We start from the raw sequence: 72,089 nt of genomic DNA, 5'->3' as shown, positions 1-72,089 counted from the left end.
AGTGATAGGCAAGTTGTTGGAGGGAATGCTGAGAAACAGGATTTGCATGTATTTGGAAAGGCAAGGACTAATTAGGGATAGTCAGCATGGCTTTGTGCTTAGCAAATCAATCAAACAAAGTTCCTCATGGAAGATTCGTTAGCAAGGTAAGATCTTATGAAATACAGGGAGAACTAGTCAACCGGATACTGAACTGGCTTGAAGGTAAAAGAAAGAGGGTGGTGGTGGAGAGTTCCTTTTCAGACTGGAGCCTGTGACCAGTGGTGTGCCACAAGGATCGGTGCTGAATCCACTACTTTTTGTCATTTATAAAAATGATTTGGATGTGAACATAGTAGGTATAGTTAATAAGTTTGCAGATGACACCAAAATTGGAGATTCAGTGGACAGCGAGGAAGGTTGCCTCTGATTAAAATAGGATCTTGGGCTGAGGAGTGGCAGATGAGAGTTTAATTCAGATAAATGCTAGGTGCTGCATTTTGGAATTGCAAATCAGATCAGGACTTATTCAACCTCAATGTCATGGAGATATACAGCTTGGAAACAGACCCTTCGGTCCAACTTGCCCATGCTGACCAGATATCCAGAATTAATCTAGCTGCATTTACCAGCCCTCTCTCTCTCTCGACCTTTCCTATTCAAACCCCCAGCCAGAGATATTGTAAATGTTATCATTGTACCAGCCTCCATGACTTCCTCTGGCAGCTCATTCAGTACACACACCACCCTCTGCATGGAACTTTACATCATTCCCCTCTCATTCTCAACCTCTGCCCTCTACTTCTGGACTCCCCGACCCCAGGAAAGAGACCTTGTCTATTTACCCTATCCATGCCCCTCATGAATTTACAGGAAGATCACCCCTCAGCCTCCAACACTCCAGGGAAAACAGTCCAATCTATGCAGCCTCTCCCTGTGGCTCAAACCCTCCAACCCTGGAAACATCCTTGTAAAGCTTTTCTGAACCTTTCCATCCTTGCTATTCAAACACTAATTTTACACAGAGGGTGGTTCATGTGTGGAATGAACTTCCTGAGGCAGTGGTGGATGCCGGTAGAATTAAAAGATATTTGTTTCAGTACATGAATAAGAAAGGTTTCAAGGGATACAGTCGAAGAGCAGGCAGGAGAGACTGGTTTAATGTGGGATTATGGTTGGCATGGACTGGTTGGACTGAAGGTCTGTTTCCATGCTGTATGACTATGGCAGGCTTTTAGTTCTTGACAGTGGAGTCACAGGTAGACAGGACAGTGAAGGTGGTGTTTGGTACACTTCACAGGACATTGGTTAGGCCACTTTTGTAGGATTGCATGCAATTCTGTTACCAGTGATCCCACCCTGACACGCCATGCACCAGAGATAATGACTAAAATTGACTGGGTCACAGAACAAAATCATAAAACCCCTACAGTGCACAAAAAGGCTATTTAGTCCATTGAATGCATTGGGTATAGGAATATGGAGGTCATGGTGCAGCTGTACAGGACATTGGTTAGGCTACTTTTGGAATATTGCATTAGATTCTGGTCTCCCTGTTATTGGGTAGGAAGGATGTTGTGGAACTTGAAAGAATGCAGGACAGATTGATAAGGATGTCGCCAAGGTTGGAGGGTTTGTGGTATAAAGGAGAAGCTGAATAATATGGGGCTGTTTCCCTGGAGCATCAGAGGCAGAGGGATAACCTTGTCAAGGTTTATAAAATCATGTGGGGCATGAATGGAATAAATAGGGAAGCACATTTCCCCAGGGTGGGGGTCTCCAAAACCAGAGGGCATAGGTTTAGGGTGGGAGGGGAAAGATTTAAAAGTGACCCAAGGGTAAATGTTGTCACACAGAGGGTGGTGCGTTTATGCACTGAGCTGCCAGAGGAAGTGGTCAGTACAATTACATTTAAAAGGCATCTAGATGGGTATGTGAATAGGAAGAGTTTGGAGGGATAAAGGTCAAATGCTGGCAACTGGACCTAGATTTACATAGGATATCTTGTCAGCATGGATGTGTTGGATCACAAAGTCTATTTCCGTGCTGTATGTTTCCATGTCTATTTGATAACACGTGCTTTATTTCTGTTGATGCAAATATTTTTATCAATCATGCCTGGGTGGTAATACTTAGTCATAGAGATGTACAGCATGGAAACAGTACATGCCGACCAGACATCCCAACACAATCCAGTCCAATCCAGCACCTGGCATATATGTAAGGGAGCGAGAATTCCTCAATTAGGGCACTATAAGAACCCTGGGAGTCACCAATTTCTGGTTTATGTACTTAATGTTTGTTCATTAGGACAAGCACCTATTTATACTCAATTTTGTTTCATTTTTCTTGTTTATTCCCTGCTACGATGATTCTCTCTGTCTGGATGGTTGACAGGCTGGGAGATTGTGGGTTGAAAATGTGTTGCTGGATAAAGCACAGCAGGTCAGGCAGCATCCAAGGAACAGGAAATTTGACGTTTCGGGCCAGAGCCCTTCATCGGGAATCTGGCCCGAAATGTCGAATTTCCTGAACCTTGGATGCTGCCTGACCTGCTGTGCTTTAACCAGCAACACATTTTCAGCTCTGATCTCCAGCATCTGCAGACCTCACTTTTTACTCGAAGATTGTGGGTTGGGCCTTGATTGACTAAATGTTTTATTGTTCCGGAAGGTGTAAGAGGTTTCAGCAGAAATCCTGCAGAGCTGAGAACAGACCGACATTTTACTCTGTGGAAACAGGGAGATCAACAGATGACATAAATCAGGACCTGAAATCCGAGCTGACACCAGACTACCATGTTATCAGTGCTTTGATTGGCAGTGCCTCTACCTTTACCTAGCTTCTCATTTGACTAGAATGCCACATATCCCTTCAATATTCAGGATCCAATCCTTGGTACCCTGAAGCCATGTCTCTGTCAGGAGTCTCAGATCTAATTATTCTGTTCGACGTGTGCAGTCTATTCATTCACTTTTGTTATGATGCAGCACAACTTCAGACACACAGTCTTCAGTTTCAATTTTTGTGATCTTTAGAATCCAGCTTTGATTGCTGGTACATTTACTCTCCTTGTCCCTTTCTACCGTTCTCTGATGTTCATTTTCACATCACAACATTGTTCACCTGCCTTGATTTGCACTGGCCATGCTAAATTGCCCAGGGATGTGCAGGTTGGCTGGGTTAGCCATGGGAAATGCAGGGTTATAGTTTCATAGTAATAGAAGCAGGAGTAGGCCATTTGGCCTGTCAAGCCTGCTCTGTCATTCATTAAGATCATGGCTGATCGATCCATTGTCTCAGCTCCTCCTACCTGCATTATCCCAACTACCCTTAAATCCCCACCATGCAAATACCTACTCACCTGTGTCTTGAATATTCTTAGTGAAGCTGTCTCTCCCGGTTCCATAGGCAGAGAATTTCATGGAGTCACTATTTTCCGGGAAAAGCAGTTCCTCCTCATGTGTCTGAAACCGACTCCCTCTAACCTCGAGGCCATGACCTCTAGTCCTAATCTCACCCACCAGCAAATTACTGGATTGGGTGGTGGTGGTGGTGGTGGGGGGGGAATGGGGGAGGCTTTTCAGAGGGGCCAACGTGGACTTGAGGGGCTGAACAGTTTACTTCCACACTGTAGGACTTCTATGATTAACCGCACTTATTTTTGTCCTGGATCACAGCTCCCAGAATCTCCCATCTTCTGCAAATTAAAAGACAAGTCCCACTCTGCTCTCTCGTATGTGTGTTATCTAACTGCTTTATCATTTCTAGTGAATATAGCCCACACCTCACTGCTGCCAGTAATGATTAGCTTACATTACTAACAATGTGGAAACAGGCCCTTCGGCCCAACAAGTTCACACCGACCCCTTCAAAAAGCAATACAATGCTGATGAAACAATGCAATACCTGCAGTACTGAAACCCGTAAGGCTTCTAACGATACCCGTTACTGATTCACCACTCCTTCTGATGCACAGCATTGGAAATACAATGTTGAAGGCTGAATAAAATGAGCAGTTTAACTCAAAAATCCACCTAACCCTTCACTAGGCTCCCCGCTCAGCACACTTTACTTACTGCTGGTAAACCTTAAAGAACTTTATCCACACAGTGCAATGAATTCCCACTTTCCACCAAAATCCTGGACGCACTCAGTTGCTGTCTCACAATTGAAAGATTTCATTGTAACTTCTGCTCCCATTAAGGGCAAAACATCTTTGAAAGCTGCTCTGAAACTCCAGCCTTCACAATCACACTTCTGTTTTCATGGAAGATGATTAGAGTCATACAGCACAGAAACTGAGCCCTCGGTCCAACTCATCCATGCCGACCAGATATCCTAAATTAATCTAATCCCATTTGCCAGCATTTGGCCTGTATCCCTCTAAAGCCTTCTCATTCACGTACCCATCCAGATGCCTTTTAAATGTTGTAATTGTAGCAGCCTCCATCACTTCCTCTGGCAGCTCATTCCAAACATGCACTACCCTGTGAGAAAAAGTTGCCTCTCAGGTCCGTTTTAAATCTTTCCCCTCTCACGTGAAAGCTATGCCTTCCCGTTTTGGATTCGCCTGCCATGGGGAAAAGATTTTGGCTATTCACCCTATCCATACCCCTTATAAAATTCTGTAAGGTCACCCCTCAGCCTCTGATGCTGCAGGGAAATTCTCCCTGGCCTATTCAGCATCTCCCTTTAGCTCTAACCCTCCAACTCTGCCAACATCCTTGTAAATTTTTTCTGAACTCTTTCTAGTTTCACAACATTGTTCCATAGGAGGGGGCCCAGAATTGCACATACTATTCCAAAAGTGGCCTAACCAGTGTCCTGTGCGGCCATGACAATGATCTCCCACCTCCTGTACTCAGTGCTCTGACCAGTAAAGGAAAACGTACCAAATGCCTTCTTCACCATCCTGTCTCCCTGCAATTGCACTTTCAACGAACTAGAACCTGCAAGGTCTCTTTGTTCAGCAACACTCCCCATTAACTGTGTCAGTCATGCCCTGATTTGCCTTACAAAATGCAACAACTCATTTATCTAAATTAAACTCATTCTGCTACTCCTTGGCCCATCTGCCCATCCTATCAATTCTAATTTATATTGAATTTTCTTTCCTCTCACCCTCGAAAAAGCTGAAAAATCTCCATCCAACACACACTCCCTCCATTCTGACTTTGCTGAACCTAATCCTTGCTGTACCTCATCCTGAAGCGTCTGGCTCATGCTGATCAACAGGCCCTCACTCAGGAGAGGGTGGGTGGAATCTAGTTGAAACAGACAGAATACTGAATGGTCTGGACAGAGTGCACATGGGGAAGATGTTTCCATTGGTAGGAAAGACTAGCACCTGAGGGCACAGCATTAGAATAAAAGGAAGACCTTTTACAACAAAGATAAAGAGAAATCGTTTCAGCCAGAGAGTGGTGAACATGTGGAAGTCACTGCTACAGAAGGCTGTGGACGCCAGTCACTGAGTATATTTAAGACGGAGGTAGATAGGTTCTTGAGTATCGGGGGGAAATCGAGGGTTACGGGGAGAAAGTGGGAGAATGGGATTGAGAAGCTTACCAGCCATGATTTAATGGCAGAGCAGCCCCAACGGGCCGAGACATCTAATTTACTCTCCTGTGTTTTATGGTCTCTTGCTTTCCTGAACACAGAGAGAAAGAATTGGGAGCAGGAACAGGCTGTTTAGTCTGTTGAGCCTGCACCAACATAAGTGGATATGAAGATACCTACACCGAGGTGGATAAGCTGGAAATATTTCCACTGGAGCAGAGGAGGTTGAGAGGTGACCTTATCGAGGATTATAAAATCATGAGGGGTATAGATAAGGTGAATGGCAGATATCTTTTCCCTTGGTGGGGGTTCAAGATTAGGCAGCAAATTTGAAAGTGAGAGGAGAAAGATTTTAAAAAGGCATAATGGGTACTTTATTTTTTAAAACACAAAGTGGTTTGTGTGTGAAATGCATGTCCAGATGAAGGGGTGGATGCAGGTACAGTTAGAACATTTAAAAGACATTAGGATAAGTACATGAATGAAGCTGAATTCAGATAAATGCGAGGTGCTGCATTTTGGAAAAACAAATCAGTGCAGGACTTATACACTTTATGGTAAGGTCCTGGGGAGTGTTGCTGAACAAAGAGACCTTGGACTGCAGTTCATAGTTCCTTAAAGGTAAAGCCACACATAGATAGGATAGTGAAGGCAGTATTTGGTATGCTGTCCTTTCTTGGTTAGAGCATTGAGTAAAGGTGTTGGGAGGTGATGTTGCATCTGTACAGGACATTGGTGAGGCCACATTTGAAATATTGCGTGCAACTCTGGCCTCCTTCCCATCAGAAGGATGTTGTGAAACTTGAAAGGGTTCAGAAAAGATTCACCAGGATGTTACCGGTTTGAAAGATTTGGGCTCTTGGGTGAGGCTAAATAGGCTGGGGCTGTTTTCCTTGGAGTGTCAGAGGCTGAGGGGTGACCTTACAGAGGGGCACGGATAGGGCAAATAGACAAAGTCTTCTCTGAGGTGGGGAGTCCTCTCACTAAAAGTTTAGGGTGAGAGGGGAAAGATATAATAGGGAGCTAAGGGGGGCTTTTTCACAAGAGTGTGGTGTGTGTATGGAATGACCAGCCAGAGGAAGTGGTGGAGGCTGGTATAATTACAGCATTTAAAAGGCATCTGGATTGGTCTATAAATAGGAAGGGTTTAAAGGGATATGGACCAAGTGCTGCCAAATAGGACTAGATTAGGATAATTGATCAGCATGGACTAGTCTGTTTCTGTAACCAAACTATACTGCTCTTAAAACCATTTTTTTTGCCTTTCCCCATAACCATCCACTTCGTTGTTGTTCAAAAATCAGATGAACTCAGCCTTGGACGTATTCAATGACGCCCTAACTGCAGGAAGGCTTCCCCACCTCTCAGCTCAATTCCACTTGCTCATCCACCACTTGCCTTGCTGATTGCTTGCTGCATCTGTCTGACAACTGGCAGTGACTGGTGCAGAATGACATCTAGATCTGTACATCTACACATCATTTCTGATAAAAGGTTCCTGCATTTGCCCTGTGTTTTTCAATTAAGACACAGAACTGAACTAACTTTCCCAGAACCTGTCCCCTCCCTGGATTCACTCCATTTCGCTTCAGTTTCTGCAAGTCAGCAGCTGAACCCGGAATGGAAAATGGGGTGAGAAAAGAGAGCACAATACTCACAGATGTTGGACAGAGGAAGAAAGCTGTAGTCTGGGCTGAAGCTCAATCTTAACTCAGAGAGAGAGAGAGAGAGAAGCAGCATCAACCCCAGAAGCACATGATCCAACTTCCGCATCCAGTCTATGGGTTTTCTGTGATTGGCAGGAGGACCAGTCCCCATCCGGTCCTCCAGAGCGTCCCATTGGTTCACCAAAACAAGACCGTGGGGCGTTTCCCCGTGCCGCATGAGCAACACGCGGAGTGGTTGCTGACACCGAGTAGCATGCGCAGTATGGAGATGCTGGTTATTACTGACAGAGTTTCAGAGTTATAAATCACACAATGCCAAGTTATAGTCCAACCATTTGTTTATTTATTTCCAATTTATTTGGAATCTCTAGCTTTCGAAGCGCTGCTTCTTCATCGGGAGCAGAGTCATAACACACACACTCTTTCACAACAGGATTGCAGTGTCATGGGATGTAATATTAAACAAATGTAGCTTACCTCTGTCATCTTTTAGAATGACCATGTTCGTTTTGATTCCTTCATATGTAAATCCCAAAACTTTTTAAAAGTTATGTTCTCAAGGTAGGTTTTCACAATAGGTGTCATCTCAATCAGATAATGCATTGAAGGTGTTAAGTTAAAGTCTGTATCTCAATGTTACATCAGACTGATTCTATTTCTAAAGTGGGAGCTACAGCGTTTTTGAGCAAAATAAAATGTAATTCTGCAAGTACAAATTCAACCCACAAACTTGTATGTGTGTGTGTGTACAGGCGAAACCAAGTGATTGTGTCTGTGTCTGTGTCTGTGTGTGAGTGTAATGGGGTATAAGGCTGTGAGAGGGTGTGTGTGTGTGTATACCAGGGAAACCAGGTGATTGTGTCTGTGTCTGTGTAATGGGGTATAAGGCTGTGAGAGGGTGTGTGTGTGTGTGAGCATTTGAGAGAGAGTGGATGTGTATGAGAGAGGGTCTGCATGAGTGTGTTGGTGTGGAGGAGCATGTGTTTGTGTGAATGCGTGCTTGTGTGCGTGTATGTGTGGGAGAGTGTTTAGTCTAGTGGGGTCACCTGTAGTGTGATGTGAACCCAAAGTCATCCCCATAGGTACCAAACTTGGCTATCAGCCTCTGCCCAGCCACTTTCCATTGTTGCCTGTCCTGAAGTCTGCCTTGGAGGATGGTCACCCAAAGGTCCGAGGCTGACTGTCTTGGACTGCTGTAGTGTTCTCCGACTGGGAGGGAACATTCCTGGCTGGTGATTGTGCAGTGTTCATTCATCCGTTACTGTAGCCTCCACTCGGTCTCACCAATATACCATGCCTCAGGGCATCATTGCCTGCAGAGTATGAGATAAACAATGCTGGCTGAGTCACGTGAGTACCTGCCGTACTCATGGTGGGTGGTGTCCCCACGTGTAATGATGGCAATCGTATCGTCACTTTAACACGTCTTGCATCGTCTGCCATGACAGGGTTGTATCATGTTGCCCTGAAGGCCAGGCAGTTTGCTGTGAACAATGATCTGTTTAAGGTTTGGCGGTTGTTTGAAGTCGAGAAGTGGAGGTATGGGGAAGGACTTGCTGAGATGCTCATATGTTGCGGGCTGCAAAGAACATGACATAGTGTTTCGGCTCCCAAGTAGTACTGGACAATAAAGGGAACCATATTGGTTACAGCTCATGTCTGTCTCCTAAGGAGGTCATTACAGTTTCTCGCTGCAGCACATTGGAACTGGCAGTTGATGAGTTGAGCATTGTACCCCGTTCTTATGAGAGCATGCTTGTGTACTTCCAAGTGTCTGTCATGTTCCTCCTCACCTGAACAGATCCTGTGTATGTGAAGGGCTTGCCCATAGAGGATGGTTATTTAATATGTTTCGATAGAGAAGTGTAGCACTGTCAGGTTATCCGTGGGTTTGTGGTACAGAGAAATGCTGAGATACCCATCCTTGATAGAGCTGCGTGTGTCCAAAAATGAGACAGATACGAAAGAGTAGTCCATGGTGAGTGTGATGGTGGGATGAAACTTGTTAATATCAGTGTCGTTAGTTCAGTGACTCCTTGCCATGGGTCCAGAGGAAGAAAGATCATCAATATATCTGGTGTATAGTGTTGGTTGGAGGTCCTGTGTAGGAAAGAAAGACATAAGACTATGGGGTGAATTTGCATTTGCAGAATTATATTTGTAGATACATTCTATTTTGCTCAAAAAGTGCACAGCTTGTAGGCAATCACTCCATGTAATATCTTATAAATGCCTACTTTGGAAATAGAACCAGTCTGACTCAAGACAGGCTCAAACCTCACACCTTTCATACATTGTCTGAGCTGAGATGTCACTTCTTTTTATAACAACTTCAGTTATCTTGAGACTGTGACTTAAAAGAAGTTCTGGGATTTATATATTAATGAACTGAAATCTGAAACCCATTCTAAGATGAAACACTTCAAAGGTTTGTTCAATATATCATTCAATGTCCTTTTGCTATAAATACTCTGTCTTATGATCCTGCTCCACAGCTACCCAATGAAGGAGCAGCGCTCCAAAAGCTAGTGTTTCCAAATAAACCTGTTGGACTATAACTTGGTGTTGTGTGATTTTTAACTTTGTTTCTAATGAAAACAGCCCACACCTCCCACTGGTGTCAGTAAACTTTACAATGCTGAGGAAATGATGAACCTGCAGTTCTGAAAAATGAACAATTTCGAATAATACGAGCTACACATTGACTGCTCCTTCAATTAGAAACCTCGCACTGGAGATAGAAAGAAACGAGCAGCTTTCAAAGAAAAACCTGCTGGATCGTATAGCCTTCCACGTCTGAGTCCTTCGGTAAGTTCAGGTAACCTTTATCGTGGCAAAAGTGAGGATTGCAGATGCTAGAGATCAGAGTTTAGGTTAGAGTGGTGCTAGGAAAGCACAGCAGGTCAGGCAGCATCCGAGGAGTATGCAAATCGACATTTCGGGCAAAAGCCCTTCATCAGGAATCAGCTTTTGCCTGGAATGTCGATTTTCCTGCTCCTCAGATGCTGCCTAACTTTTATTGTGACCCACTTTGTTACAGCTTCAGATCTCCCCAGCAAATAGGCATAGAAAAAGTAGCTTATTTGCATTTTTAACAGCTCAAGGTCAAAGCGTACACACTCCCCTGCACCCCACTTCCTTCACTGTTGGTCAGCTGAGTTATCCCTTTGTAATTGGATCCTTGGTACAGCCGTAACCCGGAGGAAGTATTGCCTCACTCAGCAATTGCAACCCATACCTTGTCTCCAAGTAAGATTCTCCCCGCTCATTTGCCGAGGGGCTGTCGAGAGTCAACCAGGCTGCTGTGGGTCTGGAGTCACGTGTAGACCAGACCAGGTAAAGCCTGCAGCTGGGACGACTAAGTGAATCCTTTCCCACAACAGCAGTTTCCTTCCCTAAAACATGAGTGAATCAGATAGGGATGTTTTTCACATCGTGAGGTTCTGAACTCCAGGTTTCTGACTGACTTCCAACTCCACCATCTGCTATTCAAACTCAGGAGTCCCCAGAACTGAGTTATTAATGCAGTCGATAATGGCATTCGGCTGAAGCTCCTTCAATGGCAGGTGAACTCACTGGTGTCTCTGCAGGTGGGAGAAGCGGGTGAAGCCCTTCCTGCACGGTGAGCAAGTGAATGGCCTCTCTCCGGTGTGGACCCGCTGGTGGGCCAGCAGTGTAGATGACCGAGTGAACTCCCTCCCGCACATAGAGCACTTGAACGGCTTCACTTCCACATGAACCCGCTGGTGCGTCTGCAGATGGCCCGTCTCACTAAATCCCTGTCTGCACACGGATGTCTTCACATCCATGTGAACGCGTCTGTGGGTTTCCAGCATCGATAGGAAAGGGCATCTTCTCCCACACTACCAACATTTCCACATGGGGGGAAGCTTTCCTTGTGTCACTCTGTGTTTCAAATTACAAACGGAAAGGGTACACAGTCTCTCCCCACCGTGAGGGGTGAGATTTTGATCCTCGAAGCTGAGTAAATGGTATGAGTAACTTTCCACAGTTAGCGCATTGAATCTCCCTCACTTAGTATTCTTCCTGCCACACGAGTGTACAAAATTTCTCAAGCAGACAAAGGGAAACAATTCTTCTCGATGTGAATGGCTGCTGATATTAAAGTCCCAGTGAATCAAGTGGCTCTGTCAGAAGTTGATGTATCTTTTGGTTTCAGATTTCTTTCCCATGTTGTCCTGCAAATAAAATCACAAAATAAGTGATCACGGTCAGTACAGTCAAATGAACATAACATCGGTGACAATTCCTGTAGATTGCCAGATACCTGCTGATCATATATTATCCATGACACAGAAACCCTCAAACACTCATGCAGTCAGGTCGCAATAAGTATATAAAGAGGAAAACTTCATTTAGGTGACAATACCTTCCTACAAAGGGGCTGGAAATGGAGCTAAGTCAAGGTTTTGAAAATGAAATGTCAAGGGTGCTTCAGAAAAGAAAGCCAGTAAAGTTGCTGAATGACTTCCTGCTGACCTATTAAATAAAAATGATTACAAGAAATACAGGATGTAATTCCGGTACAATATTAGGTGAAAATTCATAGCCATGCAGCCTGTACAAGAGTGAATATCAGATATACACTATATGAAGCAATCATAAAATCCCTGCAGTGCAGAAAAAGGCCATTTGGCCCATTGAATGCATTGGGTGTAGGAGTTGGGAGGTCACGGTGCAGCTATCTAGGACACTGGTTAGGCCACTTTTGAAATATTGCATTTGATTCTGGTTTCCCTGCTATCGGACAGGAAGGATGTTGTAAAACTTGAAAGGGTGAAGGACAGATTGATAAGGATATCGCCAGTGTTGGTTAATTTGTGGTATCGGGAGAGACTGAATAGGATGGGGCTGTTGCCCCTGGAGTGTTGAAGGCTGAGGGTGACCGGATAGAGGTTCATACAATCCTGAAGGGTGGATAGAGTAAATAGGCCAGAGTGGTGGTGGAGGCTGGTACAATTACAGCTTTTAAAAGGCATCTGGATGGGTGTGTGAATAGGAAGGGTTTGAAGGGATATGGGCCAAATGCTGGCAAATGGGTCACTAGACTTATATAGGATAGCATGGATGTGTTGGATCAAAAAGTCTATTTCCGTGTTGTATATTTCTATGTCTTATTTGATAACAGATGTTTTATTTCTGTTGATGAAAGTATTGTTATAAATCAAGCTGGGTACTAACACTTTCTTGTTTTATTCCCTGCTATTGTTAAAGTACAGATTTGACACGGCCTACGGAAGCCCTTATGGACTCAGACCCGTAAGCCTCTCTTTCTTGGTTTGTCCCAAAGATCGTACTCTTTGGAAGTCTGGAATAAAAACCTCTTACAGACAGTTTAGTTTAATCTTAGTCATCCCCTTTATTCACTAGTAGCATCACCGTTACAATGTAACATTGATAACCATACGCTAAACTAACTAGGTTCTAATAACCTAGGAGTGTAGGGTAGCAGCTCTTCAAGTGCCCCAGCAGGCTACTCCAATGTACTGATACAAAGTGGCTTCCTTTATACAAAAGTTTATAAAAACATTGCATGTTCTTAATTAGACAGATAACAGTGAAAGACAATAATCCATAAGGAAGAGAAGTTAATTGACAGATCTGTGTGTGCTTGACTGATCACTCCTACAGGCCTTGAGCTATCCATCAGGTAGGAAAAACAAATCCAACTGAGTTAGGCATCTGGTGCCGAGATAAGTTCCTATAAAGAAGTGCCAGTCTAAACTAAGTGGGAGATGTCATAAGGTAACCTTGCACAGCTCGCATGTCTGATACAATAATTTTTTATTTCAAAAATATATTCATAAAATAATTTGATGGTCTGTACAGTTGGTCATGCCATACATATGTAAACATTTACATACAAAGATCAGGATTTATCATTTTTATATACAGGTCTGTACATTTTTCAATCATATGCCCATATATTGAGCTGAGGTGTCAGCAGAGCCCAAATGACTGCATGGGCCCCCTGTTCTTCATTAGGCAGGCAGAAGTTACACAGTGGTCTTTCCCCACCGCGCCTTAGTGGCAGCTGCCCCAAGCTTCAGCGCATCCCTCAACACGTAGTCCTGGACCTTGGAATGTGCCAGTCTGCAACACTCAGTCGGGGTCAACTCCTTCAGCTGGAAGATCAACAGGTTTCAGACCACCCAGAGAGCGTCCTTCACCGAGTTGATGATTCTCCAGGCACAGTTGATATTCGTCTCGGTGTGCGTCCCGGGGAACAGGCCGTAGTGCATGGAGTCCCGCGTCACGGCGCTGCTCGGAACGAACCTCGACAAATACCACTTGCATTCCTCTCCAGACTTCCTCTGCGTAGGCACATTCCAGAAGGAGGTGTGTGACAGTCTCGTTCCCCCACCCCCACCCCCGCAGCCGCTTCTACGGCAGCGTGCGGTGCGGCAGAGAGTCCGGGCGTGCATAAAGGATCTCACAGGTAGAGCCCTTCTCACCACCAGCCAAGCCATGTCTTGGTGCTGGTTGGAAAGTTCTGGCGATGAGGCATTCTGCCAAATGGCTTTGACAGTCTGCTCAGGGAACCGCTCGATAGGATCCGCCCTCTCCTTTTCCAAAGGGTCTCAGGGACACTACGTGCTGACCACTTCCTGATGGACTTGTGGTCAAAGGTGTTTTTCTTCATAAACTTCTCCACGAAGGACAGGTGATACGGAACGGTCCAACTACTCGGAGCGTTCCGCGGCAGCGAGGCCAGGCCCATCCTTCGCAACACCGGGGACAGGTAGAACCTGAGTACATAGTGACACTTGGTGTTTGCGTACCGGGGATCCACGCACAGCTTGATGCAGCCACACACAAAGGTGGCCATCAGGGTGAGGGTGGCATTGGGTGTATTTTTTCCCCCGTTGCCCAGATCTTTGTACAGCGAGTCCCTTCAGACCCAGTCCATCTTTGATCTCCATATAAACTGGAAGATGGCCCAGGTGACTGCAGCGGCACAGATTCTGGGAATAGGCCAGATCTGTGCCATGTATAATAGCAATGACAGTGCCTCACACCTGATGACCAGGTTTTTTTTCCGTGATGGAGAGCGACCGTAGCTTCCATCGGCCCAGTTTCTGCCTCACTTTGCTGATACGCTCCTCCCAAGACTTGGCACGTGCCCCAGATCCCCCGAAACAAATACCCAGCACCTTCAGGTGGTGGGTCCTGACGGTGAAGGGGATCAAGCAATGGTCGGCCCAGTTCCCGAAGAGCATGGCCTCGCTCTTGCCTCGGTTTACCTTGGCCCTCGAGGCCCATTCGAACTGGTCACAAATGCACATGAGTCTGCGCACGGACAACGGATCCGAGCAGAAAATGGCGACGTCATCCATGTACAGGGAGGCCTTAACCTGCAGGCCCCCGCTGCCAGGAATAGTCACCCCTCTCAGGCTTGCATCCTTCCTGATAGACTTGGCAAATGGCTCTATGCAGCACACAAACAAGGCAGGAGAGAGAGGGCAGCCCTGCCTGACTCCAGATCGGACTGGGAAGCTATCTGATTCCCACCCATTGACCGTGACTGCACTGACAATGTTGGTGTAGAGCAGTCTGATCCAATTGCAGATTCCCTCCCCAAAGCCCATTTTGGAGAGAACATCTCTCATATACCTGTGCGATATCCTGTCAAAGGCTTTCTCCTGGTCCAGGCTGATCAGGCAGGTGTCCAAACCTCTGTTCTGCTTGTAGGCGATCGTATTCCTGAGGAGTGCGATACTCTCAGTGATCTTCCTGCCTGGCACAGCACAGGTTTGGTCAGGGTGAATCACCGACCCCAGAGCAGACCTGACCCGGTTGGCGACTACCTTTGACAGGATTTTGTAATCCGCATTCAACAGTGAAATTGGTCTCCAATTTTTGAGTTCCTCCCTCTCCCCCTTCCGCTTGTAGATGAAGATGATGATGCCTTTCCTCATGGATTCACTCACGGTACCTGCTCGAAGCATACTGACATACACCTCCAGCAGGTCCTGGCCAATCAAGTCCCACAGAGCGGAATAGAGCTCGACCGGTAAGCCGTAGCTTCCGGGAGTTTTATTCTTTTCGAAGGACTCGCGGGCCTTGGTCAGCTCGTCCAGAGAGTTCAGGTTACCTTCATTGCAACCCAACTTTGTTACAGCTCCAGATCACCTCAGCAAAAAGGTGTTGAAAAAGTAGCTGCTTTTTAAACAGCTCAAGGTCAAAGCACCCCTCCCCACCCTCCACTTTCTTTACTGTTGGTCACCACTGACTTGTCCCTTTGTAATTGGATCTTTGTTACAGCCTTAACCCGGAGGAAGTATTGCCTCACTCAGCGATTTCAACCCATACCCTGTCTCCAAGTAAGTTTCTCCCCGCCCATCTGCGGGGAGGGAAAGAAGTGGGAGGAAGCAGGTGGAGTCAACTACACTGCTGTAGGTCTGCAGTCACGTGTAGGCCAGACCAGGGAAAGGATGCAGCTGGGACGACTGAGTGAATCCTTTGCCACAACACCAGTTTCCTTCCCTAAAAAGGACGTGACTGAATCAGAATGGGGCTTCCCCCCACCCCGCTCGATGGTTTCATTGTTAGATTCTGACCTCCAGATTTCTGTCCAAATTCCAAATCCGCGATCTGCTGCGGTGGGATTCAAACCTGGGAGTTCCAGAACTGGGTTGATAGCCCAGTCCATAATGGCACTCGGCAGTCGCTCCTTCAATCCCCCTGTGATGGCACATGAACTCCTTGGTGCCTCCGCAGGGTGGCTGCCCGGGTAAAGCCCTTCCCACACTCGGGGCAGCTGAAGGACCTCTCCCCCCTGTGGACCCGCCGGTGCTTCACCAGGGCGGAGGAATCGCTGAAGGCCTTCCCACATTCGGGGCAGCTGAAGGGCCTCTCCCCCGTGTGGACACGCTGGTGCTTCAGCAGGTCGGAGGAATTGCTAAAGGCCTTCCCACACTCGGGGCAGGGGAATGGCTTCTTCCCCGTGTGGACCCGTTGGTGCTTCAGTAGGGTGGAGGAATCGCTGAAGGCATTTCCGCACTTGGGGCAGCTGAAGGGCCTCTCCCCGGTGTGGACCCGCTGGTGCGTGCGCAAGTTGCCCTTCTGAGTGAATCCCTTCCCACACTCAGGGCAGCAGAAAGGCTTCTCACCGATGTGGATCCGCTGGTGGATCAGCAGGACGGACATCTGGGTAAAGCCCTTCCCACACTCGGGGCAGCTGAAGGGCCTCTCCCCTGTGTGGACCCGCTGGTGCTTCAGCAGGGTGGAGGAATTGCTGAAGAGCTTGCCGCACTCTGTGCAGGGGAACGGCCTCTCCTGCGTGTGGACCCACTTGTGGGTCTGAAGGGAAGAGGAATCGTTGAAGGCCTTCTCACACTCGGGGCAGCTGAAAGGCTTCTCCCTAGTGTGGACCCGCTGGTGCATCCGCAACTTGCCCTCCTGAGTGAATCCCTTCCTGCACTCAGAACAAGTGAATGGCCTCTCCCCAGTGTGGACCCGCCAGTGGGTCAGGAGGGTGGAGGAGGTGCTGAAGGCCTTCCCACACACAGTGCAGGAGAACGGCCTCTCCCCCGTGTGGACCCGTCGATGGGTCTGCAGGTCAGAAGAATAGCTGAAGTCCTTCCCACAATCGGGGCAGCTGAAGGGCCTCTCCCCTGTGTGGACCCACCGGTGCCTCATAAGGGCAGAGGAATTGCTGAAGGCCTTCCCACACTTGGGGCAGATGAATGGCCTCTCTCCGGTGTGACTGCGCCGATGAATCTCCAGGGCAGATGGAGCACGGAAGCCTTTCCCGCAGTCACCACACTTCCACGATTCCTCCTCGGGGTGGGATTCCTCAGGTTTCTCCATGGCCGAAGCTCCAGCTGTACACAAATGCGTGTAGAGCCCCTCCTCACCGTGAATTCCTCTTTCCAGGCTGTAGAGCTGTTTCTGGCTTCACACTCAAGTGCGCTGCAACAGTCGGGTCTCTCATCCAGTCCGACTGATGCTGAAAACGTACTCAAACAGGAACCAAAAAGCTTTGCTCTTCCTCATAGAATCACAGTAAAAAATTATTGCAGTCTCGATGGATTGACTGACCGTCAGATATTGATGACAAAGTGAGGATTGTAGTTACTGAACAGTCCGTGCTGAAACGTGCGGTGCTGGAAGAGCACAGCTGGTCAGACAGCATCCGAAGAGCAGGAAAGTTGACATTTTAGGCATAAGCCCTTCATCTGTTAATTTTGAAACTTCCGTCCTCAGATCGTCAAATACTCTGTAAAAAGAGATTACAAAGTCATCAGCGTCAGTCCAGGGTAGAAATTCAGAACAAGCAACTCTACTTTCAGGGAAACATTCTTTTCTTTAGATATTCCACAAAATTGAAAGCACCATCTCACTCTCTCCCTCTGTTCTCACATTAACGTCCCTGGGAAGTGGGGGGGAAGGAGACATCAAAGCATTAACACCGACACCAGAGAGAAACTGAACATACAAACGTGGCAAACGTTAGTAAAAAGCCAGATTCATAGAGATATACAGCACAGAGACAGACCCTTCGGTCAATCTCTTCCATGCCAACCAGATACCCAAAATCAATCTAGTCCCATTTGTCAGCACTTGGTCCATATCCCTCTGAACCCTTCCTATTCAAACACCCATCCCGATGGCTTTTAAGTGCTCTAATTGTACCAGCCTCCACCATTTCCTCTGGCAGCTCATTCCTGACATGCATCACATTCTGCATGAAAAAGTTGTCCCTTAGGTCCCTTTTAAATCTTCCCCCCAACTCCGCCTTAAACCTATTACCCTCTAGTTCTGTACTTCCCTATCCCAAGGAAAAGACCTTATCTATTTGACCCTATCCATGCCCCTCATGCTTTTATAAAAAGTTGACGTTTCAGGCATAAGCCCTTCATCTGTTAATTTTGAAACTTCCCAGGACTTCAGACTCTGGCGCGATGGGGAAAACAGCCCCATCCCATCCCTCCGTCCCTCCTCACCCGGGTAATTCAGACACATACCTGAGTTTGCAGAGTCTGCCCCCCGCCCTGGAATCACTCCAGTTGCTACAAGTGAACAGATGTTACCCCCACTCCCTCCCAGGATGAAGAGTTGCCCAGAGGGAGGGAGTTTCACTCTGAAACTGACAGGGCCACTTCCGCGTTGTGACGTCATAGGTGAAGCGATGGGGCGGGGAAAGGCCGACAACAGCTCCGCGCACTGCGCCTGCGCAGCCCTGCAGTTTGCAACAGGGTAATCCCTTCCTTTCAGAGAATTCCCAGAGTGTGGAAGCAGGCCACTCGGCCCAAGGAGTCCATACCGACCCTCCGAAGGGTAACCCATCTCCCTACCACCCTGACTAATGCACCTAACGTGCACATCCCTGGGCACTACGGGTAATTTAGCTTGGCCAATCCAACCTAACCTGGACAAAGTTAAAAATCAAGCACCCAACAGGTTTATTTGGAAGGACTGGTGTTAACAGCGCGGCTCCTTCATCAGGTGATTGTGGAGAATAAGGTCACAAGGCACAGAATTCATGGAAAAACATTACAGCGTCATGCCATTGAAATTACATATTGAACAGACCGGGATTAAGTATTTCATCGTTTAGAATGGGTTGCAGGTATCAATAATATGTAAATCCTAGAACATCCTGTCAATTACGTGTGTGCATGCATGAGGGAGAAAATTGTCTCTTTCTGTGCTGTATATCTCTGTGTCTATATGATAACAGATGCTTTATTTACGTTGGTGTAAATATTGTTATAAATCATACTAATAGTTATAGTTACTATTACTAAATGGGTACTAATAGTTAGATGTAAGGGAGAGAGTCCTGGGAAAACTCTATTTCTGGTTTACTTCCCAATGAACAAACATTTGAGCGCAGCATGGTGGCTCAGTGGTTAGTACTGCTACCTCACAGCACTAGGGAGTTAGGTGCATTAGGTAGGGGTAAATGTAGAGGAATGGGTCTGGGTTGGTTACTCTTCGGAGGATCAGTGTGGACTTTTTGGGTGGAAAGGCCTGTTTCCATACCATAGGAACCTAATCTAATTAAGCTGAAGGACCTATATATTTTTAAATTTTGTTTCATTTTTCTTGTTTGATTCCATGGTATGACTACACTCGTGTCTGATTGGTTTGAAAGACTGGGAGATTGTGCGTTGGGTCTCAATTCACTGAATGTTTTATTGTTCCAGAAGGTGGAAGGAATGGGGGGAATGGGGAATGGGGGGATGGGGTCAAAACCTCAGCAGAAATCCAGCAGAGCTGAGAGCAGACCCACATCTTACTCTGTTGGAACAGGAAAATCAACAGAGGATAGAGAAACCAGGAGCTGAAATCCGAGCTGACACCAGATTACTCTGTGATCTGTGCTTTCATTAGCACCTCTCCCATTATCCTGCTTTCCATTTGACTACCCCCTCAATATTCAGAATCCAATCCTTGTCATTCTGAAGCCATATCTCCGTTAGGAGTCTCAGATCATAATTATTCTCTTCAATGTGTGCAGTCGATTCACTCGCTTTTGTTACAATGCAGCACACATTCAGATACACCGTTTTTAGTTTCAGTTTTTGTGATCTTTAGAATCCAGTTTTGATTGCTGGTATATTTACTCTCGTTGTCCCTTTCTATCATTCTCTGATGTTAATTCTCCAGATCACGACATTGCTCACTGGCCTTGATTTGGATTGGCCGTGCTAAATTGCCCATAGATTCACTACTCTCCAGGAAAAGCAGTTCCTCCTCATCTCTCTCCTAAATCTACTCCCCCTCATCTTGAAGCCTGGTCTCATCTACCATCAGAAATGACTGGATAGGGTATGGCTTCATCCCCACAATTCAATGAATTTCCACTTTCCAGGATGTCTTCACTCACTCAGTTGCTGTCTCACAAACGAAAGATTTCATTGTAACTTCTTCTGTTCCAAATCAAGGCAAAACATCTTTGAAAGCTGCTCTGAAAGTCCAGTCTTCACAACCACACTTCTGCTTTCACCAAAGACGATTACAGACATATAGCACGGAAACAGACCCTTTGACCCAACTCATCTGTGCCAACAAGAAACCCTAAATTAATCTAAATCATCTGCCAGCATTTGGCCCATATCCCCCTAAACCCTTCCTCTTCATATTCCCATCCAGATGCCTTTTAAATTTTGTAGTAATTGTATCAGCCTCCACCACCCTCCGTGAAAAAGTTGCTCCTCAGGTCCCTTTTAAATCATTCCCTCTCACTGCAAACATATGCCGTCTAGTTTTGGACTCACCTAACCTGGGTACTCACCCTATTCTGCCCCTTATAAACATCTATAAGGTCACCCCTCAACCTCCAATGCTCCATGGAGAATTTCCCTGGCCTATTTAGCTTCTTCCTGTATCTCAAACACTCCAACTCTGGCAACAGCCTTGAAATCCTTTCTGAACCCTTTCAAAGTTTCACAACATCTTTCCTGTAGCAGGAAGACCAGAACTGTACACAGTATTCTAAAAGTGGCCTAACCAATGTCCTGTACAGCCACTCCATGACCTCCTAAGACTCACTTTCAAGGAACCATGAACCTGCACTCCAAGGTCTCTCTGTTCTGTGACACTCCCCTTCACTGTGTCAGTCCTGCCTGGATTGCTTGACCAAAATGCAACACTTCACATTTCTCTAAATTAAACTCCATCTGCCACTCCTCAGCCCATTGGCCCATCCGATCAATTCTAATTTACAGCAAACTCTTTTTCCTCTCTAATTCCCTGGAAGCTGAAAAATCTCCATCCCACGCAATCTCCCTCCATTCTCACTTTGTTGAACCTAATTCCTGCTGCATCTCATCCTGAAGGGTCTGGTTCATGCTGATGAACAGGGGTCACAAAGCTAGTTCCTTTTTTGGACTAAAAGCTTTTCCCTGGCTCAAGGAGACGCTCTCTGAAAAAAGAGAGGTAATAAACTGGCCAGGTTCTGATCAGTCTGGTTTGAACAGAGATGAAAAGAATTTTGAGAGACCTTTTGCTTATATCTAAACAGATGTGACTTCAGGCCAAATTGGTCATGTTTTAGTTTTAGTTCAGTCTTGAACTGGTTGCAAGTTCAACAGGGAGCTGTGTGGAAACTCTCTCTCTCTCTTTCCTGTCTCTCAACTTCAACCTATAAGCATGTGTCCCATTTATAATGGGTTTCAAAGGGAGTTGGCTTATTGGGACAGTTGTGTATATTCAGAACAGCATAACTGAGTCTAGTTGGATAGGCTGAGTTCTGTAGGGGTTCTTTATTCTGATCTTTGTGTTGCATTGTGTAATTTTGAGAATACATTTTTGACTGTTTTAAAATCTAGTAGTCAACTGAGCTCATTTACTCCAGATAATTTTCACTAGACACTGACTAAACCAAATTACAAAGTTATGGTCTAGGGCTGCCTGCTTAAAAATGTTTTGAGTGGTCTGGATTAGTCCTTAACACAGGCCCACACACTCACTCAGGGGAGATTTAATGGAAACATACAGAACATTGAAAGGCCTAAACAAAGTGGGCATTGGGAAGATGTTTCCATTAGTGGGAGAGACCAGGAGCTGAAAGGGACTAGAAAAGGGAAGACCTTTCAGAAGGGAGATAAGGAGAAACTTTTCAGCCTGAGAGTGGTGAATCCATGGAATTCATTGCCACATGAGGCTGTGGAGGCCAGTTCACTGAGGATATTTAAGACTGAGATAGATAAGTTCTTGAGTATCAAGGGTTACAGGAAGGAAGTGGGAGAATGGGGTTGAGAAACATATCAGCCACGATTGTGTGGTATGAGCAGACCTGATGGGCTGAATGGCCTACTTTCTGCTCCTCTGTCTTATGGTCTCTTGCTGTCTTGGACACAGAGTGAGAGAATTGGGAGCAGGAGTAGGCCATTTGGTCTTTTGAGCATGCACCAGCACCGAACAGATCATAACTGGATATGAATATACCTACATCTAGGTGGATAGGCTGGGACATTTTTCACTGAAGCACAGGAAGTTGAGAGGTTACCTATGAAGTTTATAAAACCAAGAAGGGTGTCAATTAGGTGAGTGGCTGGTGCTGTTTCCTTCAGGTGGGGATTTCAAGATTAGGGAGCAAACTTTTAAGGAGAGAGGAGAAAGATTTAAAAAAAGACATGAGGAACAACTTTTTTTTTGAAAGAGAGTGGTGTGTCTGTGTGTGGAATCAAGGTCCTGAAGAAGTGATGAATATAGGTACAGTAATAACATTTAAAAGACATTTGGATAAGTACATGAGTAGGAAAGGTTCAAAGGGATATGAGCCAAACTACGTGGGACGAGTTTAGTTTATAAATATAGCCAGCATGGACTAGCTGAACTGAAGTGTCTGTTTCTGTGCTGTATGACTCTGTAACTGTTCTGGTCTTAAAACCATTATTTTTGCCTTCCCCCATCACCATCCACTTCTTTGTTGTTCAGAAAACTGATGAACACAGGCTTAAATATATTCAATGACTGCCTGATCACAGAAAGCCATCCCAATTTCTGAATTCCTGCTAATATACCACTTGCCTTGCTGATTGCTTGCTACACCCTGTCTGACAACAGGCAGTGACTGGTGTGGAAGGTTGCTGAGACCCCATTGTACATCCACACATCATTCCTGATGAAGGGCTCGTGACCAAATCACCAACACTCCTGGTCCTGGATGCTGCCTGACCTGCTGTGCTTTTCCAGCACCACACTTTTCGACTCTAATCTCCAGCATGTGCAGCCCTCACTTTCTCCACAGCCCAGTATATAACCATCTAAACAATGACGTTTTTTCGGCATTTTCTTCCACAGCAAAGGCAAAATCATCACATTGTGTTAATGCGTTTGCCAATGGAGACAGACCTGGACCAACGTTTGCAGAGTCTGTTCCCCCAACCCCCGATTCACCCCATTTCCTTTCAGTTGCTGCAAGTCAACAATTGAAGCTCAGAATTTAGAAAAGAAACTGAAAATATAGTAAGAAAAGAGAGTGCCGTACTCACAGATGTTGGACAGAGGAAGGAGGTTGCAATCTAGACTGAAGTTCAATCTTCATTCGGGGAGAGGAGCAACAACAGCAACTTCCGAAGCTCATGTTCCAACTTCCGCATTCAGACAGTAGGGGCGCTCTGATTGGCAGGAGGACCAGTCTCTTTCCGGTCCTCCAGTGCTTCCTATTGGTCCATCAAAAGGACGTGAGCCGTGTGCGCGGACACCGAGCAGCTGGCGGCGCAGTCTTTTGCTGACTCCGAGGAGCATGCGCAGTGCTTGCTGACAGAGAGGCTGGAGATCCTGGGAGCTGGTGTTACTGACAGGTTTGAAGTGTCCAAATGCCAGGAGGAGATAAAAAGGCTGGAGCCACTTTCTTTTCCCCATCTGTGGCTCGACTTCTTAGTCCTACTGCATTTGTTTGGCTGCTCAACTTTTGTATATCTTTTCCCCAAGGTTGGGGTCCTAAGGCTTAGGGCAAAGGTTTAGGGTAAATGGGGACAAATTTGGAGGGACCTCGGATTAGAAATAAAAACAGTGTGAAAGTTAATTGGCCTCAAGAAATGCCCTCTCTTACACCCCAACAAAAATAGATTGTTCACAGCCCTATTGATCACTCAGTGGGAAGAATGTTGTGAAACTTGGAAGGGTTGAGAAACGACGTATAAGGATGTTGTTAGGGTTGGAGCTCCAGGGAGAGGCTGAATAGGCTGGGGCTGTTTTCCCTGGAGTATTGGAGGCTGAGGGGGTAACCTTATAAACGTTTATAAAATCATGAGGGGCATAGATAATGTAAATAGACAAGGTATTTCCCCTGGGGTGGCAAGGTCCAGAAGTAGAAGACATTAGTTTTAGGGTGAGAGGGAAAACTTAAAAGTGTCCTATGGGGCAACTTGTTTCTCGCAGAGAGTGGTGCGTGTATTGAATGAGCTGCCAAAGGAAATGGTACAATTACAACATTTATAAGGTATCTGGATGGGGACATGAACAGGAAGGGTTACAGGGATATGGGCAAAGTGCTGGCAAATGAGACTAGATTAATTTAGGATATGTGGTCACTCGGGACCGAAGGCTTTGTTTCTGTGCTGTGTAATTCTACGATTGTTTTTCGACGTAGTCAGAGCCAATTTCACAAGACTAGGAATAGGCCATTCATCCATTACAGCCTGTCCTCAACTGTGGCCTAACTGCACATATTTCAATGCGAGTTTCAAAAGATGTCTGCACCTTTTTTATGAAATTCATCATGCTTTAATAATGTTTCTGACTATATCATTTTAGCTATTCTTAATTTTAAAAATAAGCCATTTCCCAGGTAGAGTCATCACCATCCATTCTCTCTCCCTCTTATTATTGGTTCCTGAATCCTGGCACCAGACAGACAATAATATCATCTGGCATCCTGCTGGCAACTGCAGAGAACGCAGACAATCCCTGACCCAATCAGAAGGCTGTCCTGAGGGGAATGACCATCTCCCAGAATAAAGTGTCCGGTTAAGATCCCCCCACCCACCACCACCACCACCACCGTGTCTGCAGCCTGGCTTCCAGCTGAATCTGTCTGAGCCGAAGGCCCTCCAGCGTGTGTTTACCCTGGATGATACCATCCAGAGCCTCCCACCTTCTGTGAGACAAGTGCCACTCTGTCCTCTCCAATGTGTATTGTGTCACTGCTTAACTGTTTTCAGTGGCTGAGCAGAAGTTGATGGCCAAGTTCAGAACCCATGAGGATAACCTTGGGTGACCCCACTACACCCTCACACTCACACAGACCCTCTCTCATACACATGGTCTCTCTCAGACACACACACAAATCCACCAATGCACACACCCTCACAGGCTCCTACTCCATCATACACACATGCAAAAATACACACGCACTCACACTACTCTCTCATGCACGCACATACATACAAGTCCATGGGATGAATTTGCGTTTGCAGTATTATATTTGTAGATAGATTCAATGTGTGCTTTTTGTGGAAACATCGGCAGGCAGTTAATGAAGACAATCAATCCATGTCATATTTTATCAACTCATACTTTGGAAATAGAACCAGTCTGATTCAAAATTGGGATACAGACAGACCGAACCTCACACCTTTCATGCATTGTCTGAGCTGAGATGTCCCCTATTTTTATTAAACCCTAAGTCATCTTGAGAACATGAATTAAAAGTAGTTCTGGGATTTACATATTAATGAACAGAAACCTGCAACCCATTCTAAAAGATGGAAGACTTAACAGCAATCTTGGTTTGTTCAATATATCATTTCAGTTGCATGACACTGATCTTTTACTATAAAATCTGTGTCTTCTGATCCTGCTCCACAGCTCCCTGATGAAGGAGCAGCGCTCTGAAAGCTAGTGCTTCCAAATAAACCTGTTGCACTATAACCTGGTGTTGTGAGATTTTAACTTTGTGCACACCAGTCCAACACTGACACCTCCACAGCATTTCTAGTGAACACAGCCCACACTTCCACCAGGAAACTTTACAATGCTGATAAAACAACGCAGTACCTGCATTCCTAAAAATTTTACAATATCTAATGATACTAGCTACTCATTCACTGCTCCATCTGATACATAACATTGGAAACTTAGTGCAGGAGGCTGAACGAATAGAGCAGCTTTAAAAACAAAAACCATCTGGAGCTCAAAAGCTTTCAATGAGAGTCTGAGCCCGGCAGTAAGTTCAGGTAATCTTTATTGCAACCCAACTTTGTTACAGCTTCAGATCCCCTCAGCAATAAAGGTGTAGAAAAAGTATTTTTTAAAAACAGCTCAAGGTCAAAGCGCACACACTTCTCCCCCCGCCCCCTCACCCCCACTTTCTTTACTATTTGTCAGCACAGAGTTGTCCTTTTGTAATTGGATCCTTGGTATAGCCATAAACTAGGAGAAGTATTGCCTCATGCACCAATTTAAACCCATACCTTGTCTCTAAGTAGGTTTCCCCCCCTGCCTCATCGGCTGGAGTTGGGTGGGGAAGCGTGCAGAATAGTCAACCAGACTGCTGTGGGTCTGGAGTCACGTGTAGGTCAGCCCGGGTAAAGGATGCACTGGGACGAGTGAGTGAATCCGTTCCCACAACAACAGTTTCCTTCCCTAAAAAGGTTGAGTGAATCAGATGGGGGTTCCCCCTCCCCTCCCTGACAATTGTTTCATTGTTAGATTCTGAACTCCAGATTTCTAACCGAATTCCAATTCCGCCATCTGCCTTGGCAGCTCCCAGAACTGGGTTGATAGTCCAGTCGATAAAGGCACTCAGCCGTCGCTGCTTTAAACCCCCTGTGATGGCATGTGAACTCTCTGGTGTCTCTGCAGGTGGGAGGAGCGGCTAAAGCTCTTCCCACACTGATAGCAGGTGAATGGCCTCTCCCCTGTGTGGACCCGCTGGTGCCTCAGCAGGTCAGAGGCCTGGGTAAAGCCCTTCCTGCACTCTGGGCAGCTGAAGGGCCTCTCCCCCGTGTGGACCCGCTGGTGCTTCAGCCTGTCAGAGGAACTGTTGAAGGCCTTCCTGCACTCTGTGCAGGGGAACGGCCTCTCTCCCGTGTGGACCCGCTGGTGGGTCAGCAGGGCAAAGGAATTGCTGAAGCCCTTCCCACATTCGGTGCAGAGGAACAGCCTCTCTCCAGTGTGGACCTGCCGGTGGGCCAACAGGGTGGAGGCCTGGGTAAAGCCCTTCCCGCATGTGGAGCACCTGAAGGGCTGCTCCCCCGTGTGGACTCGCCGGTGCCTCACCAGGTCGGAGGAATTGCTGAAGGCCTTCCCACACTCAGGGCAGCTGAAGGGCCTCTCCCTGGTGTGGACCCGCCGGTGCCTCACCAGGTCGGAGGAATGTCTGAAGGCCTTCCCACACTCTGTGCAGGGGAATGGCCTTTCCCCGGTGTGACTGCGCCGATGAATCTCCAGAGCAGATGGGAAACGGAAATCTTTCCCACAGTCGCCACACTTCCACGGTTTCTCCATGGGGCAGGATTCCTCGTGTTTCTCCATGGCCGAAGCTTCAGCCGCACACAACACGTGTAGGGCTCCTCCCCTCCATGAATTCCTCTTTCCAGGCCTTATAACTGTTTCAGGCTCCACACTCAGTGCACTCCAACAGTAGGGTCTCTCATCCAGTCCCATTGACGTTGAAAACGGACTGAAACAGGAACCAAAAAGCTTTGATCCTTCTCACAGAATCAGTCAAAGATTGTTGTGGTCCCGATGGATTGAGTGACTGTCAGACACTGACGTCAAAGTGAGGATTGCAGACGCTGGAGAGTCAGTATCGAAAAGTGCGACGCTGAAAAAGCACAGCAGGTCAGGCAGCACCTGAGGAGCAGGAGAGTCGACATTTTGGGCATAAGTCCTTCATCTGTTGATTTTGAAACTTCCGTCTTCAGATCTTCAAATACTCTGTAAAAAGAGATTACAAAATTCATTACTGTCAGTCCAAAATAAAAATTCAGAACAAGCAATTTGTTTGTGTTATTATTCCACAAAATTGAAAGCACTATCCCACTCTCTCTCTCTCCCGCCCTCCGCTCTAACTCATTCTCCTGAAGGTGTTGATTCAGGATCTTATAGGGGCAGAAAAGCAAAAACGTCAAGACTGACATCTCTTTGAGTTTTGGATAACTCCACCTGAAATTTAATATCTTTCACAACACTGGGATATTGCTGAGAGTGAGCAGGTCTGACTTTGGGAAGCAAAATAATGCCAATGCAGGTTCTTGAAGAACAACCAGGCACAAAATGGTTAACATTCCCAGGAAATGGGGGGTGGGGGGAAGCAAAATGAACCATCAAGGCATTGACCCCGCCACCAGAGAGACTGAACACACAGACATGACAAACATTCGTGGAAAGCCAGAGTCATCGAGATGTACAGCACAGAAACAGACACTTCGGTCAAATTCTTCTGTGCCCAACCAGATATCCAAAATTAATCTCGTCCCATTTGCCAGCGTTTTACCCATATCCCTTTGAGCCCTTCCTTTTCATACACTCATGCTGATGACTTTTAAATGTTGTCATTGTACCTGCCTTCACCACTTCCTTTGGCAGCTCATTCCATACATGCACCATCCTCTGTGTGAAAATGTTGCCCCTTAGGTCTCTTTTCAGTCTCCCTCCCCCTGCCCTCACTTTAAATTTATTATCCTCGAGTTCTGGACTCCCCATCCCAAGGAAAAGACCTCGTTTATTTACCCAACCCATGCCCCTCATGATTTTACAAAAGTCTATCAGGTTACCCCTCACACTCTGACGCACTCGGGAAAACAGCAACACCCTATCCTTCCAACCCTCCTTACCCGGGTAATTAAGACACAAGTTTGCAGAGTCTGCTCCCTCCCTGGGTTCACTCCAGTTGCTACAAGTGAACACATTTCCTCCCCCCGCATTCCACCCACTGCTTCCCCCTCTCCCCCACTACACTGCTTCCCTCCTCCTCACCTTCTCTTCAGAGAACCCTCACTGTTCTAACAAGTCCACACCAACCTCCGAATAGCAACCTCACCACACCATTCCCCTACTCTTATTGCTCTACATTTACCCTCTGACTAATACATCTAACCTGCACATCCCTGGGCACTGTGGCTAATTTAGCACCGCCTATCCACCTAACCTGCACTTCCCTAGGCACTATGGGTAATTTGGCCCGGCCAATCAAACCTTACCTGGACAAAGTTAAAAATCACACAACACCAGGTTGTCGTCCAACAGGTTTATTTGGAAGCACGAGCATTTGGAGCGCTGCTCCTTCATCAGGTGGTTGTGGAGTGTAAGATCATAAGACACAATTTCTGGAAAAACATTAGTGTCCTGGCATTGAAATGATATATTGAACAAACCTGGATCGTTAAGTCTTTCATCTTTTACAATGGATTGCAGATATCATTAATATGTAAATCCCAAAACTTCCTGTAAGGCACCTTCTCAGGATAACTTTGAGGCTTTATAACAGAAGGGGACACCTCAGCTCAAACAATGCATTAAAGGCGTGAGGTCAGAATCTGTCTGTATCCCAGTCTAGAGTCAGACTGGTTCTATTTCCAAGGTGAAATTTACAAAATATTACATGTATTAATTGCCTGCAGATTGTGCATTTTTTTGAGAAAAATAGAATGCATATGCAAATATCATTCTGCAAACACAAATTCACCCCCATGGACTTGTGCAGGTGTGTGCATGACAGAGAGAAAAAATCTGTTTCCATGCTGTATATCTCTATGTCAATTTGACAACAGATACGTTTTTTTCTGTTGGTATAAATATTGTTGTAAATCATAGTGGGTACTAATAGCTCGATGTAAGGGTGAGAGAATTCCTCAAATAAGGCACTGTAGGAATCCTGGGGGAGTAGTATTTCTGGTTTACTTCCTATTGAACAATATAAAGCACAAGCACCTACTTAATTCTAATTTTGGTTCATATTTCTTGTTTTATTCCCTGCCATGACTACACTCGGTGTCTGGATGGTTAACAGGCTGGGAGATTGGGGGTCTGGATGGTTAACAGGCTGGGAGATTGGGGGTCTGGATTGACTTATTGTTCCGGAAGGGAAAAAAAAGGGGGTGGGGGTCAAAGCATCAGCAGAAATCCAGGAGGGGTGAGAAATCAGGACCTGAAATCTGAGCTGACACCAGATTACCCTGTGATCAGTGCTTTGATTACCTGTGCTAACCCTCTCCCTTTATCTTGCTTTCCATTTGATCACCTCCTCAATATTGAGGATCCAATCCTTGTCATCCTGGAGCCATATCTCTGTAAGGAGTCCCATATTTTAATTATTCCCTTCAATGTGTGCAGTCAATTCATTCACTTTTGTTGCAATGCAGCACACATTCAGACACACCATTTTTAGTTTCAATTTCTGTGATCTTTATAATCCAGTTTTGGTTGCTGGTACATTTACTCTCCATGTCTTTCTGTCATTCTCGGATGTTCATTTTTCACATCACTGTATTGCTCACTGGCCTTGATTTAGATTGGCCATGCTAAATTGCCCATAATGTCCAGAGATGTGCAGGTTAGGTGGGTTAGACATGGGAAATGCAGGGTTAGAGTTTCATAGTAATAGAAGCAGGAGTAGGTCATTTGGCCAGTCGAGCCTGATTCGCCATTCATTTAGATCATGACTGATCTCTCCAATGTCTCAGCTTCTCCTCCCTGCATTGTCCCAACTACCCTTAATACCTTTACCATGCAAAAACCCATCTAACTGTGTCCTGAATATACTTAATTAAGCTGCCTCTACTGCTTCCCTGGGCAGAGAATTACATAGATTCACTATTCTCTGGGAAAAGCAGTTCTTCCTCATCTCTATCCTAAATCTACTCCAACTAATCTTGAGGTCTGGTCTCACCCACCAGCAGAAATGACTGGATAGGGTAGGGTTTTATCCCCACAGTGCAATGAAATCCCACTTTCCACCAAAATCTCAGATGTACTCTCACTCAGGTGCTGTCTCATAAATGAAAGATTTCATTGCAACTTCTTCTGCTCCCAGTAAGGACAAAACATCTTTGAAGGCTGCTCTGAAAGTCCAGTCTTCACAATGACACTTCTGGTTTCACCAAAGACCAAGAGAGTCATACAGCACAGAAACAGACCCTTCAGTCCAACTCGTATGTGCCGCCCAGATATCCTAACTTAATCTAGTCCCAGTTACCAGCATTTGGCCCATACCCCTCTAAACGCTTCCTATTCTTGTACCCATCCAGATGCCTTTTAAATGCTGTAATTGTATCAGGCTCCACCCCTTCCTACGACAGCTCATTCAATACATGCACCACCTTCTGTGTGAAACAAGTTGCCCTTAATGTCCCTTTTAAATCATTCCCCTCTCACCTCAAACGTATGCTCTCTAGTTTTGCATTCACCCTATCCATGCCGCTTATAAGGTCACCCAAGCATCTGATGCTCCAGGAAAATATCCCTGACCGATTCAGCCTCTCTCTGTAGATCAAACCCTCCAACTCTGGCAGCAGCCTTTTTAAGTCTTTTCTGACCCGTTTCAAAGTTTCACATCATATTTCCTGTAGCAGGGAAACCAGAACTGAATGCAGTATTTTAAAAGTGGCCTAACCAATGTCCTGTACAGCCACAACATGACCTCCCAACTCCGATACTCAATACTCTGACTAATAAAGGAAAGCTTACAAAATGCCTTCTTCACTATTCTGGCTACCTGAGACTGCACTTCCAAGGAACAATGAACCTGCACTTCAATGTCTCTTTGTTCTGAAACACTCCCTTAACTGTCCTGCCTGGATTGCCTTACCAAAATGCAAACATCACATTTCCCTAAATTAATCTCCATCTGCCACTCCCTGGCCCATTGCCCCATCCAAACAATTCTAATTTATAGTGAACTCTCTGTAATTCTTATTCCCTGGAAGTTCAAAATCTCCATCCCACACACTCCCTCCATTCTCACTTTGTTGAACCTAATCCCTGCTGTACCTCATCCTGAAGGGTCTGGTTCATGCTGATTAACAGGGCCACACTCAGGGGAATCTAACTGAAACAAACAGAATACTCAATGGCCTGGATGAGTTGATGCTGTGAAGATGTTTCCATTGGAAGGAGAGACTAGCAGCCGAGGGCACAGCCTTAGAGTAAAGGGAAGACCTTTCAGAACAGAGATTAGGAGAAATTTCTTTAGCTAGAGAGTGGTGAACTGGTGGACCTCATTGCCACAGAAGGCTGTGGAGGCCAGGTAACTGAGGATATTTAACACTGAGACAGAAACAGTTCTTGAGTATCAAGGGGATCGAGGGGTTAACTATCCAGACACTTATCAGCCGCGATTGAATGGTCTGGGCAGACCCAGTGAGCTGAATGGCTTTAATTTCTACTCCTATGAATAGGAAAGGTTCAGAGATATATAGGCCAAACAAGGTAGGACAAGTTTAGATTATGAATATAGTCAGCATGAAATCAAGTATCTGTTTCTGTGCTGTACGATTCTGTAACTGTTCTTAAAACCATTTTTTTCTGTTCCCTCATAACCATCCACTTCATTGTTGTTCAAAAATCAGATGAACTCAGCCTTGAATATATTCAATGACCCCTTAACCGCAGGAAGGCCTACCCCACCTCTGAACTTAATTCCTCTTGCTAATACACCTTGCCCTGCTGACTGCTTAGTGCACCTGTCTGACAACTGGTATTGACTGGTGTAGAAAGACACTGAAACCTCTTTGTACATCCACATAACATTCCTGATGAACGGCTCGTGTCCAAAACGTCGACTCTCCTGGTCCTTGGATGCTGTCTGACCCGCTGTTCTTTTCCAGGGCCACACTTGTCAACTCTGATCTCCAGCATCTGCACTCTTCACTTTCTCCATATCCCAAAATATCACCATTAAAACAATGCACCTCCTTTCTGCTTTTGTTTTCCCACAGCAAAGGTTACATTATCACATTGTGGTCATGCATTTGCCATGTATTTGCCAATTGAGACACAGATCTGGACCAACATTTCTAGACAAAAGTAAGTACTGCAGATGCCGGAGATTAGAGTCGAGAGTGTGGTGCTGGAAAAGCACGCGGGTCAGGCAGCATCCGAGCAGCAGGAAAATTCCTGATGAAGGACTTTTGCCTGAAACGTCGATTTTCCTGCTCCTCGGATGCTGCCTGACCTGCTATGCTTTTCCAGCTCCACACTCTCGACCAATATTTCTACACTCTGTCCCCCTCCCTGAATTCACTCCCTTTCCTTTCAGTTGCTGCAAGTCAACAATTGAACGCCAGAATGAAAAAAAAGTGGAACAGGCGGTGAGAAAAGAGAGTGCTGTACTCACAGATGTTGGACAGAGGAAGAAAGTTGCAGTTTGGGGTAAAGCTCAATCTTCATTCAGAGAGACAGGAGCAGCAGCTGCTTCAGAAGCTCATTGTCCAACTTCCGCATTCAGACAATAGCGGTGCTCTGATTGGCAGGAGGACTAGACACCTTCCGGTCCTCCCGAGTTCACTATTGGTCCATCAAAAGTAGGTTATGAGCCGTTTGTGCGTACAGCCAGGAGCGTGCACAGTCTTTTGCTGACACCAGCGGACATGCGCACTGCTTGCTGACACCGAGGTGCATGCGCATTATGCTCTTCAGAGATGCTTACGTTCCAGACAGGTTTGAAGTGTCCAAATGCCGATCACTAACTGGAGGGCATAGGTTTAGGTTGAGTGGGGAAAGATGAGGGATGAAAAAGTGTTGCTGGAAAAGCGCAGCAGGTCAGGCAGTTTCCAAGGAGCAGGAGAATTGATGTTTCGGGCATGAGCCCTTCTTCAGGAATCGTGAGGGAAAAATCTTCTGGAAAGATGAGGGACCAAAGGATTAGAAAAAACGTGAGACATTTAATTTGCCTCAAGAAATGCCAGAACTACAGGACATTAGTTTAGGATGAGTGGGGAAAGGTTTAAAACGGACCTAAGGAGTAACTTGACTCAGGACTGGGATACAGACTTGAACCTCACACCTTTCTTGCATTGTCTGAGCTGAGATGTCACCTAATTTTATAAAATCTTAAGTCATCGGGAGAACGTGACTTAAAAGTAGTTCTGGGTTATACATGTTAATGAACCGAAACTGCAACCCATTCTAAAAAATGAAAGACTGAATTGCAACTGGACTTGTTCAGGAAATCAACTGCATGACACTGTAATGTTTTGTGATAAATTCTATGTCTTACGATCCTGCTCAACAACTACCCGATGAAGGAGCAGCACTCCGAAAGCGAGCGCTTCCAAATAAATCTGTTGTGACTATAACCTGGAGTTGTGTAGATTTTAACTTTATCCACCTCAGTCCAACACCAGCAACTCCACATCATTTCTAATTAACACAACCCACACCTCCTGGTGCTGCCAGTAAACTTTACAATGCTGATAAAATGACACAGTACCTGCACTCCTGAAATATTTGCAATTTCCAACAATACTAGCTACCCATTCACTGCTCCATCTGATACATGACACTGGAAACTTAGTGCAGGAGGCTGAAAGAAATGAGCAGCTTTAAAACAAAAACCATTTGGAGCTCAAAGCCTGCAATGAGAGCCTGAGCCCGGCGGTAAGTTCAGGTAACCCTTTATTGTGACCCAACTTTGTTACAGCTTCAGAATGTCCCCAGAAAAAAGGCGTAGAAAAAGTAGCTTTTTATTTAAAAACAGCTCAAAGTCAAAGCGCACACACGCCCTTTCTTAGCCTGTAGGAAGTATTGCCTCATTCAGCAATTTCAACGTATACTCTGTATCCAAGTAGGTTTCTCCCTGTTCATTTGCTGGGGAGAGGGAGGGGCCCAGTGGTGGAGAGAACGGGGGGGTGCAGTGTGGAGCCAACCATAGGCCAGAAAGGGTAAAGGATGCTGCTGGGACAACTGAGTGAATCCTTTCCCACAACGGTAGTTTCCTTCCCGAAAAATGACGTGAGTGAATCAGATGGGGGTTTTATCGCCCTTCACCACCACCCCACCCTAACTCCTCCCCCGCCCCCCCCCCAAAAAATGGCTTCATCGTTAGACTTGGAACTCTAGATTACTGACTGAATTCCAATTTCACCATCTGCCACGGCAGGATCCGAACCCGGGAGGCCCTGGAACTGGATGAATATTCCAGTCGATAATGGCACTCAGGCGTCACTCCTTCAATGCCCCTGCTATGGCACGTGAACTTGCTGGTGCCTCTGCAGCTGGGAGGAGCAGGTGAACACCTTACTGCACCTGGGGCAACTGAAGGGCCTCTCCCCCATGTGGACCTGCTGGTGTTTCTGAAGTGTGATGGCCTGGGTAAAGCACTTCCCGCACTCAGGACAACTAAAGGGCCTCTCCCCCGTGTGGATCCGCTGGTGGGTCTGGAGGTTGGAGGCCCGGGCAAAGCCCTTCCCACACTTGGGGCACCTGAAGGGCCTCTCCCCGGTGTGGGACCGCTGGTGTCTCAGCCGGGCAGAGGCCTGGGTAAAGCACTTCCCACATTCACAACAGCTGAAGGGCCTCTCCCCCGTGTGGACCCGCTGGTGGGTCTGCAGGGTGGAGGAATCGCTGAAGCCTTTACCGCACTCTGGGCAGCTGAAGGGCCGCTCCCCTGTGTGGAGCCGCTGGTGGATCAGCAGGGCAGAGGCCTGGGTAAAGGCCTTCCTGCACTCAGAGCAACTGAAGGGCCTTTCCCCTGTGTGGACCCGCTGGTGTGTCAGAAGGTGGGAGGAATCACTGAAGGCCTTCCCGCACTCGGGGCAGGAGAGTGGTCTCTCCCCCTTGTGGATTCGCTGGTGCCTCAGCAGGGCAAAGGAATTGCTGAAGACCTTCCCACACTCAGGGCAGCTGAAAGGTCTCTCCCCCGTGTGGATCCGCCGGTGGGTCAGCAGGGCAGATGCCTGGGTAAAGCCCTTCCTGCACTCGGGGCAGCTGAAGGGCCTCTCACCGGTGTGACTGCGCCGATGAGTCTCCAGAGCAGACGGGGCACAGAAGCCTTTCCCACAGTCGCCACACTTCCACGGTTTCTTCACAGTGCGGGATTCCTCGGGTTTCTCCATGACCGAAACTTCAGCTGCACACAAACGTGGGTACAGCCCCACCCTGCCGTGAATTCGTCTTTCCAGGCCGTATAACTGTTTCAGGCTCCACACTCACTGCGCTGCAATGTAGGGTCTCTCATCCAGTCCCACTGATTCTGAAAATGTACTCGAGCAGGAAGCATACGCTTTGCTCCTTCTCACAGAATCACAGTCAAAACTCGTTCCAGTCCCGATGTCCCAGTGTCACTGTCACACATTGACATGAAAGTGAGGATTGCAGATGCTGGACAGTCAAGAGTTCAAAAGTGTGACACTGGAAAAGCACTGTAGGTCAGGCAGCATCCGAGGAGCAGAAGAGTCAATGCTTCGGGCACAAGGCCTTCATCTGTCAATTTTGAAATTTCCGTCTTCAGATCTTCAAATACTCTGTAAAAACAGATTACAAAAGTCATCACACTCAGTGCAGGGTAACAATTCTGAACAAGCAATTCCACTTTCTGCGGAATATACTTTTCTTTTGTTATTCCACAAAATTGAAAGCACCATCCCACTCTCTCTCCCCCTCTGTTCTCACTCCGCTCTAAATCTCAAGGTGCTGACTCAGGATCTTACAGATGCAACCAACAGAGTCATAGAGATGTACAGCATAGAAACAGACCCAAACCCAGGGAAAAGACTTTGTCTATTTATCCTATACATGCCCCTCATAAATTTGTAAACCTCTATAAGGTTATCCCTCAGGCTCCAACACTCCAGGGAAAACAGCTCCAGCCTGTTCAGCTTCTCCCTATAGCTCAAATCCTCCAACCCTGGCAACATCCTTGTAAAATCGTTTCTGAACCCTTTCAAGTTTCACAACATCTTTTCATTGAAAGGAGACCAGAACTGCACGCAATAGTCCAACAGTGCTCTAACCGATGTTCTGTACAGCCACAACATGACCTCCCAAGAGTTCAAAATTAACATGAAAGAAGTCTTCGATAAGCATTTGGTACTTAAGGTTTGACAAGGCACTGATGAAATGCATGCAACAATCTTGAAGGAAGGGACAATATAAATTATGGCTTCCACAATTTCTCAGTCTTCCATGGACTTGGAGGAGGTGCCAGAAGACTGGAGAACTGCAAACATTGCAGCCTGGTTTAAGAAAGGTTGTAATGCTAATCTCAGCAATTATAGAGTCGTAGAGATGTACAGCATGGAAACAGACCCATCGGTCCAACCCGTCCATGCCGACCAGATATCCCAACCCAATCTCATCCCACCTGCCAGTTTAAATTTGGTGGAGAAGCTTCCAATAATACTTATTCTGGTCAAAATTAGTAGTCACATGGAGAAAGGTGGATTGAGTAGGAAGAGTCTGCAAGGTATTTCTGACGGGGACACTGCATTTAACTAACTTGTTGGAGATTTGTGAAGACGTTACAGGCTTGATAAGGAGAACACTTCAGCTCTCCTCTTTGTTATCCATACCGGCTGTCTTGGGGAGCCTGGTACCCCTATAGCCTTGACATTAATCCGAATGGCATGCGTTTGAGGCGATTAAAGCACCAAAGTGTGACTTCAGATTACTTGGCTACATTGGTGTCTCGGTTTTGCTATCCTATCTTTCCCATAAAGGCTGACACTGACTGTGAGCAGGAGTCTGCTGGGCACCACCTTCATTAATCAAAAGGGAAAGAGCTATTGATTCAGCACCTCAGTAAATCTTGAGGCAGTCTTGGCTCCTATGCACATGTTGGGATGCATGTAAGGAGATGTTTATATTTTGCTTCTGTACTTAGAATTCATAAATTGAAACCAATGTACATTTTAAAAATATTCAAGATTAAAAGTACAGAGGAGATCAATATTATACAACAATCCAACAACCCCGTCCCAAGACAACATGTGCCTGACCCTCACAAAGCTGGCGGCTGGTTGCCCGGACAACCCGAGAGCTCCTTCCCCGGTGAAGTAAACACTGGGCCTGTGGGGCTTTTATTCGCGGCCTGCGGCCTCCCCCTAGGAGTTTATAAACTCCCCAGTCTCCCTCCTCCCGCGGTTCCCAATCCTACCCTGTCTCACTGTCTCCTCTCCCCGGGGGCAGGAGCCAGGTCTTGGCGCTCGGACCTGGCGACCTCCCCGGGATGTTTCTGAAACCTGGTCCTGTTCTGAAGAAGGGTCCCCGGACCCGAAACACGTCCTCACATTTCTCTCAACACGAGCTGCCGGACCTGCTCAGCTTTTCCAGCGGTTTCTGTTCTTGTTCCTTCAGCCGCCGGCGCCATTCCTCTCCCACACTCAGTCACACTGTCTCGGTCCGGCCGCGGGACCTACACTGCACATGCGCCAACACGCAGGGGGCGTGGTCCAGACAACGTCATCACCATCAGAGGGGGCGTGGTTGGGGAGCCCTCCAACCAATAGGGGACAATGGGGGTTGGTTTTCCCCGCCCCCAGCCTCCTGAAAGGTGAGTTACTTTTTAATTTTCAGCCTGTTCAGGAATGTTACTCCAGACCTTTGGAAAGCTGAAACATCGGGAAACTTCCAGACACAAACAAAGGGATTTTTAAAAATGAATAGAAATAGGTAAGGTAAATTACGAAAGAAGCCTAGTATAAAATATCAAAAGGGTATGCCAAAGGGAACAGAGTCGCTAAAGTAAATGTTGGTTCCTTGGAAGATGAACCAGGTGAGTTAATAAGGGGAACACTGAAATGACAGAGCTGCTAAATCAATACTTTTCCTCAGTTTTCACGTTGGAGGACAGCAGGACCGTTCGTATTGGAATGAGCAAGTCAAAGGCTAGACAAAAGGTAGAACTTAAACAATCAACGTCGATAGGTACACTATTAGGATTGAGTGCAAACAATTCCCCTGGGCCTGATGGCCTACCCTCCTAGGGTACTAAAGGAAGTGACGGTGGAGATTGTGGATTCATTAGTTACAATATTCCAAAATTCCCTGGACATGAGAAAGATTCATTAAGTTTATTTAATACAGAGATAGGCAGGTTCTTGATTGTCAAGGTGATCAAAGGACACGGGGAGAAAGCGGGAGAATGGAGTTAGAAACGTTTCAGCCATGATTGAATGGCTTCATTTCTGCTCCTATATCTTAGGATATTATGGTTCCAGTGGATTGGAAAAATGCTAATGTAATGCCTGTATTCAGAAAGGGAGACAGGCAATATGTGAAAAGTTGCAGACCAGTTAGTTTAACATCTGTTGTTGGGAAGGTGTTAGCGTCAATTATCAAGGAAGCAATATCAGGACGTTTGAAAAGTCAAAACTCTATCTATCAGAGTCAGCATGGTTTTATGATGGGCAAATCAGATTTGACTAAGTTCTTCATAGATGTAACAAGTGGATAATAGGGATCATGTAGATGTAATATATCTGGCTTTTCAGAAGGCATTTGCTAAAGTGCCACTCAAAGCATTAATTTGCAAGGTTAGATCATGTGGGACATGGGGCGATTTATCAGCTTGGATAGGTGACTGGCTGATGGGCAGAAGACAGACAGTCTGAATTGATGACTTTTTTTCTGGATGGCAAGATGTAACTAGTGAGGTGCACAGGGTTGGGTCCTTGGACCCCAGCTATTTACAATCTACATTAGTGACATGGATACAGGGATAAAAGGCTCATTTGCCAAATTTGTGGATGACACATAAATAGACAGGATGGTAAGTTGCAATGAGGAAATACAAACCTTTCAAATGGATCTAGATAGGTTAGGAGAGTGGGTCAAAATGTGGCATATGGAGTTTAAGGTGGATAAGTGTGAGGTCATGCATTTTGGTCAAAAAAACACAGCAAAGCAACCTTTTTTCTAATAGAGGGTTTGGGATGATCTGGTGCAGAGAGATCTGGGTATCCTCATTAATGAGTCACAGAAAACTAGCATGCAGGTACAGTAGATAAGAAAGTAAGTGAATGCAGCATTCACTTTTATTGCTAAAGAAATAGAACATAAAGGGAAGGAAGTGTTGCTGCAACCAAACATAGCATTCCTGAAACTGCACCTGGAGGATTGTGCCCAGTTTTAAACTCATTTCCCCTTATATGGTTATGGTAGGGGATTTAACTTTCCAACAGGACTGCCCTAGGTTTAAGGGTTTAGATGGAGACGAATTTGTTAAGCGTGTTCAATAAAGATTTCTGATTTAGTATGTGGATATACCTATGGAGAAGGTGCAAAACTTGACCTACTCTTGGGAAATAAGGCAGGACAGCTGACTGAGGTGTCAGTGGGGGTGCACTTTGGGGCCAGCGACCATAATTACATTAATTTTAAAATAGTGATGGAAAAGGATAGACCAGATCTAAAAGTTGAAATTCTAAATTGGCGAATGTCTCGTTTTAACGTAATAGGCAAGAATTTTCCAAAGCTGTTTGGTGGCAGATGTTTGCAGGTAAAGAGACGGCTGGAAAATGGGAAGCCTTCAGAAATGAGATAAAGAGAGTCCAGAGACAGTATATTCCTGTTAGGGTGAAAGGAATGTCTGGTAGGTGTAGGGAATGTTGGATGACTGGAGAAATTGAGTATTTGGTGAAGAAAAAGAAGGAAGCATATGTCAGGTATAGACAGCATAGATTGTGTGAATCCTTAGAAGAGTATAAAGGTAGTATGAGTATACTTAAAAGGGAAGTCAGGAGGACAAAAACTGGATATGAGATAACTTTGACAAATAGGGTTAAGGAGAACCCAAAGGGTTTTTACAAATACATTAAGGACAAAAGGGCCACTAGGGAGAGAATAGGGCACACCAAAGATGAGCAAGGCAGTCAATGTGTGGAACTACAGGAGATGGAGAGATACAAAGCGAGTATTTTGCATCAATGTTTACTCTGAAGAAGGACATGAAAAATATAAAATGTAGGGAAATAGATTATAACATCTTGAAAAATGTCCATATTACAGAGGAAGTGGTGCTGGATATCTTGAAACATGAAGATGGATAAATCTCAAGGACCTGATCAGATGTACCTGAGAACTCTGTGGGAGGCTACGGGAAGTGATTGTTGGGCCCCTTGCTGAAATATTTGCATCATTGATAGTCACAGGAGAGGTGACGGAAAACTGGAGGTTGGTTAACGTGGTACCACTATTTAAGAACGTTGATAAGGAAAAGCCAGGGAACCTGACATCGGTGGTGGGCAGGTTGTTGGAGTGAAACCTGAGAGACAGGATTTACACATATTCGGAAAGGCAAGGACTGATTAGGGATAGGCGGCATGGCTTTGTGCATGGGAAATCATGTCTCACAAACTTGATTGAGTGCTTTGAAGAAGTAACAAAGAAGATTGATGAGGGCAGCAATGGATGTGATCTATATGGACTTCAGTAAGGTGTTTGACAAGGTTCCCCGAGGGAGACATGTTAGCAAGGTTAGATCTTATGGAATACAGAGAGAACTAGACATTTGGATACAGAATTGGCTCAAAGTTAGAAGAAGGTAGTGGAGGTTTATTTTTGAAACTGGAGGCTTATGACCAGTGGAGTGCCACAACGATCGGTGCTAGGTCCACTACTTTTTGTATTTTTTATGCAAATGACTTGGATGTGAACATAGGATGTGTAGTTAGTAGGTTTGCTGATGACACCAAAATTGGAGGTGCAGTGAACAATGAGGAAGGTTACCTCAGATTACAATGGGATCTTGATCAGATGTACCAATGGGCTGAGGAGTGGTAGATGGAGTTTAATTTTGATGAATGCGAGGTGCTGCATTTTGGAAAAACAAATCAGAGCAGCACATCTACACTTAATGGTAAGGTTCAGGGAGTGTTGTTGAACAAAAGAGACCTTGGAGTGCAGGTTCACAGCTCTTTGAAAGTGGAGTTGCAGGTAGATAGGATAGTGAAGAAGGTGTTTGATATACTTTTTTTTATTGGTCAGAGTATTGAGTATAGGATTTGAGAGGTCATGTTGTGGCTGTACAGGAGAATGTTTCGGCCACTTTTGGAAGAAGTGTACAATTCCGGCATCCTTTCTCTTGGAAGGATGTTGTGAAACTTGAAAGGCTTCAGAAAAGATTTACAAAGATGTTGCCAGGGTTGGAGGATTTGAGCTAGAGAGAGAGGTTGACTAGGCTGGGGCTGTTCTCTCTGGAGTGGAGGTGGCTGAGGGGTGACCTGAGGGGTTTATAAAATCATGAGAATCACGGATAGGGCGAATAGCCAAGGTATGTTCCCCCAAGGTGGAGGAGTCCAAAACTAGAAGGCATAAGTTTAAGATGAGAGGGGGAACGATTTAAAAAGGAACTAAGGGGCAACGTTTTAACGCAGAAGGTAGAGCGTGTATGGAATGTGCAGCCAGAGGTAGTGGTGGAGGTGGGTACAATTACAACATTTAAAAGGTGTCTAGATGAATAGTTCGGATTTAGAGGAATAAGGAGCAAATGCTGGAACTTGGGACTGGGCCAGATTGGAACATCTGGTCGGCATGGATGAGTTGAACTGAAGTGTCTGTTTCTGTGCGGTGTGACTCTAGAAGGCTATAACTGCTATGACCGAAACTGGACCTTTTTACTGATAATGTTCCTGCTGGATTTTTTTAGTGCACCCAGTTTCAGTCGATTTCTGGTGGGTAAAATTGGCATATGTCCTGTATCCTGGAAATTCTGAAATATAAAAATAAATAATTCTCCCTGTGAATGGTACAATCCACACCCCGTGATGTGAATGGTACAATCCTCCCCTTTCCTTTTGCCCCTCCACACCCCTCCACCTTCGAATAATACAATCGTCCCCCTCTGAATGGTATAATCCTTTACTCCCCCACAGACATTAAGGGTACAATTCTCCCAAGTCTCAATGGTACGATCCTTTCCACACCACCCCGAATGAATGGTACAATTCTCCCCCTGAGCTGGGATTCCCCAATCCCTTTCTGTTTCACATTTCCGAAGCCTTTCCCATTTTGAAAACAGTCTCTGTTTCTGGTCTTCCCACCAAAGTGCATAACCTCAGACTTTACCACATTGTATTCGATCTGCCCCTTCTCTGACCATTCTCCTGGCCTGTCCAAGCATTCTCAGCATGGACCCCTTTGGAACTCCAAAGACCCCTTTATGCCAACTCTCTACCTTCTGCCAGTCAGTCAATCCTCGATCCGTGCCAGCACCTTGCTCCTACACCAGGGACTCTTACCTTACTTAGCAACCTCCCGCACGGCACCTTGTCAAAGGCCTTCTGGAAATCCAAATCGCTCACGTCCATTGGCTCTCCCTTTGTCTAACTTACTCATTACCTGCTTAAAGAATCCTAATAGATTTGTCAGACATGACCTTCTCTTGTCAAAGCCATGCAGACTCGGTCCTGTTTTAACATGCACCTCCACATACTTCCCACTCTCACCCTTCCTAAAACCCTGTTAAATTTACCCATTTTTACCATAAATGCATTGTTCTGCTCTTAAAAATGAATTCAAGTTTAAAGATTTCATATTATGTATGTACACTACCTTTGCCCCTCGTAATATTTTATCCTTCTGAAGAAGACCTTCAGAAAAGATTAGCACAAGGTATGAAACTGACTGTGTGACTGCATCAAGTAAAGGAATTAGTAAGAATGAGAAATGAGCAGCTAAATATCTAAACCCACCCATGCAATGGTCAAGAAGGCACAACAACGCCTTTTCTTCTTCAAGATGCTTAAGAAATTCGGCACGTCCATGATGACACTCACCAACATTTACAGATACACCATAGAAAGCCATGTATCTGGTTGCATCTCGCCCTGCTACGGCAACTGCTCTGCCCAGGACCAGAAGAAACTACAGAAGGTTGTGTGCACAGCACGGTCCATCACAGAAGCCAACCTACCATCCATGGAATCCATCTACACTTCTCGTTGTCGTGGAAAGGCTGCCAACCTCAAAGACCCCTCCCACCCTGGGAATGATCTCCCACACCATCCTCTGTCAGGCAGAAGATACAGAAGCTTGAACACATGTACCAACAGGTTCAAGAATAGCTTCTTCCCTGCCATTATTAGCCTGCTGAATGGAGCTCTCCAATTTGAAATCTAATGTTGACCGTGCTTCTGTGCACCTCCTGTGCAGCTGTAACCCTGTACGCCTCACTCTGTCTAAGCGCAGTATGACCTGCATGTCCTCGTTTGCTCGGATCTGACTGTACTGCTGATAAAACAAAACTTTTGACTCCACTTAGGTACATAGCACAGTACCGGCCCTTTATCCTAGTCTAAAATCAGACTGACCTACATACCACTTATTGTACTAACTTTCATGTACCTATCCAAGAGTCGATTAAATGTCCCTAATATATCTGACTCTACTACCACTGTTGACAGTGCATTTCACATAGCCACCACTATCTGAGTAAGAACCTATTCTGACATCTCCCCGAAACCTTCCTCCAATTACCTTAAAATTATGCCGAGAGTGTGGGGTGCTGGAAAACCATATCAGGTCAGGCAGCAGCCATGGAGCAGACGAATTGACGTTTTGGCATCAGCCCTTCATCAGGAACGAAGTTTGTGGGCGGGGGTGCTGAGAGATAAATGGGAAGTGGGTGGGGTTGGGGGAGAAGGTAGCTGAGAATGCCATAGGTACATGAAGGTGTGTGTATGTGAGAGATGGTGGTGGGGGGGAGGAGGGGGGGCAAGATGATAGTTCGGAGGGGGTTATGGTGCAGATAGATAGGAAAAATGATGGACATGTCAGAAGGGCAGTGCAGAGTTGGAGGCTTGGGACTGGGATAAAGTGGGGGAGGTGAGGAAACTGTTGAAATCCACAATTTATCCTGTGTGGTTGCAGGGTCGCAAGGCAGAATATGAGGCGTTCCTCCTCCAGGCATCGGGTAGTAACGGTTTGGCGATGGATAGGTTGGAGAAGTGGGTGGAGCTGATAGATTGAAAAGTTGATGGACAGGTCAGGAGGGTGGTGCTGAGTTGAAGGCATGGGACTTGGATAAAGTGGGGTGGGGGGTGGAAAATGATGTCTAGTATATGCAGTCCTCATTTTCTCCTCCTCAAAATTATAGACATTTGTAAGGGGCATGGATAGGGTGAACGTCCAAGGTCTTTCCCCAGGTAGGGGAGTCCAGCACTGAAGGGGCATAGGTTGAAGGTGAGTGGGGAAAGGGACCTGAGGGGCAATATTTTCACGCAGGGGGTGGTGCGTGTATGGAATGTACTGCCAGCAGAAGTGGTGGAGACTGGTACAATTACAACATTTAAAAGGCATCTGGAAGGGGATATGAATAGGAAGGGTACAGATGAACATAGGCCAAATGCAGGCAAATGGGTCACTAGATTAATTTAAGATATGGACTGAGGGGTTTGTTTCCGGCTCTACAACTCTAGGACTCTACGTCTACTTAGTCGAAACCAATTTCACAAAATGAGGAATAGGTCATTCACCCCTTCCAGCCTGTCCTGAGCTGTGGCCTAACTGCACATATTCCAGTGCAAGTTTCAGAAAGATTTCAGCAGCTCTTTTTAAAAATTGAAATGCGTTGAGACTTCAATGATGTTTTGGAATATATAATTTTAGCTATTCTCAAATTTTAAAGATAAGAGTTACTAGTGAACAGAGCGCAAACCGCCCAGTGCTGCCAGTAACCTTTACAATGTTGATGAAACGATGCAGTACCGGTACTCCTTAAAAATTTACAAGTTCTAACGATATGAGCAAATCATTCACTGCTCCATCTGATACACGACATTAGAAACTTAGTGCAGGAGGCTGGAAGAAATGAGCAGCTTTAAATCAAAGACCATCTGGAGCTCAAAGCTTTCAATGATAGTCTGAGCCTGACAGTAAGTTCAGGTAATCTTTATTGTGACCCAACTTTGTTACAGCTTCAGATCTCCCCCAGCAAAAAGGGGGAGAGAAAGCAGCTGCTTTTTAAACAACTCAAGGTCAAAGCGCACAAACTCCCCCTCCCTCCACCCCACCCCATTTTCTTTACTCTTGGTCAGCACTCTTTATTCCTGGTAATTGGATCCTTGGTACAGCCTTAACCCGTGGGGCCGGGAACGGGGGCAGTGTGGAGTGAAACAGACTGCTGTGGGTCTGGAGTCATGTGTAGGCCAGACCGGGTAAAGGATGCAGCTGGGACGACTGAGTGAATCCTTTCCCACAACAGCAGTTTCCTTCCCTAAAAAGGGCGTGAGTGAATCAGATTGGGGTTTTCTCCCCCACCCAACACCAGAAAATGGTTTCATCATTAGATTCTGACCGAATTCCAATTCCACCATCTGCCGCGATGAGATTCAAACCCAACAGATCCCAGAACTGGGTGGATAGTCCAGTCGATAATGGCACTCGGCAGTCGCTGTCAGTCTCCCTGCGATGGCATATGAAGTCGCTGGTGGTTCCGGAGGTTGGAGGAGCGGGTGAAGGCCTTCCCACACTCAGGACAGCTGAAGGGCTTCTCCCCTGTGTGGACCCGCTGGTGCCTCAGCAGGGCGGAGGAATAACTGAAGGCCTTCCCGCACTCAGGACAACTGAAGGGCCGCTCTCCCGTATGGACTCGCCGGTGGGTCAGCAAGGTGAAGGAATTGCTGAAGGCCTTCCCACACTCGGGGCAAGTGAAAGGCCTCTCCCCCGTGTGGATCCGCTGGTGCCTCAGCAGGTGGGAGGAATAGCTGAAGGCCTTCCCACACTCGGGACAGTTGAAGGGCTCTTCTCCCGTATGGACTCGCCGGTGGGTCAGCAAGGTGGAGGAATTGCTGAAGGCCTTCCCGCACTCAGGACAACTGAAGGGCCTCTCTCCCGTATGGATTCGCCGGTGGGTCAGCAAGGTGGAGGAATTGCTGAAGGCCTTCCCACACTCGGGGCAGCTGAAAGGCCTCTCCCCCGTGTGGACCCGCTGGTGCCTCAGCAGGTGGTAGGAATAGCTGAAGGCCTTCCCACACTCGGGACAGCTGAAGGGCCCTTCTCCCGTATGGACTCGTCGGTGGGTCTGCAAGGTGGAGGAATTGCTGAAGGCCTTCCCACACTCGGGGCAACTGAAAGGCCTCTCCCCCGTGTGGATCCGCTGGTGCCTAAGCAGGGCAGAGACCTGGGTAAAGCCCTTCCCGCACTTAGGACAGGAGAACGGCCTCTCCCCCGTGTGGACGCGCTGATGAATCTCCAGGTCAGACGGAGTACGGAAGCCTTTCCCACAGTTATCACACTTCCACGGTTTCTCCATGTCCGAAGCTTCAGCTACAATCAAACGCATGTACTTCCCCTCACTGCTGGGAATTCCTCTTTCCAGGCCGTATAACAGTTTCAGGCTCCACATTCAGTGGGCAGCAACAGTTGGGTCTCTCATCCAGGCCCACTGATAATGAAAACTTACTCAAACAGGAACCAAAAAGGTTTGCTCCTTCTCACAGAATTATAGTCAAAAATCGTGGCTGTCCTGATCAATTGAGTGACTGTCAGATATTGACGTGAAAATAAGGACTGTAGACGCGGGAGAGTCAGTGTCAAAAAGTGTTGCGCTGTAAAAGCACAGTGGGTCAGGCAGCATGAGAAGCAGGAGAGTCAACATTTCAGGCATCAGGCCTTCATCTGTTCATTGAGACTTGCATCTTCAGATCTTCAAATACTCTGTAAAAAGAGATTACAAAAGTCATCACTGTCAGTGCAGGGTAGAAATTCAGAACAAGCTATTCTACTTTCTGTGGAACACCCTTTTCTTTTGTTAGTTCACAAAATTGAAAGCATCATCCCACTGCTCCTTCATCAGGTGGTTGTGGAGAATAAGACCATAAGGCACAGAATTTATGGAAAGACATTTGTGTCCTGCCACTGAAATGATATATTGAACAAACCTGGATTGTTAAGTCTTTCATCTTTTACAATGGATTACAGGTATCATAAATATGTAAATCACAGAACTTCCTGTAAGGCACCCTCTCAAGCTAACATAAGGCTTTATAACAAAAGGTGACATCTCAGCTCAGACAATGCATTAAAGGGATGAGGCTAGAGTTTGTCAGTATCCCAATCTGGAGTCAGACTGGTTCTATTTCCAAAGCAGGAATTTAAAAAATATTACCTGGATTGACTGCCTGCATGAACTGCTGAGTCTCATCCACCAGCTGAAATGACTGGATAGGGAGGGCTTGATCCCCACAGTGCAATGAATTCCCACTTTCCACCAAAATCCCAAATGTGCACACTCACTCAGTTGCTCTCTCACAAATGCAAGATTTCTTCTGCTCCTAGGAAGAGCAAAACATCTATGAAACATCTATGGGTGGCATGGTGGCACAGTGGGCAGCACAGTGGCACAGTGGGCAGCACTGCTGCCTCACAGCGCCAGAGACCCAGATTCAATTCTCGCCTCAGGCGACTGACTGTGTGGAGTTTGCATATTCTCCCCATGTCTGCGTGGGTTTCCTCCAGGTGCTCCGGTTTCCTCCCACAGTCCAAAAATGTGCAGGTTAGGTGAATTCAAAATGCTAAATTGCCCATAGTGCTAGGTGCAAGGGAACGGGTCTGGTTGCGTGCACTTCGGTGGGTCGATGCGGACTTGTTGGGCCAAAGGGCCTGTTTCCACACTAAGTAATCTAGTCTAATCACGAAAGCTGCTTTGAAAGTTCAGTCTTCACAATCACACTTCTGCTTTCACCAAGACAATTAGAGTCATACAGAACGGAAACAGACCCTTTGGTCAAACTCGTCTGTGCCAAACAGATATCCAAAATTAATCTAGTCCCATTTGCCAGCATGTGGCTCTTATGGTTCCTGTTCATGTATCCAACTAGGTGCATTTTAAATATAATTATATCAGCCTCACCACTTCCTCTAGCAGTTCATTCCATACATGCACCACCCTCTGCGTGAAAACAATTGCTCCTCAGGTCCCATTCAAATCATTCCCCTCTCACCTCAAACATATGCCCTCTAGTTTTGGCCTCCCTGACCCTGGGGAAAAGACCTTGGATATGCACCCTATCCATGCCTGTTATAAACCTCAATAAGGCTGCCCTCAGCCTCTGATGCTCCGGGAAAAATATCCCATACCTAATCAGCCTTTCCCTGTAGTTCAAACCCTCCAAGCCTCACAACAGCCTTGTAAATCTTTTCCGACCCCTCTCAAAGTTTGAAAGTTCTTTCCTCAAGCAGGGAGACCAGAACTGGACGTACTATTCCAAAAGAGGCCTAACCAACGTACAGCCACAACATGACTTCCCAACGCCTATACTCAATGCTCTGACCAATAAAGGAAAGCATACCAAACACCTTCTTCACTATCCTGTCTACCTGCGACTCCACTTTCAAGGAACTATAAACCTGCACTCCTAGGTCTCTTTGTTCTGCAACACTCTCCTTCACTGTACCAGTCCTGTCTGGATTGTTTGACCAAAATGCAAAACCTCACATTTCTCTAAATTAAACTCCATCTGCCACTCCTCAGCCCACTGGTCCATCCAATCAATTCTAATTTATAGTCAATTCTGCTTCCTCTCTTATTCCCTCAAAGCTAAAAGTCTCCATCCCACACACTCTCCTTCCCTTCTCACTTTGTTGAGCCTAATCCCTGTTGTATCTCATCCTGAAGGGTCTAGGTGATGCTGATTAACAGGCCTATACTCAGGGGAGATCTAATTGAAACATACGGAATACTGAACGGCCTGGACAGAGTGGACGTTGGGAAGATCTTTCCATTGGGAGGAGAGACTAAGGCTCAAGGCACAGTCTTAGAGTAAAGGGAAGACCCTTCACATTGGAGATAAGGAGAAATGTCTTCAGCCAGAGAGTAATGAATCTATAGAATTAACTGCCACAGAAGGCTGTGGAGGCCAGATCACTGAGGATATTTAAGACGAGATAGATAGGTCCTTGAGTATCAAGGGGATCGAGACTTATGGGGAAAAAAGCAGGAGAACACAGATAAGAAACTTAATAGCCACGATCGAATGGTATGAGCAGACCCAATGGGCCGAAAGGCCTAATTTCTGCTCCTATATCTGATGGTCTCTTGCTGTCCTGGACACAAAACTGCATGAATCCAGGTAAGATTCTGTTAATCCATTTTTTAAAATTAGAATCAGTCTGACCATTGTGGTTCAGACAGCCTCACACAGGGAAACTCACACCTTCAATACATTATCTGGGACGATGTGACACCAATTGGGAATGTAACTTTTTAAAAAAAATTTTGCTATTCACATATGAAAGAATGACCATGTTGGTTTCAGTTCTCAAAGATGAGAGACTTAACAAACAATCCAGGTCTTTTTTAATATATAATTTCAGTTACATCACACTGTAAACCTTTGCTATAAATTCTGTGTCTTACAATCTTATTCTTCACAACCATTTGATGAAGGAGCAGCGCTCTAAAAGCTAGTGCTCCCAAATAAACCTGTCGGACTATGACCCTGTATTGTATGATTTTTAACTTTGGACACAGAGCGTGAGAATTGGGAGCAGGAGTTGGCCAATTGGTCTTTCGAACCTGGACCAGCATTGAACAGACCATAACTGGATATGAATCTACCAAAATCTAGGTGGATAAGCTGGGACTTTCTTCACTGGAGCACAGGAAGTTGAGAGGTGACCGTACAGAGGTTTATAAAATCATGAGAGGTATACATGAGGTGAATGGCAGGTGTCATTTCCCTCAGGTGGGAGTTTCAGGATTACGCAGCAAATTGTGAAAAGTGAGAGGAGAAAGGTTTTGAAAAGACTTGAGGGGCAACTTTTTAAAAAAAACACGTGGTTCACGTGTGGGATGAATGTCCAGAGGAAGGTGGATGCCGGTATAGTTACTTTTAAAAGACATTTGGTTAAGTACATGAATAGGAAAGGTTTGGAGGGATATGGGCCAAACACTGGCAAGTAGGACTAGATTAGTTTGTGAATACAGTCAGCATGGACTAGTTGGACTGAAAGGTCTGTTCATGTGCTGTGTGACTGTAACTGTTCTCTACTGGTCTTAAAAACATTTTCTTGCTTTCCCCCATAAACATCCACTTCATTGTTTGTTGCTTAGCAACTGTAAACTGATCTGACAGCAGTTTAACAACAAGGTTGTAAATTAACAATTTTCCCCCCAAAGATTTCTCTTCACAATCAGCACATTTCTAATGAGAAAAAAAATCTTTCTTAAAAAAAGATAATCCTTTGTAAATCCTATCAACTTAACTGATAAATTATTTGTTCCAAGATTTCTTCCACTGTCATTCTACAAATGGAAGGTGCAGTTCAAGTAATTGTTTTCTGGGAGGTATAATTCTCAATAAGTGATCCAAACAAGACTAAGGAATAAACAAAACAGAAAACTTGATTCTAAAGCTTGGGAAGTTACAGTTTAAAATTACAGCCTAGTGGTATTATCATTAGACTATTAATTCAGAACTCAGTTAACATTGTGGGGATCTGGGTTCAAATCTCACCATGGCAGATGATAGAATTTGAATTCAATAAAACAAATCTGGAATTAAGCATCTTAAGACAACTGTGAAACCGTTGCCGATTATCAGACAAACCCAGCTGGTTCACTAATGTCCTTTAGGCAAGGAAACTGCCATCCTTCCCTAGTCTGGCCTATGTGACTGCAGACCCACAGCAACACGGTTGACAATTAACTGCTCTCTGGGCAAACTCAATGGGCAATAAATGCTGGCTTAGCCAAAGATACCCATATCCCTTGAGTGAAGTAAAAAATGTTTAGTAAAAGAAAAGAATTGAGAAGATTTCTAAAAAATTAGTATACCTAAAACAAACCCTTGTTATCAATAATTGTAAAACATTTGGTTTCAGGCCTCCCAAACTGATCACAGTAATAGACACTACTCTAATTTTCACTGGCTTTCGAAAAGTCCTCCAAGATAGAAGTTTCAAGTATGTAAGATGGTGCAAATCCTATTGCCTGCTGTTTTATTCAAACAATGTAGACTGAAGCAATTTAAAGAAATAAAAGAAAAACTGAAATCCAACTTTCCAATGGAATCTCACATTTTGTGACATGATAAAAGAAATGGAACTGACAGGAATTCAGTTTGATCATATATTAATCTTCAAGAATGTATAACAGGCACAACATCAATATATTGTTTTAATACTTTCAAAATCTGGTGAGACTGAGGAAGTTTAAGTGGCAAAGAAACAAATATATACAACACAGACAAAATAAACAGAATAGTGGGATGGACTTAAACTATTATGGTGGGAATGAGGCAACAGGAGCCTATTACACAGTCAAAAGAGTACTTATTTGAATGAAACATTGAGGAGGACAGTCACAGCAAAGTGGAAGTCAGTGCAAAACAAGCAGATAAAGCAGGCCTACAATGCTGTTCGGGATGGAGTTTGAGGATTTTGACCTAACAATATTGAAAGAGCAAGCCTGGATGGCGAGTGGTTTAGAAAGGTACTTGCAGATCCCAATGTTCACAAGGACCCACTGCACTTGTCCTGTAGGCAGGTGTAGACGTCATGGCTTTGAATGGCACCATCCCAGATACCTTGGTGAATTTCTGCAATGCATCTTGTAGATGGTACATACTGCTGCTAATGGGCAGTAATGGAGGAAGTGAATACTCCTAGATGCGATTCAATCAAATGGGCTATTTTGACCTGGATGATGTCAAGCTTAGAGTGCTGATGGAACTGATGGCCGGAGGTAAGAGTTCAGTTACTCACTACTTAATTCCGAGCCTCTGATCTGCTTTTGTAGCCATAGTATTTACATGGCTGGTCCACTTTACTTTCTGGTCAATGATCATCCCAAGGATGTTGATAGTGGGGGATTCAGTTCAATCACGTTAAGATTGGTCAAATTCTCTCTTATTGGAGATAAGCACTGCCTAGTATTTCTGTGGCATGAGTGTTACTTGCCACTTTTCATCCCAAACCTGGATGTAGTCCAGGTCTTGCTGCAGTCAGATAAGAGACTGCTTCAGTATCTGAGGAGTTGGGAACACTGAACACACTGCCATTATCAGTGAACATCCCTACTTCTGACCTTATGATGGAGGGAAGGTCATAGATGAAGGACCTGAAGATGGTTGGGCCTAGAACACTGAGGAACTGTGCCTACTGGCACAGTGGTGGCAGTCCTACCACTGGTCTAAATGCCTGATTCAAGTCCCATCTGCTACAAATGTGCTTAATAAAATATCTACACAGGCTGATTGAAAATACCTACACTGATGAACTCCTGCATGGGTGTCTTCGAGCTTAGCTGATTGACTTCCAAAAACCTCAACTATCTTCCTTTATGTTACATATGTCACTAATCTGTGGGCAGTTTCCTCTCTGATTCCCATTAATATGGAGCTCTTGATACAACACTTCGTCAAATGTGTCCTTGATTTCAAGGTTAATCACTTCCATCTCATGAATTCAGCTCTTTTCTCCATGTTTGAACCAAGATTGTAATGAAATTGAAAGCTGAGTGACCAAACTGAGTGTCAATGAGCAGGTTATTGCTAAGCAATTGCTGCTTGAGAGCACTGTTAATGACACCTTTCATCACTGATGATCATGAGTAGATAGATTAGGTTAGATGCTGGTGACTAGTTGGTTCAGTATTTATTGACACCCTTAGCTGTCCCTGAGAAGGTTGTGATGAGCTGCATCTAGAACTGCTGCATTCGACTGCAATAGGCAGACCCACAATGCCATTAAAGAGGGGGCTCCAAGAGTTCTACCCAATGATACTGAAAGAACGGCAATATATCTCCATGTCAGGATGGTGAATGCTTTGGAGGGGAATCCATAAGTGTTGGCATTCCCATGTATTTGCTGCCCTTGTCCTTCTGAATGAAAATGGTCTTGGGTTTTAAAGCTGCTGTCTAAGGAATCTTGGTGGCACGGGCGGCACGGTGGCACAGTGGTTAGCACTGCTGCCTCACAGCGCCAGGGACCTGGGTTCAATTCCCGCCTCAGGCGACTGACTGTGTGGAGTTTGCACATTCTCCCCGTGTCTGCGTGGGTTTCCTCTGGGTGCTCCGGTTTCCTCCCACAGTCCAAAGATGTGCGGGTCAGGTGAATTGGCCATGCTAAATTGCCCGTAGTGTTAGGTAAGGAGTATATGTAGGGGTATGGGTGGGGTTCGCTTCGGCGGGTCGGTGTGGACTTGTTGGGCCGAAGGGCCTGTTTCCACACTGTAAGTAATCTAATTGTTGCTCAAAAAATCAGATGAACTCAGCCTTGAATATATTCAATGACCCCTTAACTGCAGGAAGACATCCCCACTTCTGAACTCAATTCCTCCTGTTAATATACCACTTGCTTTGCTGATTGCTTGCTGCACCTGTCTGACAACTGGCAGTGACTGGTGTAGAAAGACACTGAGCCCCCTTTCTACATCCACATATCATTCCCTATTCCCTTGGGCCCAAAACATCGACTATCCTGCCTCTCGGATGCTGTCTGGCCTGCTGTGCTTTTCCAGCGCCACACTTACTGACTTTAATATCCAGCATCTGCAGATCTCACTTTCTCCACGTCTCAGTATATCACCATTTAAATAATAATTCCTTTCTGCTTCCCCCCCCGCCCCACAGCAAAGGCTACAACTTCACATTGTTGTATTCTACTTCTCACGTATTTTCCAATTGTGATCTTCTCTATGTTGGGGAGACCGAGCATAAAGTTGGGAACGGTTTGCCAAGCTTCGCAGACAGGTTCACAGAGGTTGACGGGACCTCCCAGTCACCACACATTTTAATTCCCCTTCCCACTCCCTTTCTGAAAAGACTATCTTAGGCCTCCTCCATTGCCACAATGAACCAAACAGCAAATTGAAGTAACAACACCTCATCCTCCGTCTGGGCAGCCTCCAGCCCAGAGGACTCAACATTGAGTTCTCCAGTCTCAAATAATCTCACTTCCCATCCCCCTCGAATCCCTTCTCAGCCCCTCCCCCTCATTTCTACTCCTCCCTGTCATCAACCAGATTTATTCCTCCCATTGACCCACCAAGTCGGACCCTCCACCTGTCTTCACCTATCCCCACTTCACCACCCAGCCCCCAGGACACCGCTACACCCATCCCCAATCCTGAAGAAGGGTTACACGTGACTTCTCCACCTCCTGATGTTACCAGGCTTGTTCTGTTCTTCCAGCCTCCTGCCTGTCTATTTCGTCAATTGCGACACAGACGTGCAGCAACGTTTCCAGAGTCTGTTCCCACCCCGATTCATTCCCTTTCCTTTAAGTTGCTGCAAGTCAATTGAAACCCTGAATTTTTTAAAAAATGGAAAAGGTGGCGAGAAAACAGTGACCTGTACTCACAGATATTGGACAGAGGAAGGAAGTTGGATTCTGGGGTGAAGCTCGATCTTCTTTCAGAGAAACAGCAGCAGCTTCAGAAGCTCATGGTCAAACTTCCGCATTCAGACAATGGGGTGACTCTGATTGGCGGGAGGACTAGACTCCTTCCGGTCCTCCAGTACTTCCTATTGGTCAATCAAAAGAAGATCGCGTGCCTATTTTGGCGGACTGTGATGAGCATACCCGGTGTTTTGCTGACACCAGAAAACATGCGCAGTATGTTCTTTTAAGATGCGGGTGTTACTGACAGATTTTAAGTGTCCAAATGCCAAAAAGAAGAAAAGGAGTAGAGTCACAATATTTTTTCCCCTGTGGTTCGACATTTTATTGCTTTTGCATTTTGTCTCGCTGCTCAACTTTTGCATGTCTTTTCTCCTTGTTGAGACAGTCTCCCCGTGAGCTGACTGGGCAGAGCTTTAACCAGTTACACTGACTGAGAGGGTCTCCCCGTGAGCTGACTGTGGGAAGGAGCTTTAACCAGTTACACAGGCTGAAGAAACATTACACTATTCGCAGGAGGGAGTGACTGTACACGTTTCCTGAGTGTGATCACACTTTCAGTTGTTCATTTGAAACACAGAGTCAAAAAGTCACCAGAACTGCGGAGAAGTTGTGGAAATGTCGACACTGAGGGAAGGGATTCCATTCCCTGTCGGCACTGGAGGTTCATCAGCTCAGTCGCAGTGCGGAGAGGCCGTTCTTCAAAAAAATTATTACAACATTATTTCTCATTGACAAAAACACATTTACGTTGCCTGATTACCTTGAACTTATACAAGTGCCCTATCATAATATCTTTAATAATAGCTTTGAACATTTTCCCTACGACATATGTTAAGTTAAACGGTCTGCAGTTTCCTGTTCTCGGTCTCACGAAAGGACTTTTCTAATCTAAAGAAACGACCCTGAAACTAATGAGATTTGGAAAATTAAAACCAATACATTAAATATTTCACTGGCTAGTTTGTCTTTCAGTGTCGAGGATGAAATCAGACTTGTCAGCTCGTAGTTCCAACAATTTACTCAGTACTACTTCCCTAGTAATTGTAATTTTTTCAGTTCCTCCCTCCTTTCAATTCCTGATTTACAGCTAGTTCCAGGGTGTTACTTTTATCCTCTCGAGTGAAGTCAAATTCTAGCTCTTTCCAATTCATCTGCCATCTCTTTATCCTCCGTTACTGAATCCCCAGACTCATTTTCTGCAGAACCAACACTTACTTGTTAACGTTTTTTAAGAAAAGCTGACAAAACTTTCCTACCTGTTTTTATTGTTTTGGCTAACTTTCTAACCATAATTGTTGTGTTCCTGCCTACATTATTTCTGACGTTTTGCCACAGCTCTCAACTCTAGCATCAACCTGTCTGCTTAGTCGAGAGAACTAAGCTTGGATAAGTGTTGCAAAACACACAAGGGCAAATCTGTCCTCTCCAGAAAGTGTTAGTGCTTAACATGATAAAATTCACTTTGAAATATTGTTCATCCAAATTTTACCAAACACATACTACAGATTCAACATCCCACAATGACACCCAGTTTTGTTATGATCTTTAATTCTGAAGAGACATTTGAATACCCAGTGATTAACTGAGAGAACTCTTCGTTAATTTTTCACATTTTGAAACAAATAAAAATGACCAATTAACTGGATTAACTTAGCAGAATGGGATGTATAGCCTTAATTGTAAATCTATGTTTCTTTACATCCCTGCAAGAGTTCCCACGAATATCTACATGAATCTTGATAGTTCATTCACTTTCTGGGAATAGTCCAAGGCATGCAACATCTCTCTAGGATTCCAAATATTCCTGGTAATTGTATGTGAGGAAAGTTCTGCCACCCTGGCAACCCACAATAGGCCCACAATTGGCCAAACTGTACCAAAACACCCAGAATGCCTCAGCAGGGACCAAGCAGGCTGACAAGTGAAACTAGGCAGGACTCGCAGACAAGGGAATACCTGTACACTTCAAGCACGCACTAACAATGACAGAGCACCACCGCTATCCCAAAGCCCCGAGGGCAGCTTCACAACCCAGCAACACCAAAGCCACACAAAGGACAGGTCAGACAGAGAGGCACCAGCAAGAGCACTACTCCCAGGACAGGATAATGGAAGCAACTCACCACTTCAGAGGAGACATTAGCACCTCCCTGCAAAGAGAAATGATCCATCGATACTGTCAGAATGTTGCTTTGTGTAGAGAATTAGGACATTCCTCTGATAACTGTTTTCCAATTAACATCATTGTAACCATATTACTCGATTTCCAGCAGCAACATTCCATTGCCATACAGAGAACTGGCTGTGGGGTCACTTTACTACCTAAAGCCAACCTGTCCCTACAATGTGCCCCTGCCCCGAACCCCGCCACCCTACTCCCACTAACTCTGACCACCATTACGGATGACCACGACTGTTTAGACCTTGTCCAGCAGGTCGTCACCCCGCACCTTGACCGCTCTGAAACACCTCTAGACAACCCTGACCTCATACTCGATACAGATGGCTCCTCCTTCAGACCCTCAGAACACTGCACACCGGCAGGGTATGCCATCTGCACTCCTTTCTCAGTCCTAGAGTTAGCTGCACTGCCAGATGGGGCACATCTGCACAAGCTGTGGTGCTGTTTGTGCTCATTCGGGCTTGTGTCATTGCTAAAGGACACACAGCAAACATTGATCCTGACTCCAGATATGCCTTCGGAGTCATTCACGATTTCGGCACATTCTGGAAACAGGCAGACTTCATCATTTCAGCAGGGAGGCCACTACAACACTCTGCATTGATATCTAACCTCCTGGTAGCAGTCCTGTTACCCTCAGCCCTAGTAATTATCAAATGCCGTGCCCATACCTCTGCCACTGACCCGGTCACCCTCCGGAATGCCTCAGCTGACACAGCAGCCCGGAAGTCGCACTGCACCCCACCATCTACATCCTGCAGGATCCCAGAATAGCGAAGACCCCAGTATTCCCTGAGCCCATGGAGGCAGTGCGAGCTACTCAAGAAACTGCTCCACAGCAGGGAAAGGACAGTTGGGCCCACAGTGGGGCCACACAATCTCCTTCGCTTAACCTGCTAATACACCCTGATGGCCACATCATTTGTCCAAGAGCACACACTGGCCCTAGCAGCCCACGGCATTGACCACACTGGCAAGAAGGCATGATGCATACTGATTCAGTCCTGGTATGCACCAGGATTCACTGCTGCTGCCCAAGCCCTGCTATCACAGTGCCTCATCTGCCTGCAGAACAATGCAGGGAAGCCAGTTGCCAAGTATGACCATCTGCCAGTTCCTGAAGGACCGTTCAGCCTCTTACAGGTTAACTTCACACACATGCCCCAAAAACAGGGTTACAAGTACATGCTGGTCATCATAGACTTGTTCTCCTAATGGGTGGAAGCATTTCCCACAAGAAAAGGACAATGCACACACGGTAGTACAATGTCTCCTAAAGGATGTCATTCCCAGATTTGGAGTTCCTGGTAGCATAGAGATTGACAGGGGGACTCACTTCACTGCTAGGCTCACGACTAGCATTAGCGAGGCACTAGGGATACCATGGCGACACTACACCCCCTACCAACCTCAGTCATCAGGAATGGTCGAGCGGATGAATAGCACCCTTAAAACCACACTGACCAAGATCACCCAGGACACAGGACTGACCAGGCCAGACGCCTTGCCACTTGCCCTGTATACTATACCTGTGCAGGCAAACCACATGACTGGGCTCACCCGTTTTGAGATGCTTATGGGGTGACCTATGCCCACCGATACCAGGCCTCCTAAACTCTCCACAGATACTGACACAAGAGACCCTGCAGTGTGTCCAGGCCCTTAGCAGGAGCATTAGTGTTACGCATGATCAGGTCAGGGCTGCATTGCCCACATCCCAATCAGTGCCCATTCATCCGTTCCAACTCAGGGACTACATCATGATAACATCACTTGAAAAGGACTCCCTCTTCCCGAGTTGGAAAGGCCCGTACCTCATCCTGCTGACAACCTGGACAGCTGTGAAACTGGAAGGACGGCTCAAATGGACATATGCCACCCGCTGCAAGAGGGCTCCACAACCCAATGAACACGGACCAGAGAGAGAAGAAGACACTACTCCACCCACCGAGGATGGATCCAGCTGCTCGCCTCAGCATCAGCACCCACGGCCTGACCATCACACTGTGACTTGCTGGTAAACAGGGACAAAGCGCGAGATATTTAATAATCCGGTGTGACTTGTGGGCTAACACCTTCCTGAGAATGGCCCATCAGTATGCCCAGAGATTCAACCAGACCCACTGTTGGGTCTGCACTAGAGTCCCTGTCCACTCTCATGGGGGCATTCCCTTAGCCCCAATCCCTTTTAACATCTCTGACAAGGCGGAATGGTGGCTGGAATCAGACAGGTCCCCGGAGGTTACCACACTCAAAATACCACCAGCAACGACCAAATATGGAGACAAGAGCCCAGCCTGCTGTATGTCTGCGGGTTACCACCTGGACAAATTGAAAGAGTGGTTTTACCCGGCCTACAAGCCCTCCCATGAGCCCCCAGCCCTGACCATTGCTGACACCAGCCCACACGGGCCACCTGCGGGATCCATCTGTTTGAAACACACACAGCCATCCGGATGAGAGGCTGGCTGCAGCCAGTGCATTGACTCCCTGCTCCTAACTCCCACACACGCCGATCTGCTGCAGATGGCAGCATTTTAAACTGACAGGATCACCCAGAATACCACCTTCCTCACCAGCTGGACAGGGACCCAGACACTCCATCTCCGAACTTACAATGGCACCTATTTTATCTGTGCCCACAAAGTCTACCCCTGGTTGCTGTTATCCTGGACTGGGAGCTGCTATGTCAGGTAGGCAGTATCATTCATCTATCACTCCCAGTCCCCTCCCTTCCTAAAGCCCATGACATGCAGCAGGTAAGCCCTTGCTACCCTTGAAGTAGCCCTCTACCTGATGGCACTGCACCGCCACACACCCCCCATCCCCAATATCTTGCACACCTCTATCAAGTCACCTCTCATTCTTCTTCACTCCAGTGAGAAAAGCCTTGGCTGCCTCAACCCTCCAGCCCAGGCAGCATGCAAGTAAATCTCCTCTGCACCTTTTCTAAGTTTCCACATCTTTCCAATAATGAGGCGACCAGAATGGAACACATTATTCCAAGTGTGGTCTCACCAGGATTCTATGGAGCTGCAACATAACCTTGCACCTCTTAAACTCAATATCTCGCTAATGAAAGCAAACACAACATACACCTTCTTAACAACCCTATCAACTTGGGTGGCAATTTTGAGGGATTTGTGGACATGGGTCCATACATCCCTCTGTTCCTCCATACTGCCAAGAATTCTGCCTTTAACTCTGTATTCTGCATTCAAATTTGACCTTTCACAGTGAATGACAAAACACTTTTCCAGGTTGATCTCCATCTGCCACTTATCAGCCCAGTTATGCATCTTGTCAATGTCTCATTGCAACCTACAACAGCCCTGCACACAATCCACAACTCTACCAACTGAACGTGGTACACGTGGCAATAAATCAAATTAAATCAAATCAAAATGCTCTCACAAACAGCCCTCAGTGGGAATCTGACTCCTGGCCAGCACTTTATTTCTCATATAGATTCAGTATACTTGCATCTGTCCTTATGGCAGATCAAGAGACAATTAAATGTGTCAAGTTGAGGAAACACAGCCTGTCACACAGATCTGGACCAACATTTTCCAGCGTCTATCCGCTTCTCCGGATTGACTTGCTTTCCCTCCAGCTCCTGCAAACCAACAGTTAAACCCCAGGGAGAGAAAAAAATGGAAAAGAAAGGGGAGGGTGAGAAAACAGAGCATTATGCTCACAAATGTTGGACAGAAGAAGGCTGGGATAAAGCTTATTCTTCATTCAGAAAAAGAGCAGCATGGGGGGCGGGGCTCTGATTGGCAGGAGGACCAATCTCCTTCCGGTCCTCCAGGGTTGACCAAAGGTCGATTCCCCGTCCATCAAAACAATGAGGGGCGGGGCCTTATGTCGATCTCACACATGCGCACCAGCACCTCCATTACTGCATGCATCCGCACTGCCGGCAGATAGTGATTTCTGGACCGCATAGGATTGTGGGAGCTACAGCCGCCATTAACGTGGTGAAATCCAGTGTTCCTTATGCTTTCTTAACGTCCTATTGATGTGTTGATGAAGTATATGTCAAGAGCCAATCTTTAATCGAGTTTCGATTTATGCACTGAGTTAAACACTACAAGTGTTTAATTCTAAACTCTGTTTCCAATTCAGTGTCAGTATATCACTTTCTCTGTCCTCAAGTAAAGACCGAAACAGTGCCCTCCATCTATCTCTCTTTTCTAGTGTTTTCTTTAGGTTGCAGATTCCAACCCTCTGTTTCGATCATTTATTAAACATTACTCGTGGTACATGGGCATCACTGGCTAGCCAGCATTTAGTTCCCCTTGAAAAGATGGTGGTGGCCTGCCTTCTTCAACTGCTGTGGTCCACACACTGTACAGTGACCCACAATGCCTTTAGGGAGGTAAATTCCAGGACATGGACCCAGCAACACTGAAGGAACAGCAATAGGTTTCCAAGTCAAGATGGTGAGTGGCTAGGAAGTTACTTGCAAAAGGTTGTGTTCCCAAGTATGTGTTGTTCTGGTCCTTCTAGATGGGGTTAAACATTACACAATACCAGATTAGAGTCCAACAGGTATATGTGGAAGCACTAGCTTTTGGAGCGCTGCTCCTTCATCAGGTGGTTGTGGAGTATGAAGGAGAAGCACACATAAAGCTAGTGCTTCCAAATAAACCTGTTGGACTATAAACTGGTGTTGTGAGATTTTCAACTTTGTACACCTCAGTCCAACACCGGCATCTCCAAATCACTTCTAGATAGAGATGGTTGTTGATTTGGAAGACATTTTCCAAGGATCTTTGGTGAATTTCTGTGGTGCATCTTGTAGATAGTGGATACTATTGCTTCTGAACAGTGGGGCAGAGGGAGTGGATGTATGTGGATATGGTGCCAATCAAGCAGGCTACTTTGTCATGGAGTCATAGAGATGTACAGCATGAAAACAGACCCTTCGGTCCAACTCGTTCATGCTGACCAGATATCCCAACCTAATCTCATCCCACCTGCCTGCACCAGCCCAAATCCCTCCAAATCTTTCCTATTCATATACCCTTCCAGATGACTTTTAAAATGTTGCAATTGTACTAGCTTCCAACACTTCCAATGGTAGCACATTCCAACCACGCATTACCCTGCGAGTGAAAAAGTTGCCCTTTAGGTCTCTTTTATATCTTTTCCCTCTTACCGTAAACCTCTGCCCTCATTCTGAACTTGCCCATCCCAGGGAAAAGATCTTGTCTATTCGCCCTATCCATGCCCCTCATGATTTTATCAAGCTCTATAATGTTCACCCCTCAGCCTCAAATGCCCCAGGAATACACTCAGAGTCTATTCAACCTCTCCCTATAGCTCAAATCCTCCAACCCTGGCAATATCCTTGTCAACCTTTTCTGAACCCTTTCAAGTTTCACAACATCCTTCCGATAGGAAGGAGACCAGAACTGCACGCAATATTCCAAAAGCGGCCTAAACAGTGACGTGTTCAACCAACCTAACAGTATTAAAAAACTTGGCTTCAGCTAACACATACTTCAGTTTCCTAGATTTGTGTATTGGCATATTTGCTTCCTATTTGTCAAATGCAAGCTGCAGTTCAACTGATCGACCTTCCTTAGCAATCTAAACTGGTGTATCGCTGGCTCCTTTTTACTGCTATAAAAGTTATACTTGTCCAAAATTCCCCATAGCACATCCTTCCCCTTCACATTTGCTGCTCTTATTTCCAAATTTCCCAAAAAATATTTATCCATTTTTGTGGCATTGTAACTAAACTGAACATACTGTCCCAGATAAGCAGCAATATTTAAACAAGGCAAAAATGCTCTTGTCCCAGTGTTCTGGTTATATTTCAATACTTCAAAACTATGTCTCTTATTAAACAGTACAAACAGCGTACTATCATTTGACTCATGCGAATAACTTTTAATCTCAGTTTAAATTTTAGTTTTCACTCGTTTTCTTTCCCATAACTCATTTAAATTGCCTGTATATCTTTAGCACGTAGAGTACGTAATGCTGTCTATTGTAGTTTTATGGAAATTTGATAAAAGCTGCAATTGGTTTGATTCCTAGGTTATTTAAAGATCAGAAGCAACAAACATCTAATGGCCTTAGCATTCCACTCAACACCATTCCCTCAGTCTCAACCCAATTCTTCCCAATTGCACTTTTTCTTATTTTTGAACCAAATTCTTAGTTTGATTTCCCATGGAGCTAGGGTAGTCTTACACCCAATAAAAGCAAAAGTAAATGCTTTTGCTGGGTTCAAACCTTAACATGGAATGATAGATTGTGACCACTAGGGGCTGTGTAAGCAATTAAAGTGTGAGATACTCAGTACAGGTTTCAAAACTGAATTTCATCAATTGAATGTCCGGTTTACAGATTAAAACTCAATGTCCAATGCCTTGAGCTGCTACTAGTAGCTCTGGAACATCTTTCATAAATTGCTAATTCAACTTTTCTAAAATAGTTCAAAAAAATCTTCACTTGATCTATGAAGTTTCTAATCTTCATTTATTCTAAGTGGATTGCAGAGTTGTTTTTTTCCCAGTTCAGTGAGACCCATTTCCATTAGAATCCAGCATTGAGAAATTCAACGTCACATCTTTCTAATTATTAGATATTATTTTTAAAAGTAATAAAATCCTATGCTGTTTTCATCCCTTAAATCAAATCAATGGATAATTGAAATTGCTATTTACACAGAAAACAACTAACCAATAATTAACAAGAGGCAGATTGCTCGGCATAGACTCCATTTATAATTCACCATATCTCCAGCATACATCTATAGTAATCTTGTTAAAATGAATTGTTTTAAACTCTCAGTTTATAGTCAGCAATGTGCATTGATGTAATCCTGGATGGTATCAAGTTTTTTGAATGTTGTTGAAGCTGCACCCATCCAAACTGGTGGGAGAGTATTCCATTACACTGCTGACTTGTGCCTTGTCGAAGATAAACAGGTTTTGGGAGTCAGGAGTGGACTTACTCACTGCAGTATTCCTGACCTCTGACCTGCTCTTCTAGCCACTATATATATGTGGCTAGTCGAGTTGCGTTTCTGGTAAATAGTAAACCCCAAGGATGTTGATAGTGGGGTACTTAGTGACTGTAATACTGTTGAATATCACGGGGCAGTGGTCAAACTCTCTTTTGTGGATGAGTCATTGCTCGGCATTTGCATGGCACATGTTACTTGCCACTCACCAACCCATTGGATATTATTAAGATCTTGTCACATTTCAAACTGAACTCCTTCAATTTGGGAGGAGTTGTAAATCGTGCTGAACATTGTGCAATTATTGGCAAACATCTTCACTTCTGATGATGGAGGAAGGTCATTGATGAAGATGGTTGGGCCAAGGACACTACCCTCTGAACTCCTGCAGAGACGTCCTGGAGCTGAGATGACTGACCTCCAATACCCATAGCCATCTTTCTATGTGCTGGGTATGACTTAATTATTAAGTCACACAAACAATATTTCAAAACTAATTGAAGGAATAGGTATGAGACACCCCTCTTCTGGGTGTTTCTAGATCCAAGTGTTGACTTTCATCAACTTTTTTGATCTTGGCAGTTTCCTTTCTCTCCAACATTTGTTTCATGTCAGCAAGTTGAATTCTTCATTTTCAGGAAAACGTTTTACAAGGTAACATTCTTAATATCTGTGTAACATTCCATGGGAAAATTGTTTGTAGTCTGCCAGTTGAAGAGAATTTCTGAAAATATTTGACAAATGCACAGCTTCCACAAGACCCAGTGTTCCCAAAGTTGGAGTACATTTAACAGCCCCTTAATATTTTCCAGGATTCCCAGGATCAGGGATATGTGCCACTTTTACCCACCACAAATCTCCTGAAATTGGGTACACTAAAAACCCAGCAGGAAGATCATCAGTAAAAAGGTCTGGTTTTGGTAATAGAGTTATAGACTTATAGAGTCACTCTGCACGGAAACAGACCCTTCGGTTCAACTCATCCATGCTGACCAGATATCCCAATCTGAGCCAGTCCCAAGTTCCAGGATTTGGTCCATATCCCTTTAAAAGGTGACTGGAGGAATATTTTGGTTTTAAATGTTGTAATTGTACCCACCTGCACTACTTTCTCTGGCAGATTGTTTCACACACACACCACCCTGTGCAGGAAAAAGTTGCACCTTTGTAAATTTTTCCCCCTCTCACCTTCAACTTATACCCTCTAGCTCTGGACTCCCCATCCCTGGGAAAAGGACCTTGGCAATTTGCCATATCCTTGCCCCTCATGATTTTATAAACCTCTATAAGGTCACCCCTCCAACTCCGATGCTCAGGGTAAAAATGCCCCAGCATCTTCCTATAAGTCAAAACCTCCAGTCCTGGCAACATCCCTGTAAATCTTTTCTGCAGCCTCTCAAGTTTAACAGGGTCGTTCCAAATGAATGGTGACCAGACTGCCATGCCGTGTCCTAAAAGTAATCATCCCAATGTCCTGTACAGCCACAACAGGACGTCCCAACGCCTCTCCTCAATGCTGTGATCAACGAAAGCAAGCATTTTCTTCACAATCCTGTCTTCCTCCAACTCCACTTTCAAGGAATTATGTGCTGCATTCCTGGGACTATTTGTTTAGCAGCTGATACATTCACTGTATCAATCTGCCCTGCTTAGTCTTCTCCAATTTTGTTCCATTTGCCCACACAGGTGGGTCTTGTTGACTTTGTTCTGAGCAGTGTGGATGCTTTCTCCCTTCCATTAACACCTGTATGATACCTCAATCGCTTCTTCACCATCATTACCAATCTCTGCCTTTGGCTCTAGGTACTCTCACCATGTTACCCTCGCTCTTACTCTCCCCTCTGGCAAGGACATAAAAACGAGCATTTTCCAGCACCATTCAGTTCTGAACAAGAGTGAAATCAGACTTTGGACATGAACTGTTTCTCATTCCATGCATGTTTCCTGATGTGAAGACTTCTCCCCCCACCCAGCCCACACAAAGATAGAAATGTCAGGACCTATTTCTCCAAATGTTATCTTTGATCTGCTCATGACACATTCCTTGGATTTGGAGTGTTCTGATGTAGTGTTTAATAGGAATCCATCAAAATTAACATCCAGTCTTGTCTGAGAGCAGAACCAACTCAACTGACCGAACAAGCTGCACAACTCTTCTGTCGGATCTGTAGACGCGACATCCTCTCTCTCTCGTTAACACAACAGGATTAGAAAGGCTTGGAGTACTATTCTCTCTGAACACGATTCCTAATCTACTGTTATTCCAGACTTATATGCGTAACATCTAAACCTAAATAGTTAAAGCTCCTCAGCCTGATCTCCCACAAACAACAGAATGGTTTCAGCACAGAAGGAACGTGCTCAAATGGAATGTCTGTTCTTAAATTCCATGTTAAGGTTATTATTGCATTAATCTGTTATAAATGGTGTCTGTTTCAGAAAGGCACAGAGAGACATGCTTTTGTGGAACCCAACGGGAGTTTTCTGATCACAGAATCATACAGTACAGAAAAGGCCCTGTGGCCCATCAAGTGTGTACCACCAATATATTATCACTTACACAAGAGTCATAGAGCTGTACAGCAAGGAATCAGACTCATTGGTGTTTAAAACTAGAGGACATAGGTTTAAGGTGGGGGGGAAGGAGGGAAAAGAGAGAGAAGGGGATCTAAGTGGCAACCTTTTCACACAGAAGGTGGTGCACGTACAGAATGAGTTACCAGAGGGAGTGGTGGGACTGGTACAATTACAACATTTCAAAGGCATCTGGATGGAGAGGTGAGTTCAGAGAGATATGGGTCAATTGCACGCAAATGGGATGAGATTAATTTCAGATATCTGGCCATCATGGCCACGTTGGATGGAAAGGTCAGTTTCTGTGCTGTCCAGCTCTATAGTGGGGTCATAACCCGTGTCCACATTCTGTCCTCTACCTTGCCACTCGTTGTGAGGCTCAGAGCCTGGGAATATCGTTGGGTCACCCAGACCCTGACAATTTCCACATAGCTCTGGGCATTTCTCACAAACACCACTCGGATTGTCAGCCGCCGTCAGAAACTTTAGTTTTCCTTTTTATCCATCCTTCAGCACTGGGCAAGAATTCTCTGTTCCCGTTGTGGGATCGTGTTCAAATAGCGACCAAAATCAGCAACTGGTGAAAACAGCCTCTTTATTCAGCAACCACAAGTTGTACAAGTTTGAGGTGGTGATGGAAACCCGAAATACCATCCTTACAGCAGCCTCTTTACACACAGTTCTTATAGAGATTAACACTCCATCACTATGGTGTCCCATTGTTTTATCTATTGTACACAAACGCTGGCTGCTACTCCCGATGGGATTGAGATTGTCTGTGTGGTCTGCTTGCAGAACTAAGAGGTGACAGTCCTTTTGTCTTTTAAGTCAGCAAATGTTAGTAAAATTACTCGGCCTGTGTGCTCTAAATAAGTTAGCCATTGTACCTGCACTGAATAAAAGAATAAACGGAATTAAACTGTTTACTGCAGCTGGGTTGGGAGACTTGTTTAGTATTTGCCAGTGAGAGTTTCATTCATTCCTGCAATTTCATGGAAGCGCAGTCTCGATAGTCAGCTTCTTAAAGGGGACAGTGGCTGCGAGTCAGGGAAACTGATGTATTTATGTATTGATGTATTTATTCAGGTCCTGATAGATGGTTGGCAAGGGCTGATTAATATCGTATTCTTTCATGGTGATAAGATGGCAGGGAGGTATTGTTCTGAAAACATGTTGACAGTTATTGAGAGGTAGCATTTGATGCAGAAATAGGCCTAAACACTGCTTGTAGCAAGAGCTGGTAAGGGATGAAGGTGTGAAAAAGCAGTAATGAGTGTTTTAGCTTATTCTATTTTGTAATAGTAAAATATACTACAAAACTGTGAGTGAGTGAGTGAGTGAATGAATGAATGAAGCAAGCTATGTTACAGGAAAGAGTTATGGGTGAATGAAATGGGAATGCAATATTATTAGATACAGGGCTCCTGTGAGCAAGTTAGAAAAGACTTATGAATGACTTAATAGAAAGAGTTTGAGAGTGGGTTAGTAAAGAGACCTACAATACAATATCTCACACCACGTCATCGTCCTGCCAGCCTTGTGGGGTCGGAGAAACCGGAGCCAATCTTTACACAGGGCAGGTTTCTTCAGCGTCAAACATGACAGATATACACCTCCTGACTTCAGTCCATGTTCCAAATCAGTAAGTGTGTCTTAACAGTTGCTCAACTCACCAGGCAATGTATGCCCTCTTGAATATTAATACAAGTAACACCCACAAAGCATCCAAACGTTTGCTACTCAGTGTGACTGGATTGGTGTCTGACCAGATGGTATGACTGACTGAATCCCTTCCCGCACTTGTAGATAGGCTGGTGTCTCCGCAGGGAAGACCAATCAATGAACCCCTTCCCACACACTGAGCAGGCGAATGGTCTCTCCCCGGTGTGGACCTGTTGGTGACTCTGCAGGTTGGAGGACTGAATGAATGCCTTCCCGCCAATGGAGCATGTAAACGGCCTCTCCCCGGTGTGGACCCGTGGTGTCTCTGCAGAGAAGATGAATCATTGAAGCCCTCCCCGCACATGGAGCAGGTGAATAGTCTCTCCCCGGTGACACTGCAGGGTGGATGAAGCGCTGAAAGTGCTTACCACACACAGAGGTGAACGGCCTCTCCCTGGTGTGGACCCGCTGGTGGGTAACCAGGGTGCATAACTGAACGAACGCCTTCCATCAGACAGAGCAGGTGTACGGCCTCTCCCTTGTGTGGACCCACTGGTGACTCTGGAAGTTGGAAGACCGGTTGAATGCTTTCCCACATACACAGCAGGTGAAAGGCCTCTCCCTAGAGTGGACCCGCTGGTGACTATGCAGAGTGGATAACTGAACGAACGCCTTCCTACACACGTTGCATGTGAAAGGCCTTGTCCTCCCGTCTGGACCCGCTGGGGGGTCACCAGGGCAGATGAATGGGTGAACCCCTTCCCACACACTGAGCAGGTGAATGGCCTCTCCCCAGTGTGATGGTGGCGATGGCTTTCGCAAACTCTGGAAGTTGAATTCCTTCCCGCAGTCCCCACATTTCCACTGTTTCTCCATCACGTGGGAATCCCCACCGCCCTCTAGTGTCAACAACCAGTTGAAGGACCACTCACAAATAGAACGTGTTCTATGTCTTGCTGCTGCGAATGAGGTGTTGCTATTTCAGTCTTTGTACCCGCTTAAAGCTCTTCCTACAGTCAGTTCACTGGTACACGCTCACTGAGGTCTGTGTACTTCGGTCTCACTGAAGTTTGAAACCTTTCAAAGCAGGCAGGACAGAAGACAAATAAAATATCCAGTGAGATTCAAAAGGCTGATAACATTCCTGTGCCAGTGAATCGATTGGCTCGATCAGATCTTGTTTTGAGATTACTGGCTGCAATTCCATCCGTTCTCATATCCTGCAAAATGGAGATTACAGAAGACATCACTGTCTACACAGGATAGAAACTCCAAACAGACAGTTTTGGTTCCTGTGGAACATTCTTTCTGCTCTCCCTCCCCCCAGAATTTGAATCTAAATACCACAGTCTCCCTCCATCCTCACTAGGTATTATTGCCCCATGTTCCAAATTCTCCATAAATGCTGAAAAATATTGACTGATGGATCTATGCTCGCCTCTTCCTGCCCTGGACACAGCTTGTCACAGATTGAACTATGAGTGAGCCATTCAGCTCCTGGGATTTGCTCTGCTGTTCCATAAAATCAGGTCTGTGCTACTTTGGCCTTCACTCCATTTCCTGCTGTTCTCCGTAACCTTTCATATCCCTGTCATTTAAAATTCTCTTCAATTAAGCCTTGAATATATTCCATGAGCCAGTCTCCATTACTATCTGTGAGGGAGCATTCCACAGACTAACAAGAAAGGAATACATTCCTAATTTCTCCCTGAAATGGGAGACCACTTCCAGGCAGGTGGAGACTAGTTAGTTTAGAATCATGTTCAGCATGGACTGGATGGAATAAAGAGTCAGAAACGGAGCAGTTTAACCCCAGAATGGAAAGGGGGGGGTGAAAAAAGGAAGTGCCGTACTCACAGATGGTGGACAGAGAAAGGAAGTTGCAGTCCGAGGTGAAGCTCAACCTTCAATCGGGGGGAGGGGGGGGTGAAGAGAGGAGTCGCATCAGCTTCAGAAGCTCATGGTCAAACTTCCGCAGTCAGTCAATACGGCGGCTCTGATTGGCCGGCGGAACAATCGCCTTTCAGCTACCCAGGCATTCCAATTGGCTCACAATTGACCTGTGTGATGTCATGACATGTGGCCAATAGGAGAGAACCGTCTTGGAATACGAGATTGTCATCGGCCGGCTCCTTCCGGACGTCCCGCCCCGTATATGGACGTCACAATGCGGAAGTAGCCCGATCAGTTTCAGACTGATACCCCCAACTCTGAGCAACATCTGGGAGCAAAGCAATATCTCCCCCTTTCTATTCCTCATCCTGGGAGGGAGAGAGAAGAGGGAAAGCACTGTACACTTATACCAATTGGCGGCGGAGAGTGTAGAATGCAAGCGAAGGGGTTTCGGATTCGCTCTCTCAGATCCTCATGGCATTTATCAGAACTGGAACGTGAAAAGGGTCAGAGATTTGTCCAGTGTTATTAAATTGTTAAATATTCAACGTGCTTTTCGTGGTTTTCTCACATTTGATTATAATTAATTGTTGTAATTATGTGTTGTAGCTATGTCATATATTTCCAATTATGCTGTTATTGAAGGGGAAGGTAAGTGAGCATTGGACAGAGTGATACAGATGTCCAGCATGGGAACAGACCCCTCAGTCTAACTCGTTCATGCTGACCAGTTAATCTGGATAAATCTCGTTCCATTTACCAAAACTTGGCCTATATCCCTGTAAACCTTTCTTAATTCATTCACCCATCCAGATGCCTTTTAAATATTGTAATTGTAGCAGTCTCCACCACTTTCTCTGCAGATCATTCCATACGTACAAAGAGAGTCCATTCATCGGTCTAACAATGGCAGGGAAGAAACTCTTTCTGAACCTGTTGGTGCATGTGTTTCCAGATTCTGTATCTTCTGCCTGACCAAAGAGGTTGTGAGAGAGCATTAGGGGGTTGGAGGAGAATTTGATGATTTTGGCAGCATTTCTGCAGCAAAGAGAAGTGTAGGTGGAGACCATGGATGGTAGGTTGTCTTCCATGATGGTCTGCGATGTGCATAAAACCTTCTGTAGTATCTTACCATTCTGAGCAAAGCAGTAGCTGGACTAGGTCATTACACATCCAGATAGAACACTTTCTATAGTGCATCTGTAAAAGTTGGTGAGGGTCATTATTGATATGCCAAATTTCATAAGCCTCCTGAGGAAGGAGTGTTGTTGTGCTATCCTGACTGAGATTACCCCATCATTTTTCCAGATGGTGAGAACACTCAAACAACACACCGTGGAGTTTGCATTGCTGACAGAAAGCAGTTTGTGTTCAGCAGCAGCTTAGTCACTCACACACTAGGTGCTGTGAGATTAAAAGTACAAACAGCCATGAGGAACCAGAGGTTTTTCCAACCGACATTCAAACTGATCAGTCTCAACCTTGAAGTCTCAAACGAAATCTAGAAGTTCACTTAGTCAAAAGCTAATGGAGGCATCCTCATAAAATTACCAGATATTCTTGGAATCCTGAGAAGAATTCAAGTGAATCCTAGAAAGATATTGCATGTCTTGGACTATTCCCAAAAAGTGAATGAACTATCAAGATTCTATAAAGATTTGTGGGAACTATGGCAGGGAAGGAAAGAAAACTAGATTTACAATTTAATGCCATACACACTATTCTGCGATGTTATTCCTGTTGATTAGGTTTTCACATTTTTAAACAAAAAAAAAGAGCTGTTCTTCCAATTAATGACTGGGTTTTCAACTTCTCTTCAAAGTTAATAGTTTTTTTCTTCAAACTGAATGATTGTAACAAAACTGCATCTCATTGTTGA

At 45.5% G+C, this 72,089-nt stretch overlaps 2 protein-coding genes and 1 long non-coding RNA gene across 4 annotated transcripts; all 3 read right to left on the bottom strand.

The window, feature by feature from the left end:
- Positions 1-12,563: 12,563 nt before the first annotated feature.
- On the bottom strand, positions 12,564-33,067 carry LOC132807881 (oocyte zinc finger protein XlCOF6-like). Its single transcript, XM_060821828.1, has 3 exons — positions 32,971-33,067; positions 26,457-27,572; positions 12,564-17,117 (listed from the first exon to the last, which is right to left on the bottom strand). Exons 2-3 carry the CDS (start codon positions 27,297-27,299, stop codon positions 15,906-15,908), a joined length of 2,055 nt encoding a protein of 684 aa, XP_060677811.1. The 5' UTR covers positions 27,300-27,572; positions 32,971-33,067; the 3' UTR covers positions 12,564-15,905.
- A 1,179-nt stretch (positions 33,068-34,246) lies between these two features.
- On the bottom strand, positions 34,247-55,032 carry LOC132807883 (zinc finger protein 239-like). Of its 2 annotated transcripts, none has more exons than XM_060821831.1 (3): positions 54,876-55,032; positions 45,988-47,228; positions 34,247-35,581 (listed from the first exon to the last, which is right to left on the bottom strand). In XM_060821831.1, the coding sequence occupies exons 2-3, from the start codon at positions 46,915-46,917 to the stop codon at positions 34,817-34,819; spliced, it is 1,695 nt and encodes a 564-aa protein (XP_060677814.1). In that variant the 5' UTR covers positions 46,918-47,228; positions 54,876-55,032; the 3' UTR covers positions 34,247-34,816. The 2 variants fall into 2 exon arrangements, with proteins under 2 accessions (XP_060677814.1, XP_060677813.1); XM_060821830.1 differs by lacking the exon at positions 34,247-35,581 and adding an exon at positions 47,680-47,845 and having other exon boundaries at positions 45,447-47,228; positions 54,876-55,012.
- Positions 55,033-67,233: 12,201 nt separating this feature from the next.
- On the bottom strand, positions 67,234-70,271 carry LOC132807884 (uncharacterized). The gene is made up of 2 exons (XR_009642013.1): positions 70,175-70,271; positions 67,234-69,537 (listed from the first exon to the last, which is right to left on the bottom strand). It is a non-coding gene; the product is annotated as an uncharacterized LOC132807884 (long non-coding RNA).
- Between the last annotated feature and the right edge of the window lie 1,818 nt (positions 70,272-72,089).

This window comes from Hemiscyllium ocellatum (assembly GCF_020745735.1).
Source record: "Hemiscyllium ocellatum isolate sHemOce1 chromosome 27 unlocalized genomic scaffold, sHemOce1.pat.X.cur. SUPER_27_unloc_26, whole genome shotgun sequence".
NCBI lineage: Eukaryota > Metazoa > Chordata > Chondrichthyes > Orectolobiformes > Hemiscylliidae > Hemiscyllium > Hemiscyllium ocellatum.
Note: the sequence above shows the minus strand (reverse complement) of the source record. Positions and strands in the feature narration are given on the sequence as shown.

Excerpts from the sequence above, each read along its gene's own strand:
- LOC132807883 (XM_060821831.1), bottom strand. The coding sequence starts at position 46,917 with ATGTGGAGCCTGAAACTGTTATACGGCCTGGAAAGAGGAATTCCCAGC. Across the intron at positions 35,582-45,987 it reads GGAACCACCAGCGACTTCAT|ACCGGTGAGAGGCCCTTCAG; the intron begins ATGCCATCGCAG and ends CGGCGCAGTCAC.
- LOC132807881 (XM_060821828.1), bottom strand. The coding sequence starts at position 27,299 with ATGGGACTGGATGAGAGACCCTACTGTTGGAGTGCACTGAGTGTGGAG. Across the intron at positions 17,118-26,456 it reads TTCACATGCCATCACAGGGG|CTCTACAGCCTGGAAAGAGG; the intron begins GTTTAAAGCAGC and ends AGCCAGAAACAG.